At 35.4% G+C, this 57690-nt stretch overlaps 5 protein-coding genes and 1 non-coding gene across 9 annotated transcripts; 1 reads left to right on the top strand and 5 right to left on the bottom strand.

The window, feature by feature from the left end:
• Positions 1 to 19867: 19867 nt before the first annotated feature.
• LOC132278214 (uncharacterized) lies at positions 19868 to 21778 on the bottom strand. Its single transcript, XM_059780023.1, has one exon. The coding sequence runs from the start codon at positions 21776 to 21778 to the stop codon at positions 19868 to 19870; it is 1911 nt and encodes a 636-aa protein (XP_059636006.1).
• A 9433-nt stretch (positions 21779 to 31211) lies between these two features.
• Positions 31212 to 33026, bottom strand: LOC132278213 (uncharacterized). The gene has a single exon (XM_059780022.1). The coding sequence runs from the start codon at positions 33024 to 33026 to the stop codon at positions 31212 to 31214; it is 1815 nt and encodes a 604-aa protein (XP_059636005.1).
• A 4747-nt stretch (positions 33027 to 37773) lies between these two features.
• Positions 37774 to 42867, bottom strand: LOC132276235 (OVARIAN TUMOR DOMAIN-containing deubiquitinating enzyme 4-like). Of its 3 annotated transcripts, none has more exons than XM_059777575.1 (6): positions 42718 to 42867; positions 40769 to 40890; positions 40294 to 40334; positions 39834 to 39932; positions 39152 to 39310; positions 37774 to 38116 (listed from the first exon to the last, which is right to left on the bottom strand). In XM_059777575.1, the coding sequence occupies exons 1-6, from the start codon at positions 42761 to 42763 to the stop codon at positions 38101 to 38103; spliced, it is 483 nt and encodes a 160-aa protein (XP_059633558.1). In that variant the 5' UTR covers positions 42764 to 42867; the 3' UTR covers positions 37774 to 38100. The 3 variants fall into 3 exon arrangements, with proteins under 3 accessions (XP_059633558.1, XP_059633560.1, XP_059633559.1); XM_059777577.1 differs by lacking the exon at positions 42718 to 42867 and adding an exon at positions 42394 to 42700 and having other exon boundaries at positions 37775 to 38116; XM_059777576.1 differs by having other exon boundaries at positions 37780 to 38116; positions 42739 to 42867.
• Positions 42868 to 43664: 797 nt separating this feature from the next.
• Positions 43665 to 45900, top strand: LOC132276234 (uncharacterized). The gene is made up of 2 exons (XM_059777574.1): positions 43665 to 43750; positions 44570 to 45900. Exon 2 carries the CDS (start codon positions 44584 to 44586, stop codon positions 45448 to 45450), a length of 867 nt encoding a protein of 288 aa, XP_059633557.1. The 5' UTR covers positions 43665 to 43750; positions 44570 to 44583; the 3' UTR covers positions 45451 to 45900.
• A 1014-nt stretch (positions 45901 to 46914) lies between these two features.
• Positions 46915 to 46987, bottom strand: TRNAK-CUU (transfer RNA lysine (anticodon CUU)). Its single transcript has one exon. It is a non-coding gene; the product is annotated as a tRNA-Lys (tRNA).
• A 264-nt stretch (positions 46988 to 47251) lies between these two features.
• LOC132276232 (U-box domain-containing protein 45-like) lies at positions 47252 to 56652 on the bottom strand. 2 transcript variants are annotated; one of them, XM_059777570.1, is made up of 6 exons: positions 56457 to 56652; positions 55501 to 55594; positions 54772 to 54957; positions 54115 to 54222; positions 50198 to 51360; positions 47252 to 48307 (listed from the first exon to the last, which is right to left on the bottom strand). In XM_059777570.1, exons 2-6 carry the CDS (start codon positions 55549 to 55551, stop codon positions 47521 to 47523), a joined length of 2295 nt encoding a protein of 764 aa, XP_059633553.1. In that variant the 5' UTR covers positions 55552 to 55594; positions 56457 to 56652; the 3' UTR covers positions 47252 to 47520. The 2 variants fall into 2 exon arrangements, with proteins under 2 accessions (XP_059633553.1, XP_059633552.1); XM_059777569.1 differs by lacking the exon at positions 56457 to 56652 and adding an exon at positions 56220 to 56450.
• Between the last annotated feature and the right edge of the window lie 1038 nt (positions 56653 to 57690).

The raw sequence follows: 57690 nt of genomic DNA, 5'->3' as shown, positions 1-57690 counted from the left end.
CTATGATCAATAAAATGAAATAGTGTTTCACATGTTATCCTTTATAAATCTAATTTATGTATCTCATATTGCAAAATGGGTTTTACATAAGTGGTAGATTTGTAAATGTAATGGATCCATATCACGAGCCAAAATATAATCAGCATATTCTTTCTCCCAAGTTTCAACCTCCAAATAAAAGCCATTCTCAAAGATAAACATGTTTGATAAATTTTGTTTTGTTTATAGATTATCTAAACATTTGGTAAACAAATACTGTAGCCAAGCCTTCAAAGTATACGTTTTTTTTTTAAAAAAAAAATTCAGTCCCAAAATTCTTGTTTATAATGTCTCAAAATACATAGTATAACTTTTCTAAACTATCTTTTAAATTATTTATTAATTAAACAAGTAGTATACTAATTACAGGACAAATACACTAATTACCGGTACTTTTAGAAAAAAATAAATTTAAAAATTTAGTCTCACTGATATAATAATAAAAAAAACCACCATCACAAAAAAAAAAATTATTATGAACGGAACACTACACTGCACCCGTGAAACAAAATCACTTTCCGGTTATCTTTGTATTTTCCTTTAGGGCTTTGATTTGTTCTCTGAATCGAATTTCGGTTGAGAAAATCATTTCTCCCTCCAAGACCAATGCTGGAAACTTACTATCAGACAACACCACAAAGGTCATTCTCTTCCTATTGAAATAATTTATTTTTTGTCTAGGGGTATTGTTGAATTCTGTATAATTTCATGTGTATTGTCATGTTCGTTTGTACGAGAATACAAACACTGAATATCCTACATTAAGGAAAACACACATATATATATATCCTGTTGTAATGGGTCTGTGTGTGTGTGAAAACTGAATTATAATTAAGCACTATGGTTACAAGTTTATACAGCTTTTTTGTGTTTATTGTGTTGAATCTGCATGTGTAGAGGTACCTGTATTTCTATTCAATTTCGTGTTTCATCCTTGCTATCAGCAGAAGAATTATCATAGTTGGATGCTCAATCGGAAAGGGAAGAAATTTTTCTGAGAAAATAAATTGTATGAAAAGAAACAGAAGGAAAAAATTAAGAAAACCATTGTGAAGTTTAGAAGCAGTGTGCCTGAGACTTAACTTAGTTCTATGGATATATGTTCATTCGTGTGTCAAATGGGTAACCTGGAAGTTACAGTGACTCTCTGTTGTATATGCGGAGATTTTTGTTTTATTCCATTACTACACATTTTGTATGAGATTTGACTGGTATAATGGATGTAAAGTGAATATATGCCAATCAGAGAAAATTTTGTTTTTATTTCGTTAGCTCTCCATTTATTACACATTTTAAACTCAAAAGTTTGTTTAATTTCTTTTCATGGCAGACTTGGTAAAAGTAAAGGGTTGATCTCTGTTTTTTCAAAAGTTAGGTACATTTTGGTTATATATATATTTCAGTCCATAATTTTTAAATGAATAAAAGATCAATGTGGTTTCAAAATTTAATGGTCAATGATCTGTGTCCATCTTGGACCGAGTTATATACTGTTGATATGGGGGTTGTGTTAAAATAGTTTTTTAGGGTATGAAATGCTTGGTAATTTCAATTCGACTAACCACTTTCTTTTATTTATTTATTTATTTTTTTCTCAATCTTTCCTATACTAATAGTCTAATATATAACACTCAGTAGTGTTACCTTTTATTTTCTGTTCTTTGATTCTAATGTGTCAATTATTGTATTTAGTTTATGTGTTTCATTGGGTGTATTGGAGTTCTAATTATGCTTCCCCCCTATTTAAGGAGAAGAATTAACTCTACTCTTTCCTAAAACAGAGGATTGCTCATATATATTGATAGGGAGTAACTTCTTTTTTTTTTTTTTTCCCTAGTTAAGTAACTTAGTTATACATATTGATTATTTGTTGGTTATGTACATAATGATTATTGGTAAAGGCTCGGTAGGTGCAAAATTTCGCTTAACCAATAATGATTGAGAAAAATAAAACAACTCACTAAAAAAGCAATAAAAATAAATAAGAACAGTGTATATAGAAGAGTAGAATTGCTTGGATCCTTTTATTGGAGGTCTGGGCCTCTATTTATACACAAAAATTGGTAGAATTAAGGTGGGACTCGCGTTGCTTGTCCTCCAATCCTTCCCATACATGACTTTCTTTACAAATAAAGTTCTTTCTATTATATAATATTTCCTACGCAGAACTTGCCTTGTATAGAACTTCCTATCAAAGAATTTTCCTTTTATGACAAATCATTCTACCGATAGGACTTGTTCAATCTTGGAAAACTGGGCTGAATATACCTTGAATCAGTTGGGCTTGAATAACGGGCCGGATGTTTAATATTAACATGTTGGGCTAATAATCTCTTGATCCGGGCTTCAACAGGGCTGAAGGTCAAATAACAATAGTATTTGGCTTGTGAACAGTGAACTTGGAATAGTATCAAACTCAATTTGGGTTTGATCCGGATGGGCTTCTGAAAGCTACCAAATGTAGATTTATATAGTGATGACGTGTTCAATGCTCATTGGAGGGGATTTTTTCCCTCCACAGTTTGCCCCCAATTCCTTTTAGTTTGACGTGGCAGCCATAACTAGAGGGAATTGAAAAATTGAGAAGTATGCCTTGAAGGCAGTGACTTATATTTGTCTTCTTGGAAAATATGAAGACCCAAAATCAAGGCTTCGAGGAGGTTGTAGTTGAGGTGCCCCCATGCTCAAAGGTGACGTCTTATGTTGAGCCTTCTTCTGTTCAAGCTATTGGTGCTTTCATTTTTTCAGATTGACGGCGATCACTCTTGACGATTAGCTTGGGTGACTAACCTTAATGAATAATGATGGTGATCATTTTTAATGATCATCTTGGAGATCAATATAGTGTTTTTCTTGAGCAATTAGCTTCAACTTTCCTGATTAGCATTTTGAGGTAATTTATTTTTACCCTCAGCACTGCTTTGTGCTTCAGAGGATTTGATATGAAAATTTTAACCGTCGATTTCTTTGAGTTCGAGGTAATGTTCATGTCATTTTGTTCCGTGGCACTTTTGTGCCTTAAAGAAACTTTGACGTAGTTGGACTCTTGAGGTCTGAAGGCAAATGTTTATTCCTCTCCCATGAGCCTGAGAAGAACTGTATTGTACCGGACGCTTGAGGTCCGAGGCATGTTGTTCCTCGACCATAAGTCTAAGAGGAACTGTAATGTACCGGACTCTGGAGGTCTGAGGCACATAGTTCCTCGGCCATGAGACTGAGAGGAACTGTAATGTACTGGACTCTCGAGGTTCGAGGTAATAAGTTCCTCAGCCATGAGCCTGAGAGGAACTGTAATGTATCAGACTCTTGAGGTTCGAGGTAGTAAGTTCCTCGGCCATGAGCCTGAGAGAAACTATAATGTATCGGACTCCTGAGGTCCGAGGTAGTAAGTTCCTCGGCCATGAGCTTGAGAGGAACTATAAGGTATCGGACTCTTGAGTTCCGAGGTAGTAAGTTCCTCGGCCATGAGCCTGAGAGGAACTGTAATGTATCGGACTCCTGAGGTCCGAGGTAGTAAGTTCCTCGGCCATGAGCCTGAGAGGAACTGTAATGTATCGGACCCTTGAGGTCCGAGGTAGTAAGTTCATGAGCCATGAGCCTGAGAGGAACTGTAAGGTATCGGACTCTTGAGGTCCGAGGTAGTAAGTTCCTCGGCCATGAGCCTGAGAGGAACTGTAATGTATCGGACTCCTGAGGTTCGAGGTAGTAAGTTCCTCGGCCATGAGCCTGAGAGGAACTGTAATGTATCGGACTCTTAAGGTCCGAGGTAGCAAGTTCCTCGGCCATGAGCTTGAGGGGAACTGTAATGTATCGGACTCTTGAGGTCCGAGGTAGTAAGTTCCTCGGCCATGAGCCTAAGAGGAACCGTAAGGTATCGGACTCTTGAGGTCCGAGGTAGTAAGTTCCTCGGCCATGAGCTTGAGAGGAACTGTAATGTATCGGACTCTTGAGATCCGAGGTAGTAAGTTCCTTGGCTATGAGCCTGGGAGGAATTGTAATGTATTGGACTCTTGAGGTCCGAGGTAGTAAGTTCCTCGGCTATGAGCCTGAGAGGAACTGTAAGGTATCGTACTCTTGAGGTCCGAGGTAGTAAGTTCCTCAGCTATGAGCCTGAGAGGAACTATAAGGTATTGTACTCTTGAGGTCCGAGGTAGTAAGTTCCTCGGCCATGAGCCTGGGAGGAACTATAATGTATCGGACTCCTGAGGTCCGAGGTAGTAAGTTCCTCGGCCATGAGCCTGGGAGGAACTGTAAGGCATCGGACTCCTGAGGTCCGAGGTAGTAAGTTCCTCGGCCATGAGCCTGAGAGGAACTGTAAGGCATTGGACTCTTGAGGTTCGAGGTAGTAAGTTCCTCGGCTATGAGCTTGAGAGGAACTGTAATGTATCGGACTCTTAAGGTCCGAGGTAGTAAGTTCCTCGGCTATGGGCCTGAGAGGAACTGTAATATATCAGAGTCTGGAGATTCGAGGCATGTAGTTCCTCAGCGATGAGCCTGAGAGGAACTGTAATGTACCGAACTCTCGAAGTCCGAGGTATGTAGTTCCTTGGTTATGAGCCTAAGAGGAACTGTATTTAGGCCAGATAGTCTGGGCTTAAAAAAGAGAGAATATATTTTCTTTTCTTAACATCTTTTTAGGGCTGCTTATATTGCCCCTGTTATGGAAGGTATTGCCCCCATGAAGGAAAGAAAAATATGTCTCGTTTAATGGCGGCGATGTAGATAATTTTCATGTAATTATACGTATCGGCACTTTTTGTGCTTTGGAGGAGTTGACATGAAAATTTAACCTTCGACGTATTTGAGTTCGAGGTAATTTTCATGTAATTTTATTCATCGGCATTGTTTTGTTCCTTAGAGAATTTTTTCATGAAAATTTAACCTTTGATGTATTTGAGGTAATTTTCATGAAATTTTATTCCTGTTGTAGCTTATTATGCGTTAAAGGAATTTTGAAGTCCTCGGACTCTTGAGGTCCGAAGATAAATTTTCTTCCTCGGCAGCTCGTTGTGCCTCAGAGGAAATTTGAAATCCTCGGACTCTTGAGGTCCGAAGATGAATTTTCTTCCTCGGCAACTCGTTGTGCCTTAGAGGAAATTTGAAGTCCTCGGACTCTTGAGGTTCGAAAATGAATTTTCTTCCCTGGCAGCTCGTTGTGCCTCAGAGGAAATTTTATTTTTTGGTATCTGGTATCTACAGACTCTTAAGGTCCAAGACTTTTTGTGGTTAAGCTTGCCCCCACTTTTTGGGGCTTTGACGCCACATATAGTATAATTGTATAGTTGGACTATTTGCCACTTCACTTGGGGATCGATCTTTATTGCAATGCGCATAAATCAAACCTAAACATTAACCAACCTACGAACACAGAGCAAATACAAAGTTATTCGTAAGCAAAGTTATCAGAAGCATGTAAAAATGATTACACGTAACATATATCAACTGATTGATGGAAAGTAAGAATTTTAAGAACCTCTTATGTATCACAATTGAATTTGTGATTAAAAATTCTAATTAGCAACAAGTATTTACTCGTTCTTGTTTATCAAGTACATTGAAGTTACTCAATGTATGAAACACTTTAGGACTTCAAGTAATAGATCAAATAACACAGCTCGTGCATTCAATAATGCCTTTGGCCTCGGATCTTTATTTAATTATAAATTTCAGAAGTCAATGTAGAGGGTCAAAATCTTCTTTTAGTTGAGTATTGATGAAGTAGTACATCCCTCTAAAGAGTTTGAACCAACAATATCAAGTGTTGTGGTTCTAAGGTTCTGATCAATTATCAACCTTCAGTGAATAACTAATGGATATAATCTAAAAGTCTGATCAAAGTCAATCGTGAGCGAAACAGCTAGTGGATATGACTGAAATTGCAATGCTAAAAATCCTCGATGAGAGAAAGAGGGATGAACTCATAGATCTACTATAACATTGACAGTCACACACACACATATCACATATGTATATATATATGAGGAGAGATGCAAATTAAGTGTGAATAAAAGTGATTACTGATCATAACCGAAGAAGGAGAGACTAAAGAATCTGTTGAGTGTTGATAGAGACAGAAGCTTACGGTGGCCTCTTATTTATATTTTTACACAATAGAGTGTGCTGAATAAACAATTTGGTTCAAAATGAGTTATAAATCTTTATGTATAATGAGCGTCAACATGAATAACAAAATATGATTGCATCATGCGTAAATATACATATAATATTGATATATATATATATATATATATATATATATATATATATAATATGAATTTAATTTTCAATAATTTTTATCACAGAAAGCTGAATCCCAACTGTAAAAAATCAAAGTTGGGAAACTTATCTGATTAGAGAGATTCATGTCTGAAAAGGCCTGGGATGTTTGAAATGCTCGGCCGATGAGTCTGCTGAAGTTTGTGGTGTTGAGCAGCAACCCATCTTTAAAAATTTTCTGAAAGCCTTTATTTCGCCGTTAGCCTTGAAAAATGGAATACTGAGAAGAATTTTGCCGACCTAAGAGCCCGATTTCTTCAGTTCTTGGAAGACAAAGCTTTGAATGCTCCAAAATGAGTCCCCAATTCGAATCGGCAATTTAATTCTTTTTTTTTTTCTTTTTTTTTTTTTTTTTCCCCCGAACTGGGTTACCACAGAACCAGTTCTCAAATGAGGTTACCAAGCGGGTTTAGTTCTTGACTAATCCAAAACTAGAATAGATTTACATTTGCAGTCAAACAGTGACCATTAGGCTATATATATATATATATATATATATATAAATTGATACAAGTTAGTAATTAACAGAGGAGGCGAGCAAGGAGAAGCTGTGATGGACAGCGGGCTGTTCGGCCTGTGGACGACAGCTTGACGTGGATGAAGTTGGTCGGTAAGCTCGCGGCAGAGATGGACGGCTGGTGAGGTGAAAACCGCCGGCGAAACAGATTTGTGAGCTTGGTGAGGATACAGCCGGCACTGATAAAGATGGCCGGCAAGCTCGCGGCGGACGGATGGTTCGGCTGGGATGAACTCCGGTTCGGTCATGAGGAAGCGATTATGACCTATTGCCGGTGCACTGGCGGGTTTGGCCGGTAGTGACAGTCTAGGCCGCTGTGGCGATGGCGGCTTATGCAACTGTGGGTGACGATTGTTATGAAAAATCGACCGATCTCAAGCTTCGACATGTTCATGCAAGCCCAAAACTTCATGCAAATCGCTATGAAGCGACTCCAGAAGGAGTTCTATCAGATCTTATCCATGAACCGAGTTCATTTGGATCCCGAATCAGTCTCTGCCTGATCCTCCCTTGCCTCCACCCGTTCCAGCACGTCCGAGAACGACGACACACCTGACGATGAGATCCGGACCGCCAGCGACTCTATCTCGGAGGCCAAGCATGTTTCCAACTTTGTCATGGAGAATTTGTGGAACAAATATGTATCATATACTATAGTATAATTTATTTAAATATTATTTGTAAATATAATATTTATTATAATAATCTATATATATTTATATAGTTTAATATCAAGAAAATAAAACTATAAAATAAAAGAACCTGTTAAAGTCGAGGCTAGAATTTAATTCTGTAGCCTTAAGACAGATACGCCCCGCTACGGTGCTAACGGACTCTTCAGCGTCTATCTCCCAGGATACAACGACTTTTCTTCCTTTGATAGTAGCACTTCAAACCAATAGAATAGGCGAACCGGCTCGGTGAAGTACTCTCAGACTCGGATTCGGACTCGAAGTGAGCGACTAAGGTTTGAACCCAATTAGTTAGGGTTGAACCCAAACAGAATCCCTAAGGTTTGAACCCAATTGGTTAGGGTCGAACCCAAACAGATTATAAAAGAAAAAGAGGGAGAAGTAAATTCAGAAGAGAAAAGATTTTGTTCTGAATTTGGTATATTGAAATGAATCCAATGAGGGCTATTTATAGGCTTAATGGTGCCTATTCCAAATGGGTGCACCCATATTCCGAATGGATGCAACCATTGTGGACCAATGAGACATTAGAGAGCCAAAACTGATTTAGGTTCAAAAGGTGCAACCCTTGGTTCAAACAAAAACTGTTTTATGGTTTTTAATTTGAATTTAAACCCAAAACAGATTAATCCGATCCAGCTCAACAAGCAAACTTCGGCCATTAATTCAGCCCAGCCCAGCGTGCTCCACCCGCAAGCCCACTTAAATAAGTCCAGTAGACAAATAAAATAAATTTCAACCACACAGGCCCAGTCCAACTTTGTGTAAAAAGGCACGCGCGCGTGTGGTAGTTGGTTCGGATCCAGGCTAGCCTAGGTCCTCCCCCTCTTCAAAACTTGGGTGCCCTTGGGCCCAAACCCAAATCCCATACTAGACATATATATACTCAATGTTGCTTTGCTACTTTTTCGATGTGGGACAAGCATTTCCCACTTTATTCACACCCATTTAGGCTTTATAAATCACTTACTTTGGAGCCAATTTCTCATTCACCCGGAAACGGATTTGAGAAAATAAATATACTACGTTCATCTCCTCGCAGAGAGGAACGCGCTCGTCAATAGATTCGCAAAAAATTCTTAGCGGAATCTGTTAAAAATCCTTCCAAAGTTTGCGTTTTCTAATGCCATTTCCAACAATCCCCCGCATGAATGAAAATTTGCGCAGATTACAAAAGGAGAAGATACAGACACTATAGAGAGTACTATTAGAAAGTTACTGCATCGGGATAGGTAGCTTTTGGCCTTGAACCTTCCCTAGTGTATTACTATCGGATTTACTGGCTAACCAGTGAACATGATGTCTTGAACTGTTCAGCCGTTTATGTAAACCAAGACAATAGTAAACACACAGTTCCTTCCCGCACAGAGTCGGTTCTCATGGTTGTGTTCATATGGCCCTGAACAACGCCTGGTATTTCATGAGAGCTTTAGAAAACTTAGCCTTAGAAGTTTTCATAGAAGCGGCCCCACTTCACACTCATATAGGTGACTTCTTATTAAGAGTATCCTACCATACCCCACTTGAATTTTCAAGGTATAAGAGTCATTAAAAGCATATCATATCCTACTCATCGCTGTAGGTAACACTGTCTTATCATAAAAATGGGTAGAAGATTAAATCTTCCCAGTGCTTCTGGTGAGCCATTCAGAATTTCTGTTGTCCCTTTGAACCTAGATCTTGGGATCTCTAGTCAACTAGGTTGGGTTTCCATTAAGATGACTCGTTAGCTTTCGGCTTTAATCCCATTCCCCTCGATGAACTATACACTTGCTCTCTTGTCAAACCTTTTGTAAATGGATCCGCTAAATTATCTTTTGACCTGATATAATCTATTGAGATTATCCCACTTGAGAGCAATTGTCTAACGGTATTATGTCGTCGACGTATATGTCGAGACTTACCGTTGTACATATTACTTTGTGCCCTTCCAATTGCTGATTGACTATCACAATGTATACATATAGCGGGCACCGGTTTAGGCCAATTTGGAATATCTTCTAAGAAATTACGAAGCCACTCAGCTTCTTCACTAGCTTTATCCAAAGCAATAAATTCAGATTCTATAGTGCATCTGGCAATACAAGTTTGTTTTGAAGATTTCCAAGATATGGCACCCCCTCCAATAGTAAAGACATAGCCACTTGTGGATTTAGAATCCTTTGTATCTGATATCCAATTAGCATCACTGTATCCTTCAAGTACTGCTGGATATCTAGAATAATGTAATCCATAACTTATAGTATATTTTAAATACCTTAGAACCCTGATTATTGCAGTCCAATGGTTCTTTCCTGGATTACTAGTATATCTACTCAATTTATTAACTGAGTATGCTATGTCTGGTCGTGTGCAATTCGTCAAATACATTAAGCTTCCTATAATGCGAGAATACTCAAGTTGTGATATGCTAGGACCAGTATTTTTCGATAAATTAAGATTTACATCAACAGGAGTCTTTACAAGACTACTATCCTCTTTATTAAACTTTTCTAATATTTTCTCAATATAGTGAGATTGAGATAATACTAGACCATCTGATGTTCTAGAAATCTTAATTCCTAGTATGACATCAGCTATGCCTAAATCTTTCATATCAAAATTTTTGTTCAACATCTTTTTAGTAGTTTTGATTATAACATCATTACTACCCATTATTAGCATATCATCCACATATAGGCACACAATGACATATCTATTTTGAGTGTTTTTCACATACACACATTTATCACACTCATTAATTTTAAAACCATTTGACAACATCACTTTGTCAAATTTTTCATGCCATTGTTTAGGTGCTTGTTTTAATCTATATAAGGATTTACAAGTTTGCACACCTTCTTTTCTTTTCCTGGAACTATAAACCCTTCAGGTTGTTCCATATAGATTTCCTCCTCTAATTCACTATTTAAGAAGGCAGTCTTAACATCCATTTGATGTATTTCTAAGTTTTGCAGTGCTGCAATAGCTAGTAACAATCTAATGAATGTTATTCTTATGACTGGTGAATATGTATCAAAATAATCCAAGCCTTCTTTTTGCCTGTATCCCTTAGCAACAAGTCGGGCTTTATATTTTTCAATTGAACCATCAGGCTTCATCTTCCTCTTGAAAATCCACTTATACCCTAAAGGTTTAGTACCAGGAGGAAGATCCACCAGCTCCCAAGTATGATTTTGCATGATGGATTCAATTTCACTATTTATGGCTTCTTTCCATAAATTAGCTTCAGGAGAAGACATAGCTTCCTTGTAGCTTTATGGCTCATTCTCCAATATATATGTTAGAAAGTCAAGACTGAATGACTTAGACGTTCTAGCTCTTTTGCTACGTCTAGGTTCTTCCTCATTTTCATCATCTATAGACTCTTGGTCTATATTCTCTTGTATATTGCTATTAGCAGTATCATAATTTCTTTTAAGAGGATTTTTGCATGGAAATATATCCTCAAAGAAATAAGCATTCCTTGACTCAATAATTGTATTGACATGGATATCAGGAATGTCTGATTTATGCACAAGAAAACGATATGCACTACTATTCTGTGCATAGCCTATGAAAATACCATCAAAGGTTTTTGGTCTTATCTTAACTTTCTTAGGAGTAAGAACCGCAACCTTAGCTAAACACCCCCACACTTTTAAAAATTTATAGGAAGGTTTTTGACCTTTCCATAATTCATAAGGTGTCACATTTGATTTCTTTTGAGGTACCTTGTTGAGAACATAATTAGCAGAGAGCAAAGCTTCCGCCCACAAATTCTGGGTTAAACCAGAACTTATCAACATAGCATTCATCATTTCTTTTAAGGTACGGTTTTTGCGTTCAGCAACACCGTTCTGTTGAGGTGAATAAGGAGCGGTAGTTTGGCGAATAATACCATGTTCTGAGTATATGTCAGCGAATGGTACTTCGTATTCACCACCTCTATCACTTCTAAACATCTTTATCTTTTTTCCAAGTTGATTCTCAACCTCATTCTTGTAATGTTTAAACATTTCCAAGGCTTCATCTTTACTTCTTAACAAGTATACATAACAATATCTTGTGTAGTCATCAATAAAAGTAACAAAATACTTTTTCCCACCTCTAGTTGGCACAGATTTAAAGTCACAGATATCACTGTGAATTAATGCTAGAGGTTCAATACTTCGCTCTATGGAGTGAAATGAGGTTCTAGTCAATTTTGCTTCTACACATGTTTGGCATTTTTTATTTAAATCAATATTAAATTTAGGTATAGATTCCATGTTAATTAATCTACGAATAGTATCATAATTAACATGTCTTAACCTACCATGCCATACATCAGATGAGTCAATAATATAAGCAGAAGAAGCACTAGCTTTATTATTATCATTAATAGCTTTGGGTACAACAGTCATTACATTGAACTTAAATAGTCCATTACTTAGATACCCTTTGCCCACATACACCCCATTCTTAGTCAGCATAAACTTATCAGATACAAAGACCAGCTTGAACCCATTCTTGCTTAATAGTGACCCAGAGACCAAGTTCTTCCTGATGTCTGGTACATGCAGCACATTATTAAGAGTGAGCTCTTTCCCTGAGGTCATTAGTAGCTTGATCTTTGCTTGTCCTTCAACCTTTGCAGTAGAAGAATTCCCCATGTAGAGTTGTTCTTCATTATCTATAGTTTCATAGGTAGTGAACATCCTCTTTTCAGAGCAAACATGACGAGTAGCTCCTGTGTCCACCCACCATTCTCTGTAGTTACTTACCAGGTTGATTTCAGAAACCACAGCTGAAAGATTTAACTCTGATACATCAGCTGTCAACTTATCTTCTTCAGCTATGTGCACCTCAGTGGTCTTCTTCTTGGGGTTATGATGTGTTTTGCGGCTACGACAATCTTTAGCTCGGTGTCCTAGCTTGCTGCATATGAAACACTTCCCAGTGAACTTCTTGTAATTTCCTTGGCTAGGACCTTCTCCAGAGTGCTTCCTCTTCTTATTTTTCTGTTCAGCTTCCACTACATTTGCCTTTGACACCATTGAAGAATTTTCGGCTCTCTTTTCAGATGTACGATTATCTTCTTCAATTCTCAACCTGACAATTAAGTCTTCGAGCCCCATTTCCTTGCACTTATGTTTCAAGTAATTTTTGAAATCTTTCCAAGTAGGTGGCAGCTTTTCAATGATTGAAGCTACTTGAAAGGATTCACTCAATATCATCTTCTCAGCATGTATCTCATGTAGGATCAGCTGGAGCTCCTGCACTTGGCTCACGACTGTCTTGGAGTCTATCATTTTGAAGTCCAGAAATCGTCTAACCACGAATTTCTTCAAGCCAGCATCCTCTGTTTTATACTTTTTGTCTAACGACTCCCAAAACTCTTTAGCAGTATTTAGTGGACTGTACACATTGTATAAGGTGTTGTCCAATCCATTGAGGATGTAGTTCTTGCATAGGAAGTCTCCATGCTTCCATGTATCAACAGCTCCAAGCTTGGTAATGTCTGTATCACCCTCATCTAACACTGGAGCAGTCTCAGTCAGATACTTGCTTAGATTCAGAGTTGTAAGGTAGAACATCATTTTCTGTTGCCACCTTTTAAACTCCGTCCCGTTGAATTTTTCGGGCTTCTCCCCATGACTGACGGGAACATTAGGCACGGTAATACTCGTACTTGCCATTTGTCTGTTATATATTGATATACAGACCACGAGTCAAATTATAATAATTATAACAACAATAATAATTAAATAATTATTACTATAGTATAAAGTTATCTGTCTTAAGATTGTGGAACAAATATGTATCATATACTATAGTATAATTTATTTAAATATTATTTGTAAAAATAATATTTATTATAATAATCTATATATATTTATATAGTTTAATATCAAGAAAATAAAACTATAAAATAAAAGAACCTGTTAAAGTCGAGGCTAGAATTTAATTCTATAGCCTTAAGACAGATACGCCCCGCTACGGTGCTAACGGACTCTTCGGCGTCTATCTCCCAGGATACAACGATTTTTCTTCCTTTGGTAGTAGCACTTCAAACCAATGGAATAGGCGAACCGGCTCGGTGAAGTACTCTCAGACTCGGATTCGGACTCGAAGTGAGTGACCAAGGTTCGAACCCAATTAGTTAGGGTTGAACCCAAACAGAATCCCTAAGGTTTGAACCCAATTGGTTAGGGTCGAACCCAAACAGATTATAAAAGAAAAAGGGGGAGAATTAAATTCAGAAGAGAGAAGATTTTGTTCTGAATTTGGTATATTGAAATGAATCCAAGGAGGGCTATTTATAGGCTTAATGGTGCCTATTCCAAATGGATGCACCCATATTCTGAATGGATGCAACCATTGTGGACCAATGAGACATTAGAAAGCCAAAACTGATTTAGGTTCAAAAGGTGCAACCCTTGGTTCAAACAAAAACTGTTTTATGGTTTTTAATTTGAATTTAAACCCAAAACAGATTAATCCGATACAGCCCAGCAAGCAAACTTCGGCCATTAATTCAGCCCAGCCCAGCGTGCTCCACCCGCAAGCCCACTTAAATAAGTCCAGTAGACAAATAAAATAAATTTCAACCACACAGGCCCAGTCCAACTTTGTGTAAAAATGTTACACCCATTTTACAATTAAGCCCCGCCCCGCCCCGCCCAAGCCCGGACCTGGTGGCGCGCGCGCATGTGGTAGTTGGTTCGGATCCAGGCTAGCCTAGGTCCTCCCCCTCTTAAAAACTTGGGTGCCCTTGGGCCCAAACCCAAATCCCATACTAGACATATATATACTCAAGGTTGCTTTGCTACTTTTTCGATGTGGGACAAGCATTTCCCACTTTATTCACACCCATTTAGGCTTTATAAATCACTTACTTTGGAGCCAATTTCTCATTCACCCGAAAATGAATTTGAGAAAATAAATATACCACGTTCATCTCCTCGCAGAGAGGAACGCGCTCGTCAATAGATTCGCAAAAAATTCTTAGCGGAATCTTTTAAAAATCCTTCCAAAGTTTGCGTTTTCTAATGCCGTTTCCAACAGAATTTGGGGTCCATTACCGAATGTATGATCTCCTCAGATTGCCAACTAATCGGCTCTTCAGTCCACCCACATCATTTCTGGTCTTGGTGATGCTTGAGAGAAACACATCAATTCTCTTACAATTTTAAATTTATCTATCATATTTTCAAGCGAAAGCGAACAGGCAAGTAGAAGCTTATAAAGAGCAGTTCACCACTCAAAGTCTTACTAAGACCTATTCTAATAGTTCGAAGTTAATCCAATGTCATGTCCATGCAGTCTGGTACTGTCAGATAATAAAAAACTAGACCCAGATCATCGGTTTTAACAGTGACTGCAGCACCCTTTAAAATTTTGAGTATTTGCAAATTTAGGAAACTTTTAATGAAGCAAAGAGGGCATGAAATCTGATCCACATCATTAAATCCCAAATTATGTAACTGAATATGCTTCAGCTGGTTAAACATAGTTGGAAACCTCCTCAGTACCATACCTGCTGCCAAAAACTTTACAAAAAATGCATCGAAAGTAAGCTTCTGAATTTTAGACAAATTGCCAAAAATATTGGTCATATCAATGCTTCCCAACCTTAATCGATTTTCTAATTCTTTACACAGTTCTATACGGATCACTATCAGGTTTGGGATTCCAAGAAATTATGGCCAAAAGCAGCAAGAAATCACCGGAAAAAGTGTTCCGGCTAATTCAAGTTTCTTCAAAAACATGAACTTATATATATATATATATATATATATATATATATATATATATATATATATATTTTGTAAAATTATTTTTCTATTAACCTGATGGCTGAGTTACAGACTTGAGTTCTGAAGATCAACTCAACTTAATAAGCTTAAGTTCAGATTAGTATGAACCAACAAATATATTTTGCAGTAAGAGAACACGTTTATGAGAGCATACTAGTTGTTAGCAAAATTTCCATGGGAGATCGCGGATTGGGCAGCCTGCCCAGTAATTAAGATCTTAACATACTGATCCACCTAAAGCCCTCTGTTCATGTGATGTAATACTCAAATAATAGTAGCCAGCAGCAAAGTATGACTAATTAATCACTTCTAGCTCGCGCTTATATAATAATTATGCATGTTTGGATTTGTTGATCAAGATTATATAGATATAAAATTAACAGGAAATCAAGATCAGAACACTTATCTGATTAATTTATGGCTTTTTGGGCTCGGATGGAGATCTGATTACCAGGGCAAACACACTGGATGCCTTTTGGGTTTTCCATTCATCAGTCTTGCTACGTATTATTGTTCGAAAGCGTATTAAGCGGCGTTATTGATGGAAAGAACCTTGTGGGCCGGCTTGCGTTTTTGGACGTCGGCACTTGTTACATAGAGATCTTTGGCCATGAGAGTCGTTGTTGGAAAGGTCTTGGGTTCAAATCCTGGACTTGAAGATTTTAATTTGCAGTGTTGTAACTTTGGTGGGGATATATTTCTATATGATTCCCACATACGGCGCCAAAGTGTAGGTGCAAAATTTCGCTCAACCAATAATGATTGAGAAAAATAAAACAACTCACTCAAAAAGCAATAAAAATAAATAAGAAATAAGAACAGTGTATAGAGAAGCGTAGAATTGCTTGGATCCTTTTATTGGATGTCTGGGCCTCTATTTATACACAAAAATTGGTAGAATTAAGGTAGGACTCGCGTTGCTTGTCCTCCAATTCTTCCCATACATGACTTTCTTTACAAATAGAGTTCTTTCTATTATATAATATTTTCTACGCAGAACTTGCCTTGTATAGAACTTCCTATCAAAGAATTCTCCTTTTATGACAAATCCTTCTACCGATAAGACTTGTTCAATCTTGGAAAACTTGGCTGAATATACTTTGAACCAGTTGGGCTTGAATAACGGGCCGGATGTTTAATATTAACATGTTGAGCTGATAATCTCTTGATTCGGGCTTCAATAGGGCTGAAGGTCAAATAACAATAGTATTGGGCTTGTGAACATTGAACTTGGACTAGTATCAAACTCAATTTGGGTTTGATCCGGATGGGCTTCTGAAATCTACCAAATGTAGATTTATATAGTGATGACGTGTTCAATTCTCATTGGAGGGAATTTTTTCCCTCCACAGCCTCAAATTAGTAATAACAGTGATGGGTGTGCAGACCATTTTTAATTTGTATCCCTTTTTAGTTTCTGCTTAGTTGTTTTTACATCCTGCTGTTCAATTCTTAAAGGATTTTGTACTATTTTAGTTTTTCCCTCAACTGTTCTTGCATTTTTTGTTCAAACTCGTAGGAGTGACCACAATTGCTTCCTACGTGGGTCCTTCCCTGATCTCAAATTTTGTGAATTCCTTATCCGGAAAGCATCAAATTTCAAGCTATAACCATGGAATGATTCTTGCAATCATCTTCTTCCTCTGTAACACGGTCGAATCACTGTCTCAAAGACAATGGTCCTTTGGTGCTGAACGTGTAGGCTTCCAAATCCTAGCAGCTCTTTTGGTATTAATTTACAAGTTGTCTCTCTCAGTTACACCTGCTGCAACAAGAACACGAAGCATAGTTAATTTCATAAATGCAGACACTCAGAAGATAGGAGACTTCTTTCTTCAATTTCATCATATTTGGTTGCTGCCTGTACAGGTGTCTCTGTCATTGGTAATCCTTTGTTTTAATCTTGGCCTGATCCGGTCGCTGCTCTCTTCACCGCGGTTCTGGTGATGGTGAGCAATACACCTTTATCGAAGATGCAGAAAGAGCTCCACTCCAAAATAATGGAGACTAAGGAGTAAGGACTCTAGAATTAAAGCCACTTCAGAGACTCTAAATAGCATGAGAGTCCTAAAACTACATGCTTGAGAATCAGGGTGGTGTCGGGCAACGTTAAAATTTTATAGGTATATAGTTGAAAATGAGAAAAATCAGTGGTATTTAATACTAAAAAAAAAAAAAAAAAATCAGTGGACAACTGACCCCCTCCTCCCTCCTCTTGAAATCCGTGCCTAGGTTTAAATGCAATTAAGTTTAAATAATTTTAGAGTTCAACAAATATAAACACAAAAGAAGAAAGTGAAAACTACACAAAGGAATAAACGCATGGACATACAAGAACAAAGAAGAGATGAAAGTGAAAATTACACAAAGGAAAAAACGCATGGACATAGAAGAAAAAAAGAAAAGAAAGGGTAATCTCTTATATACCTGTTACATAAGAAATTTTCATATTTCACAGAACTCGTTGATCTAGCGAGTGGAGATCATCTCAGCGAGTGTTCGCATGTATAAGAGGTGACATTCGTTGGGCATGATACTTCATAAGATTTGTTGGATGTGATACCTCAGAGAATCCCGGCTCTTGATTTAACATTGAGTTAAAAATGTGAAATTTGGCCACGCTGTTGAATGAAGGCATTAAAGAAATGGAAACAACATTTAGAATCCCAACAGTAAACATAATTTTAAGTATAATGCAGAATATCATGGCAGGGATTACAAAGATATTTAACTTTCTTTTGACAATTAATTATGTAACATATATTTGACAAATTATACATCTAAGAGCATCTCCAAGACTCCAACAGATGCTTCAAATCCTAAGTGGCACATGCAATGACTAATTTTGGTATAAAGAACTCTTTCAACTACCTTAAATGCATACCTGACTACGGATGTCAATTCTTACCGCCCCAACCTGTTCCGTTAATAACGGATATGAGAACACTTTCTATACCGTTGGAGTGGGCATGGATACAAATTTTGTACTCGTCGCGGGTCACGGGGCGGGTAAGGTATCAGTATACATATCCTAGGGGTCCCGTCCCGCTCCGATCCGCTAAGCATATAACTATATTTAATATATATATATATATATATATATATATATATATATATATATATTAATAACTTATTTTAGTGGCTTACCCAGTTACCCATTTCTTATAATCCTAATTTGGGATGTAAACGTGGTATTAAATTTGTTTTTGTTTTTGTTATGGTGGAAGTTGAAGCTTCGAATTTTTTGTGATTTGGTTATATTAAACTTTTATTTTTGTTTATTATATTCTCTAAATTATGTTATTTGCATGTTATTATTATTATTATTATTATTTTTGTTGAGATACATAATTTCATTTATGTGGTGTCATTTCTAGGCTTTCCACATTTAAATAGCAGGAGCTTAAGTTTCAAAAAGTAGGAAAAAAAAATTTGTTAGCGGGACGGGCACGGGTGCATAGTATTTTCCAATGGGGCGGGGCTGGGCATGAAAATCCAACCCGTCGCGGGTCTCGAGGCGAGCATGGACTTGACAAAAATTAAAAGGGGCGGGGCTGGATTTAAGGAAACCCGCTCCAAACCCGCCCCGTTGCCATCCCTATACCTGACATTTGACATATGAGGCAATATGTCAAATTTGGTATATCAAAAAGTTTATGCCAAATTAATTTTTTATTATTATTATTTTAATATATGGATCCCGCATATAATTCAAATTTAGGTTATTGGTAGATCTGTTCAAAACTTAAAATATTAATAAATTTGACACATGGGGTGGAACGTGTCAATTTCAATTTGCATATAAGGTGGAATATGTTAATTTCAATTTGCTACGTCATACCTCAAATTTGAGGTATGAAATTTGAAGATTCAGGGACGGAAACGCTCTAAGACTTCAGTAACATCGTGTTTTATATAATTAGTTTAGTGGTGCCTTCCAAAGTAGAAGATCGAGTACAGTACTTCTTTACCTTTCTAGAAGAAGCGAGTGTATGTGAGTCATATATAGATTATTAGCGTGCCCCAGCATGAGGATGACAGTAAAGTGGCTTCATTTGCAAAGAGAGTGCCAATTACTTTTTGGTGTTTTTTAAACTAAAATTTTCACACAATGGTAAAGCATCTTGAATTGCTTCACGATTTCATCAAAACCAAGTCTGGTAAACAAAGTTTCACCACCTCTATCTATACATCTTATCTTGTCTTCTTCTTGTTATTTTTATTTTATTACAGTATTTTTTTTTTTTTGGGAATAACGCGATGCTCAAATGCATTGGTATTAGAAATTCTCATCCGCTCAGATATTGCTGTGTCTTAACATAATATGTGGTTTACATAAGGAGCACAAGCTAGAAAACGCATTGCATATTCTTCAGCAGGTTTTCCAACAAAATACCAAATACAGTTAAGTCCCACAGTAAATACCTGTGGCCTAGTGGTTGTGATCTTTGCAAGGACAGACCATAATGAATTGGCATTTTAGCTTATTATAGTGCATATAAATCCACTGTGCTAAGAAAATGAATCCATAGAAGTGATCTAGGTACAGAAATTAACATCCATCAATCAATGACGACAAGCTTGTTATACTCATCCCTAGCAATGGCAGATTCCATGGTGTGCTCAGGGTTCAAAATCCCATCTTCCTTCAAGAACACTTTGAGTAGATTCTTTGAGAAACCGCTCACAAGTGCCACCGCTTTCTGATGGCTCGGCACTGGAGTGGCTCTGGAGTCTCTCAGATTCCAAAACACTATCTCTGGCACACACGACCCGTACCCACTCTCCTTAAACTTCCGGCATATTGCTTCGTAGTCAGTCTCCCATGGATTCCAGGACGCCAAGTCGAATTCCATGTCACTGAACACAAATAGCCTTTTTATCATCTGTTCCTCACTAAGTTTTCCTTCTTTTGCCACTTCCAAGATTTTATCAAAAACCCTCTGAAAATCCGTATTCAAATCCCAATGCATCCGTTCTATCGAACTGACCTTTGATTCAAGACTTTCTCCCTTAATCATCTGAAGCTGAGGATTGCGACTGAAAGTAATGAGCTTTCCTTTCCAGGGTTCTTCACTCAAATCAGAAACTAATAGTCCAAGTGCCACACTTACATCCAATGGTGTAGGGATACCAATTGTTAGTCTATATGTCATGCTCCCTGATACATCACATATAGCAAGGCAGTTTTTTAGCGTCCCTTTTTCTGAGAGATCTTCCACAATTCTCTGCCATTGCAGTTCTGCAACTTTGGCGCCATCTCCTCCTTTGCGCACTGATTCTATGATCTGGTGAGGAAGCAATGCCCCGGCAGCAATCTTCCTGTCCCCGCGCTTCACACTCCCCAGATACTCCTCAAACCGCTCTTTATCACGTTTCATGAACGTCTCCTTGTAGTTTTTCATGGCAATAGAAGGGACTCTGTTGTAAGGAAGCACTCCCCACTCTTGTGCACTCATGTAAACCTCAAGTACCTTTAGAGCTTTCCGTAATGGCACAAGCACTTCTTTGCGTAGACGATCTCGGACTCTATAAGCATAATGAGCATCTTCTATGCCTTGGTATTCTGGATAATGGTCTCGTGGGAATAGTCTCCTTGCTATGCTTTCGCATAGAAGGGTGTATCGATCATAAAAGGAATAAAGAGAGGGGCACCACTTTGCAGCAAAGCTGATATTTCTCAGATTGCCCTTATGCAGATTAAGTAAATCAGATTTCAGTCTCTCTGTGAAGGTGTTTGATATCTGATCGTGTAAGAATCGGTAAACTGGATCGTTGTTGTACTTGTCCACAATTCTCTTGCCCACAGCAATCCTTTTCTCCTCATTTGATAATTCTTCTTTAAATTTGTAAAAGAAGTTCTTCATGACCCTTCCATTCTTCTTTTTATGAGCGTCCAAGCCTTCAAGCAGACGGTATAGAATTTCGGGCAAGTCCTTGAAGTACCCGAATTCAGCTATGGAAGAGGTGTTGTGTGCTAGTGTCATGGGGTGACTTCCATGAAGCCACAAGGCCGCAGCGTAGAATCCTTCTTTGTCTGCTTTTCCGGTGCCTCGAACACCTCTCAAGTTGCATACAAGTTTGAGAGCAGTCAGAGGGTCTTGGTCCCAAGCTAACTGCAACCGGCTGGTTACCGATTCCGAGGGTGTATCAGGAACCACATGGAAGAAGAAATCTAGACATGGATTTCCACTGGATAGGAAGGTTGGGGTGAGGTTTTCTGTCAAACCCATACAAGGTGGTGGTGTCCCCTTATTGTACTTGGAGACCATCAAATCCATGAATGGGTCACTGACGGCTGGGACCGGAACCGGAACCGGAACTGGGGCCGGGGTGTAAATTTCTGGTGGACCAAGCAGCGGAAATGGAAGGTCAGATTTCGAACTTTGAATGCTAAGATTCAACAGGTTTTCTGTCAAACCCATACATGGTGGTGGTGGCCCCTTATTGTACTTGCAGACCATCAAATCCATAAAGGGGTCTGTGATATCTCCAGATTTCCGAATGCGGGTTGGCCAGGCCCACGCCCGAATACCCGAGGATATCAAAAACAAATCGGTAATAAACGAACACAGAGTACAAAGAATAAAGAAGAATAAATAAAATGCTGACAATAAACTAAAATGATAATCTAATAATAAACCTCATAATATATTTCCATTAATTAATAAACTCTTCTGATACAATTGATCCTCTAAAATACAACTCGGGAATCCATATTGTGTGGACCCCTAGAAAATCCAAACTAAACAAATGACAGCACTAACTGTCTAAATCAGGAAACTGAATCATAAATGAACTCTTATGTAACATCGGAAGAATGAAGTAGATTGATCCCCGCTCAGCACGAACAACCTCTACTCCTGACGAACACCTGAAAAATAATGGTGGGTCAGGCCCACAAACAAGTTCTACTCTACTACAGTCCAAGCAGAGATCCGATACACGTATACATACTAGTCAATCCAACAGTAACTAGTAGTCTGTATATATATATACACACACACTAAAGGAACCTCACTAGATTATAGGGTTGTCTCAACCTGAATAATAGGTAACATGCAAAACGCACATATAGTGGGCATGAGTACCTAGACCTACCAGGGTACACAACTACATTATATCTAGCTACACATCCCTGACGATATACGCACCCTAACCACTGATCCTGAGACTCAAGCTCATATCATGGCACCATACTTATATATATAAAATCTAGTAACCATCCTATTCAGTATAAATTAATCCTCCATAAGTCATTCAACTTGTTCAGCTGACCTGACTTGAATATAAGTAGGACTTAACATTTTAGTTAATCCATTCCCTTATATAATAAATTAATCCTTCATAAGTCATTCAACTTGTTCAGCTGACCTGACTTGAATATAAGTAGAACTTAACATTTTAGTTAATCCATTCCCTTATATAAAATAGGTAGGACTTAACTGATAAGTTAATCCGTCCCTAGAATGCCACCGTCCCATACCGGTGCATTAAACCACACAATCCAACAATTAATGTAACGATTAAGGAAATACATCAAACAATCCAGAAATAACTATAATAATATGATATCAAGTTATCGCAAAATAGGAATGACTTATTATTTATTTAAGCTTCCTATATCATATGTCCTACATAAACTGATTCTTATACATACGATGATATTTTATTATACCGTCAAATAAGCATTCTCCATATCCAATTCCTCCTACACATTTAATCTCAATTGCTAAAACATATTAAAAAATTAAATTCATTCGTTTGTTTAAAACATTCAATTAGCAAGCATCATTATGATTGAGTCTATTTAAATTTATTTAAACCCAAACCTAATTCATATTTAATGTTCAGGAATCCTAGGCATGTTTCTACGTTCCATCATTCCACAGATATGAAAAATACATAATTTAAACATGTAAAAATTCACACCGAAAATCAAATCAAAATCATGCATTTATCAATTCATAACACAAAAACAGATATGAACAAAATTCATAAAACCTATGTTCTAATCCAATTAAACATGCATAATTATTTAATTTTATGTGTTTAATAAATCCTGAAATTTCCTAGGCATGTACAGAAACACGAATCAAAGGGAAAGAGATAGAAGAAGAACTTGCCATAAACTTTCGGATCGAAAGTTACAGTTCTTCTTCCTTGATCTTCTCTCTACAAGGTTTTTCTCCTCATTTCTTCCTTTTTCCTCCTTTTCCTCCTTCCCTCTCTAACTCTCTCTCTCTCTAGATTATATCACTTGAATATTTCTAACCCCCTTTTACAACCTATAGCTATATATTTATAGGCTAAATAAAATAACCCTAACCCTTTTCTCAATCCAAGTTAACTTAAAAAAAAAAAAATACTAAAATATTAAAAAGGTAAGTAAAATATGTTACGTATATAATTTATGTATATCTTTATTAAATAAATAAATTATACACATCCCATTATTTATTAATGGATTATCCAATAATACTTAAGTTACCATAATATTATAAAGTAATTTTAAAACATAACACGTATCAAATCTACGTATTTTTATTATTTAAATATAAAACATATACATCAGATTGAATATTACTACCTAAGTTACCATAAAAGTAATTAATAATTACTTTTCCCTTTTATATATATTAAAAAGGTAAGTAAAATATGTTACGTATATAATTTATGTATATGTTTATTAAATAAATAAATTATACACATTCCATTATTTATTAATGGATTATCCAATAATACTTAAGTTACCATAATATTATAAAGTAACTCAAAACATAACATTTATCAAATCTATATATTTTTTTATTATTTAAATATAAAACATATACATCAGATTAAATATTACTACCCAAATTACCATAAAAGTAATTAATAAATTACTTTCCTTTTTATATATGTATATAATATATATCTATAAATATACATACACAACTATTCATGGATAATAATTCATACACATCGAACCTCCTATCCAAGTAGTCCATGGGACCCAATTGGTTGACCCATTACTACTAACCATAACCATAAAAGAAAAATAAAATAAAATAATAAAATAAAAGAAAACATTTAATTTACAATTAATCAAAACACCATTTAAGTATATAATCTAATTAAATAATTAACACATAAACAAATACAAATAATACATAGACACATAATCAAATAATCAAATAATATCTAATTCAATTAAACACATAAACAATTCATTAAATAATCAAAATTATTATTAATAATTAAAAATACAATTAAAACAAATAAATAAATACCGAGTCTATCCTTTTAAAATTAGGGGTATTACAGGGTCACTGATGGCCGAGGCTGAGGCCGGAATGTAAATTTCTGGTGGACCAAGCAGTGGAAACGGAAGGCCAGATTTTGAACTTCGAATGCTATGATTACACATGTACCGCTTTATCAATAGTGGACGAAATTTTGTATAGTGGATGTCTCTGAAACCAACACATCTGAGATTTGCTTGTAGCAACATTTTGATGTAGAATTAGAAATATATAAGAATCTGACATTAAAAAGTTTCATGTTAGAACATACAGTAAAGGAAGAAAACGGTTATGAAACAGGAAAATACGTACAAACCAGTTGTATGTTTGAAAAATCGCGCAAATAGAAGTGTTCTATTGTAGAATTATTTGTCTATTGTGTGCAGAACATTTATCATCAGCAAGAATACCTAATTTACACATGATCAGAATAACAGTATGTCAAGAAGTAGAAGTGCAGCATCATCGAATACATATAGAATTGTTGTATTATTGTATATCAACATATATAATCAGGAATTTTGTTAGAGGATCACTTGAATATTCCTTGCCTCTCGACACAATCATACCTATTAGCTCCATATCTATAGTTGACACTCACCATACCCCAATGATAACTTTATTCTTAATTGAAAGATTTTACTCAATTCAAATACATTGATAACTTTCTTCTTAATTGAAATACATTGTATCAAATGATTCAAATACATTGACACACAATCATACCTAATTGACTCCAAATCTATAGTTGACACTCACAATGGCCAATGATAACTTTCTTCTTAAGTGAGAGATTATATTTCAATTCAAATATTACAATTTGAACTTTTACTATTTCACCAAAGAATTCCCTCTCATAAATGAATTATATATATACATTTAGATTTAGGAAAAGTTAAACACCATGAAGTGGTAAATATTCTAAAGCTTTTAAGCTATGTTAGGGGATCATTGAATCGCGCAACATTAAATTTTTTATACTTCCAATTATATAAGAACCCTATTCACTTTTCATACTTCAATTGAATGACTGAGTATGATCAATCATGCTTCTGGTAACATCCAACCTAATCATATACATTTAACTTTCCACAAAATAAGACTGCCAAAAGAAACTTACGCCGTGTTTAGCGGTATAAAATTGAAGTCCTTGAATTAGAATTGGTGGAATTTGAGAAAAGCAACCCCGAAAAATGAACCAAAATTTTCACAAATTCCACCAATTCCAATTCTAAGACTCCGATTCCATGGCCTCAAGATAATCCTAATTATCCAAGATCAACAAATTCGATAGATTGATGAGTCTCAAAATTTCACTAAACGCCTCTTGACTAACTAAAACTTTCTCTGTTTCTTTCTCTTTCTTTTTCCCCTAAATTTAGTGTCTATGGAAATCATATATCTATTAAAAAATAATAATTAATCACACTAATCGGCCAAACTGTGAGTCGGCTAAAGCGTAAAATTAGGGTTTTAAAAGTATATTGTCCTTAGTACTCATCAACTAGAAACAGGACAACGAAAGAGCATATGAAATCAACTTCAATTAACAAGAACACAAGAATGTTAAAATGAAAATGTCCAAGAGAAGTAATTTTGATATCAATTTCATGCACACACACACACATATATATATAGATAAGCGTTGAATAATCTGTTAATTTATTGTGTGAATCAACTGACCTTTTACTTAGATTGATCAAATAGTGAATAGAAGCAAACTGATGTGTGATTCTCAAGGAGGACGATTGATTCTGCGTAGAGATTTTGTAATAGGTTTTAGAAGGAAGAGTACAAGTGACTGTTAAGTTTCTGTACAGGGAGAGAGAGGGGGGAGGAATATTCTGGAGGTTTTACGAGGGTTTGATAAGATTAAACGAACAGTATTTCTTTAATGTAAGGATATTTTTTTACTTGATTGACAAGAAACCCTGCAAATGACCTTTTGCTGCGTTACTTAATCCTAAGGCTTGTTTGGTACATAGATTTATTTTTAAACGGTTAAAAAAACATATTTGGTAAAAATTAATTATTTTTTTTTTACACAATATCAAAACGTGTCATGAATAATATTTAAAAATCAAAACATTAATTTGATATAACTACATTTTTAAACTAACTATTATATTTTAGGGTAAAGTGCAAAAAAAAATCCTTTCAACTATTGGCCATGTGCAATTAACCTCCCTGAACTACAATTTGCCCCCTTGAACTATTGAATTTGGTGCAATTAATCCCCTTTGTGACTTCTCTGGCCAATTAGTTATAACAGAAATAGTAAAAGACAATTTTACCCTTATATAAAACCATGTTGTTTCAGAAAATTTTAGCAACCACCAATTTGTTGATGTTATTTTTATCCACAAAAAAAGTAGAACTAAAAAAATAAATTCTGAAATAAAAATTGAAAATTGATGTTTTGCCACCCCCACCCCAAATAGAGATTGGGGAACATGGAGAAAAAATTGAAAATTGAAGCCTAAACAGCTGATGCATTCGGAAGTTGCACGTCGGACCCAAAACGGATTGGAGAAAGGAAAAGGAAAGGATGGGCTCACGGCGGTGATGTGATTCCGGTGGAATCAACCATGGTGATGCAAAAAAGACCATCAGCTGAGAAAGATGTCGAATAAGTCGTGGATCCACGGCGCATCTCCATCTCTGTCGCCTTGTGAATCCACGGCGCTCTGCGACTGGATTGAACTTCAAGATGTCGAATAAGCCGAGGATCTGGTTGCCGCCAGAAGAGAAGAAAAAAGGCGACGGTGACGCAGTGACAAAACTTAATTCTACGGCAATCGACGGTAGTGGCGGGCGCCAGAGATTTACGGCGGAGGACGATGAGGAGGTTCTTGGATCTGTTAACAGGGTTGGTGTGTTGGGTATCGTGCGGTGATGGTGTCTGTTAGGGATGGCAATGTGGCAGTTTGGGGCGGGTTTCTTAATCCCTATCCCCATTCCCATTTAAATTTAAAACCCCCAAAACCGCCCCAAAATCGATTATTTTTTTACCCCCAACCCCCATAACTGCCCCCGCCCCGCCGCAGCTTGCCCTGCCCCCACCCCCGCCCCGTCACCGCCTCATAACCGATTAAATTTTAAAATTCTAATTTTTTTTATTCTCCAAAACTACATAAATTTGAACTTTTTTTTTTATAAGACAAAACCACATAAATCTAAACTTTCAAGCGAACATCAACCAAACAAACATAAAATAACATCATCAATCGGCATCATCACTCATCAACCAAATATATATATATATAAAACTCAAAGCAATTCGTTGAGATGTGCGGACTCCTCTGATTCTTTAATCAAATATTAACAAAATTGTAATCTCACCTCTAATAACTTCAAATCAAAACCAGAAAAACAATTGGTGGATCCTATTGTTTGAACAAATCAATGGGCTTCCAAGTATCCAGGATTGAGTACACAATATATCATCCAATAAAAAAAGAAAAATATATGTGAAAACAGGTGAATGTCGACTGAAGCGGTGGATGAAGATGGTGAAGGAGGTAGGAAGGAGTGTAGGACGATAGGAGTTCCGAGTACCTGCTAGTTGCTTCGTCCTCCTTGCTATTTTTTTTTTCTTTCGTCAGATCTATTAGTGCCGCTTGCTACCCCTGCCTCACTGTCATTAGGAGGAATATGGGAAGTGAATTGAATCTAGGGTTTACAACATGTATATATATAGTATAGGTTAATTTGGTAAATATAATAGTATAGTAGGTGTAAATTAATAATTTTATATACTAATCAGGGGCGGTTGCGAGACGGGTTTGGGGCGGGGATTGGACTCCCCCGTCCCCGCCCCGAAACCGGCCTGTTTTTTTTAAAAAAAATCCCATCCCCACCCCATTTAATTAAACGGTACTCTAAACCCGTTGTAAACTGGGCGAGGGCGGGGCGGTTCCCCACCAGGTTGGGGATTTTTGCCATCCCTAGTGTCTGTGTTCCGAGCACTGCCGCAAGTCAACACCGACCTTCACCTTATCCGCTGACCTCCCCGTTCCGAGCTCGCCGCTGCCTTCATCACAGCCACATCAGTTCTTTAGCAGTGAGTGGTTGTCCGCATGGATGTAAAAAGTGATTAAAGTACCAAGAAACATTTAATATGTTTAAGGTGATCAGCTTCCGCATCCCACTCAAAATAATAGTCAAATGGGCAAAATAATAGTCCCCTCTCTCTACTGGTTTTACTTCGATAAGCCGGATCGATGATTTCTTGCTCTGCCGACGAGCTGTTCTTAAATGATCCGACTGAGGCGACAAAATCATAGGCAAATTCCTGGATCGGACGGTAGTGATGGTATCATCTGTTTTATCGACGATGAACAGTTTGTATTTAGCATAAGGGCGTGTTTGGGTGGTTTAAGTGGTTTTGGGTGTAAAGGTAAAGGGTTGTATGGTCATTTAAAAAAATTTGGGTTCTCATGTGACTCATCATGTGCGTCTTCACGGTCAAATTCAACCGGTTTATCACCGGACGGGGTTAATTACACCAAATTGGTTAGTTCAGGGAGGTTATATGTCAAATTAGTAAATCAGGGGGGTTTTATGCTAAATGGCCAATAGTTGAAGGGAGTTTTTGTACTTTACCCTATATTTTATAAAATTGATTTTTTTATAAAATATCTTTTAATGTTTTTACTTTTAAAAATTTTGTAACAAATGAAAATTATCAAACGTACTTTCTGAATATTATTTAAAACACTTTACAATAAAATTACTTTTTTGGTGTTTTTTTAAAAAAGAAAATACTAAAAAATTTCACACTGGTAAAGGATCTTGAATTGCTTCAAGAATTCATTGGATGTTGCTTTGTTTTCAGATAATTTGTAAGGAGTACAAGTTAGAAAAGACACACTTATTCTTCGATTAGATATTGGATGCATCCACGACAATGCGTTATTTTAAAAAACGTTACTCACGCGTTTGACCCACCCAATATCTATTCTTATTTTTTGACAGGTTTCTACAAAACTCTAATTCCAACAAAATATCATAGTTAAGTCACACAATTAATGCCAGTGGGCAAGTGGTTGTGATCTTTAACCAACAGGCCTAGCGGTACCAAGCCCCTGCCCCTATTTCTTAAAAAGAAGTCAAAAGTTTGAACCTCAGTGGAGGCATGTGTGTAGGAGTACCAACAGAAAAAAAAAAAAAGCACCTTTTTGATATTTTTTTAAAAAAGAAAATACTAAAAAATTTCACACTGGTAAAGGATCTTGAATTGCTTCAAGAATTCATTGGATGTTGCTCTGTTTTCAGATAATTTGTAAGGAGTACAAGTTAGAAAAGACATACTTATTCTTCAATTAGATATTAGATGCATCCACGACAATGCGTTATTTTAAAAAACGTTACTCACGCGTTTGACGCACCCAATATCTATTCTTATTTTTTGACAGGTTTCTACAAAACTCTAATCCAACAAAATATCATAGTTAAGTCCCACAATTAATGCCAGTGGGCAAGTGGTTGTGATCTTTAAGCAACAGGCCTAGCGGTACCAAACCCCTACTTCTTAAAAAGAGGTTAAGAGTTTGAACTTCAGTGGAGGCATGTGTGTGGGAGTACCAACTTAAAAAAAAAAAAAAAAAAAAAAAAAAAAAAAAAAAAAAACTTTTTTGGTGTTTTTTTAAAAAAGGAAATACTAAAAAATTTCACACTGGTAAAGGATCTTGAATTGCTTCAAGAATTCATTGGATGTTGCTCTGTTTTCGGATAATTTGTAAGGAGTACAAGTTAGAAAAGACATACTTATTCTTCGATTAGATATTAGATGCATCCACAACAATGCGTTATTTTAAAAAACGTTACTCATGCGTCTGACGCACCCAATATCTACTCTTATTTTCTGACAGATTTCTACAAAACTCTAATTCCAACAAAATATCATAGTTAAATCCCACAATTAATGCCAGTGGTCAAGTGGTTATGATCTTTAACCAATAGGCCTAGCGGTACCAAGCCCCTACTTCTTAAAAAGAAGTTAAGAGTTTGAACCTCAATGGAGGTATGTGTGCGAGTACCAACTTAAAAAAAAAAAAAAATTACTTTTTTGGTGTTTTTTTCAAAAAGAAAATACTAAAAAAATTCACACTAGTAAAAGATCTTGAATTATTTCAAGAATTCATTGGATGTTGCTTTGTTTTCAGATAATTTGTAAGGAGTACAAGTTAGAAAAGACATACTTATTCTTTGATTAAATATTAGATGCATCCACGACAATGCGTTATTTTAAAAAAACGTTACTCACGCGTTTGACACACCCAATATCTACTCTTATTTTTGACAGGTTTCTACAAAACTCTAATTCCAACAAAATATCATAGTTAAGTCCCGCAATTAATATCAGTGGCCAAGTGGTAGTGATCAACCAACAGGCCTAGCAGTACCAAGTCCCTACTTCTTAAAAAGAAGTCAAGAGTTTGAACCTCAGTGGAGGTATGTGTGTGTGAGTACCAACTTAAAAAATAAATAAATAAATAAAATGTGGTTGTTATCTTTACAAGGTCAAACCATAATGAATTGGCATTTCAGCTTATTATAGTGTGTACTGTGCTAAGAATGAATGAATCCACAGCAGTGATCTAGGTAAGAAAAACATGCATCAATCAACGACGACAAGCTTGTTGTACTCATCCCCAGCAATGGCAGATTCCATGGTGCTCTCAGGGTTCAAAATCCCACCTTCCTTCAAGAATTCTTTGAGTAGATTCTGTGAGAAACCGCTCACAAGTGCCACCGCTTTCTGATGGCTCGGCACTGGAGTGGCTCTGGAGTCTCTCAGATTCCAAAACACTATCTCTGGCACACACGACCCGTACCCACTCTCCTTAAACTTCCGGCATATTGCTTCATAGTCAGTCTCCCACGGATTCAAAGACGCCTCGTCGAACTCCATAGCACTGAACACAAATAACCTTTTTATCATCTGTTCCTCGCTAAGTTTTCCTTCTTTTGCCACTTCCAAGATTTTATCAAAAACCCTCTGAAAATCCGTTTTCCATTCCGAATGCATCCGTTCTATCGAACTGACCTTTGATTCAAGACTTTCTCCCTTAATCATCTGAAGCTGAGGATTGCGACTGAAAGTAATGAGCTTTCCTTTCCAGGGTTCTTCACTCAAATCAGAAACTAATAGTCCAAGTGCCACACTTTCATCCAATAGTGTAGGGGGTGTTCGGCTATATATCCTGGTCGCTGATAAATCACATATAGCAAGGCAGTTTTTTAGCGTCCCTTTTTCTGAGAGATCTTCCACAATTCTCTGCCATTGCAGTTCTGCAACTTTGGCGCCATCTCCTCCTTTGCGCACTGATTCTATGATCTGGTGAGGAAGCAATGCCCCGGCAGCAATCTTCCTGTCCCCGCGCTTCACACTCCCCAGATACTCCTCAAACCGCTCTTTATCACGTTTCATGAACGTGTACTTGTAGTTTTTCATGGCAATAAAAGGGACTCTGTTGTAAGGAAGCACTCCCCACTCTTGTGCACTCATGTAAACCTCAGGTACCTTTAGAGCTTTCCGTAATGGCACAAGCACTTCTTTGCGTAGACGATCTCGGACTCTATAAGCATAATGAGCATCTTCTATTCCTTGGTATTCTGGATAATGGTCTCGTGGGAATAGTCTCCTTGCTATGCTTTCGCATAGAAGGGTGTATCGATCATAAAAGGAATAAAGAGAGGGGCACCACTTTGCAGCAAAGCTGATATTTCTCAGATTGCCCTTATGCAGATTAAGTAAATCAGATTTCAGTCTCCCTGTGAAGGTGTTTGATATCTGATCGTGTAAGAATCGGTAAACTGGATCGTTGTTGTACTTGTCCACAATTCTCTTGCCCACAGCAATCCTTTTCTCCTCATTTGATAATTCTTCTTTAACTTTGTAAAAGATCTTCATGACCCTTCCTTTCTTCTTTTTATGAGCGTGCAAGCCTTCAAGCAGACGGTATAGAATTTCGGGCAAGTCCTTGAAGTACCCGAATTCAGCTATGGAAGTGGTGTTGTGTGCTAGTGTTCTGGGGTGACTTTCATGGAGCCACAAGGCCGCGGCATAGAATCCTTCTTTGTCCCCTTTTCCAGTGCCTCGAATACCTCTCAAGTTGCATACAAGTTTGAGAGCAGTCAGAGGGTCTTGGTCCCAAGCTAACTGCAACCGGCTGGTTACCGATTTCGAGCGTCTATTAGGAACCACATGGAAGAAGAAATCTAGACATGAATTTCCACTGGATAGGAAAGTTGGGGAGCGGTTTTCTGTGAAACCCATACAAGGTTTTGGCGGTGGCCCCTTATTGTACTTGGAGACCATCGAACCCATGAAGGGGTCGCTGATGGCCGGGACCGGGGTGTAAATTTCTGGTGGACCGAGCAGCGGAAATGGAAGGTCAGATTTCTTATTTTGATTGCTTATATTACACATTAAGCGCTTTATCAATAGCGGACAAAATTTTGTATAGCAGATGTCTCTGAAGCCAACACATCTGTGATTTGCTTGAACCAACATTTTGATGTAGAATTTGAAATATATAAAAATCTGTCATAAAAAAGGTTCGTGTTAGAAAGTAATGGTTGTGGATTAGAAAAATATGCACAAACTAGTAGTAGTAGTATGTTTGGCAGAAAGAGAAACAAAACTGAAGAAGCATAATCAATGCAAATAGAAGTGATCTCTTTTGAAACTTTGACTTAGAGCTTGAGAATTAAGATTCAAAGTCACCGAGACGAGAGAAAAACTATTGCCTCAATGATAACTTTCTTGTGAATTGAAATACAACGCGGCTAGTTGACACACAATCACACCTAATTGGCTCCAAATCTATATTTGACATTCACCATGCCCCCCAATTATAACTTCGTTCTTTAGTGACATTATATTTCAATTCCAATACATTTTAATCTTGAAAGTTAGAAATTTTACTGTTTCACCAAAGAATGCTCTCTTGGATATGAATTGTATACAAATTTAGATTTAGGAAAAGTTAAAACACAGGTAGAGTATAAGAGTATAAAAGCGCTTAAGCTATATGTTTGGGAGCACCTAATCGCAATATTAGTTTTTTTATACTTCTAATTATATGAGAATCCGGTTTACTTTTTCATAATAATGCTTCTGGTAACATCCCGCCTAATCATATACTTCTAAATGAGTTCTAATTGAATCAAATAAGAGTGTCAAAAGAAACTCAAGGTAATCCTAGTTATACAAGATGGGCAAATTCAATACATTGATGAGTCCCAAAATTTAAAATAAAATAAAGAGAAAAAAACAAATGGATTTTCTCTGTTCCTTTCTCTTTCTTTTTCCGTTAAATCTAATGTCTATGGAAATCATAGATCTAAAAACAAAATACAAATCGGCCAAACTGTGAGTGGGCGACAATGTAGTAAAATTAGGGTTTTAAAAGTACATATTCCTCGGTACTCCTCAACAAGAAACAGGACAACAAAACAGCATATGAAATCAACTTTGATTAACAAGAACACAATAATTTTATAAAGAAATTGTCGGACAGAAGTAATGTTGATATTAATTTCATGCACATATATAAGTGTTGAATAAACTATTAATTTATTGTGTGAATCAACTGACCTCTACTTAGATTGATCAAATATTGAATAGAAGTAAACTGCTGTGTGATCCTCAAGGAGTGCGATTGATTCTGCGCAGAGATTTAAGCCCGTAACTGTTCAGTTTCTGAGAGAATATTCTGGAGGTTTTAAGAGGGTTTATTACGAACGAGTATTCTTTACTTGATCAATAAGGAAATTCCGTAAATGAAGAGGACGCCCTTTTATCTCATAACTTGATTGGATTAAAAAATTCAAAGGTAAATTACAGTAAGGAGTTTGACCAAAAAATAGATACTTCCTACTACACTACTTTCTAATCAACAATACTTCCTGCTAAGATGTATTCTATCTTATTTCTAATAAAATAATAATTAATGAAAAATAATTATTAGATGATGACATTTGATTGGTTAATTCAATGAAAATTAATATTTTCTTTTTCTTTTTCGTAATAAAATTAGTATACTCTTGCAAGGCGGTTTTGTAGTACAAGAATCTGCATTTAATTAATCTGCCAAATGTAAATGGTTGAGTATATAGTTCTATACTGAACAATTTTAATTATCAAATTAAAAGAGAACATGTTCATAAGTTATTGATCCATATAAATTAGTGTTCAATTATGGAGTATATATACATAAAGAGAAATAGGTGGATATATATAGAAATTGATATTTTTGGAATGAGGTAAATCAATAAATTACGTATATAGAATATAATGAAACAATTTAAGAAAAAAATTTAAGGAAGCATATAAAGTATATAAGGTATAGAGAAATTTGAAGGGGGCATTTTTACACATTTTTAAAAAATATACACATATTATAAGAAAATATATATATAAAATAAGGGAAGGAAAAAAATTGTTTTTGAATTCCTTTTTCTTGTGTATCCATTGTTTTTGAATTCTTATATTATTTAGGCTTGACGCATTTAATTCTTGACCGATATATTTTTGACAGAATTTTATGTATTATTAAAAAAATTGTATTTATCCTTTGTCATTAGTTTATCAAAGGACATCTATCCAGTATTCAAGTCTCGTATGATCAAAAAAAAAAAAAAAAAAAATGTATAAGTGTATTTTTTGTGCATGTAAAAAAAATATATATTAAAAAATAAATAATGTAAAAAATAAAAAATAAATCTCTTGTCATTAACTGTAAATTAACACAAGAGTAATGATATCCTATTTCAACGAGTTCGAATGTCGTTGAAATGAAAAGTCAAAAACAGACACTTAATTGCACGCCCTCCATTACCTTCAAACACTTCAGATTTTAGAATCATTATATTAAAAAATAAAGAGGAACGACAAGGACAGTAACTCATTTGATTGGTACTTTAAATTTCATTAATTATTCTTTCTCCCTATTTTTTATTCTAAAGGAACGTAAAGTATTTAACTTACTTTAAAACAAAACTTACTTTTAAAAAACAAAATTACCCTTTAAATCTTTTTTCATTATCTTTATTGTATCTCCTCCCTCAATCCATATACATGTAGTATATATATATATTTTGTACTGCCTTTATTTCTTTCATGTTTATTTCAATTGTTGCCACTAGTTAATTATTTCCTTCTTTTTTTCTTTATTTCCCTTTTTTTTTCTAAATTGTTGCCATTAGCCTTTTTCCCGCCCTCCCTTTCATTTTTTATTTTTTTTTTTAAAACCAGAACAAATAAGAACAAAGGAATGTTCACCAAATTTAGAAAAAAATTTAAGAACAAGGCGACAATTGAAATAAATTTTTTATAATGAATATATTCTTTTTTATAAGTCCATCATATTTTTTAGTATACCCTCAATTCATTTTTTTTTTCTTATTTTTTTTTAAATTGTTTCGGTTTAATAACAAATTTGATGAACATTCCCCTGTTCTTAAATTTTTTTCTAAGGGTTCGTTTGGTTAGGTAGAACTAACAAAAAAAGAAAAGAATCGGAAAATATTTAAATATTTTGTGCGTTTGTTTGGGATGAAACGTAAAATTTTCAGGAAATTAGATTCTCGCAAGTAGCTAATTTTCTTTAAAACGATTCCTGTATAAAACACACGAAAATTTTTATTTCTCGGGGAAGTTGTTAAGTTATATTTTAAATTCTTATTATACCCATAATTATCAGTTGGATAACTTGGGTTTCCTTTATCTTTTCGTCCCTTTTTTATAGACATTTTTTTTCCAAATGTAAATGAAATCGTGAAATTGGAGAGATCTTATGTTTAGCAAATTTTTTTTAATCTATTTTATTGCTTTATTCTTTTCTTCTTTTTTTTTTCCCCTTCCAAATACGTATATACATATAACATATTATGGTGGATATTTTTTAAGTGCATTATATTAATTTTCAATATGTGTATATACAAATCAACTAGGTTTTATAATTTTGATACTAGAGTTATTATAAATTTTACGAAATATATATGTTCCTTAAAAAGAATAATACAAAATATTTTATAGTTATATAATTCTAGTTGAATTCAAAAAATAAAACCCTCATAAACTTGGTTGTTATATGTAAAATTCTATTGGTTTTGGTTATTCTAATATAAACAAACATATAGTGGAACAATCCTAATTTCATTCAACTTCATCAAAATCCTTACAATTACTATATAAATTGTAAGGTCCAAATCATATATATATATATATATATATATATATATATATATATATATTTTGAGTAAAGAAATTCCGGTGACTTGGTGTCTCACACAAGCTCAGAATATTATTATCAACAACAAAATTTGATTTATGAATTAATTTTACTCAAATTTATTTATATTTTTATTATTTAAAATTATAAAGACAATTTTGACAAGTACAATCATGTTCTTTTCTCTTTCATTCTATCCAAACTAACAATATAATATTTTCTCATAACTTTCTTGAAAAATTTCCATGCTAACTAAATGCACCATGAAAACTTAATTTTATTTTCCTTCACTTCACTTTCTTTCACTTTCACTTTCCACCATCTATTTCCATCTAACCAAACAGACCCTAAATTTGGTGAACATTCCCCTGTTCTTATTTGTTCTTAAAATTTAATAACAATTTGGTTTAATAAATTTTTTTCTAAATTTGGTGAACATTTCCCTGCTCTTATTTGTTCTGCTTTAAAAAAAATAAATAAAATAATAATAACTAGTGGCAACAATTGAAATAAAAAGAAAAGAAATAAAGGAGTAAAAAATATATATATACTACACGTATATGGATTGAGGGATGAGATACAAGAAAGGTAATGAAAAATGATTTAAATGGTAGTTTTATTTTTTAAAGGTAAATTTTGTTTTTAAATAGGTTAAATATTTTACGTTCCTTGAGAAAAGAATAGAGAGAAAGAGTAATTAATAAAATTTAAAATAACCAATGAGATGAGTGACGGTGAAAGCGACTATCCTTAGCATTCCTCAAAAATAAATAAATAAAAGTCAAAGCATCGAAGAATTCATTGTACAAGTTTTTTTTTTTTTTTTTTTTTGGCGAATTCTTTGTACTAACTTATTGAGTAATACATAATGCAGAGTATCAAGGCAAGCTCTTCCGGGGATTAAATATATATTCTAAATTTCTTTAAGAAACTAATTATGTAACACACTTTCTCTATCTCATATATTAGTGGTGTGATTTGTGCTCCTTGAACCTTTCAAGTTTGAATAGACGTGTATATAATTAGGTTAAAAATCGAGGGATTTATGAAAAGACAGCAAACATAAAAAAATAAAAATGGGGATGACTACATTTTTGAGTAATGACATCTAAGACTTCCATAATCTCATGCTTTGTATTAATTCACAATCATGTCCCTTAAGAGCTTTTGAAAATATTATTGTAATGTGATTGCAAATCTAAGCATAATATTCTGTAATAATTTCATACATGGCCATACATGATGAAAAACCAGCAAACATCCCTTCTATCTTTTCTTGTACCTGCATAAAAATATCAGTACAACTATTAAAATTTCAAATTCCAATAAAGCGTCCCTAACAAATTGTTAAGATGGTCGAAAGCATATAGAAACAATATAAATATACACACACACACACACACATATATATGTATACATATAGAAATAAAATATAATACCACAAAACCCAAAGAATATCCCACTGAAGATGGTTCAATTTAAATATTTGAGATGAATCCAAGCTAAAAGATTGTATGTATCATATAGGAATCATATTGCAATATTATACTGTAGTTTTTTTTTCTAGTACCAGCAGTGCTTTTTTCCACCTATAGAGGCCAGTTTGAATCTACACCACCACCACACTACATACATTACAGGTGAAGATGAAGATGGGCTCAATTCATATATTCCAGAATCCGGACAAGCCCAAGGTTAAGTTTGTATGTGTTCTACACGGATCATCTAAGAAGCACGGACCGTGTCAGACAACAATGACACTCTTGGACACGTCTCCAACACTTGGTCAACACATTTCAGACACTAGATAACATATCTCACACAAACATCTCAAAAACTTGATTTAACATATCCACACTGTGCTTTATAAAAAACAAACATAAGACAGTGTTAAAAAAACATAAAAACAACATTATGAACATATATCGAAGTGTCCAACCTCTTTTTATTTAAAAAATTGACAATAAACACATGCATGGTATATTAGTATGTAATATGAACAAAAACATAATACAATAGCGATATCATATATAATATAATACATATTTTTTCATATTCAAATAGCTTCACCTTCTACCTTAGAAATTATAAAGTTTTTAAAGTTCTAGAATTGTCTAATTCAATAGATATATAAATGAAAAATTAAATTTATATTAGCAGTGTCCATGCCAAGTGACCATAGACACCGCCACACTACACAAATATTATGCATTTTCCATTGGATGCCATGCAAGCATGTGAAAAAAAAAAATTTGCATGCAAGCATGAGAATAAAACGAAATAAAAATAAATAAATAAAAAAAACTGGAGATCTTACAACTTTGATCCAGAAGCAGGGCTCTGCAATGCATCATAATGTCCATAACCATGATAAAGAACACGAATTGGGTTCTCCCTACCATACTCTTGACCATATTCTGCTATAATTTTGAGGCAATTAGTCCTCTTATCCCACATGTAAACCGTGATAGGCACCCTGTAAACAGAGAAAAAAGTACATTAAAAATGTGGAAAAGCTTCAAATGCATCCTTGGACAGTCCGTCCAGACAGCCAAAGTAACTTTCAGTGAGAACACTTATTCCTTGGGAAAGATTTTAGATGCTTATCCGATGTTTCAAAATTTAATGTTTCAATGAACCTTGGTTCGGGCTACCAGGGTCAGACTGAGGGAGTGGCTATTGATCACTATAATAAGAAAATATAGAAAGCGTGCGATGGACTTGATCCTATTTGTCGTTTTTGTAAAAGGACAGCCTGACCGCCCAAATATAGGTCTAACATAAAGAACAGAATCCAGTCCCATTAAAGCTTGTTGCTTTAAACATATATTGAAGTTACCAGAAAGTAGATTGTTGCTTTAAACATATATTGAAGTTACCAGAAAGTAGACTTTGACTTAGAGTAATGGTACATTGACACTATTACACTAAAGAAAACCAATGAAATGGTACTACAATTAGTTGATAAAGAAAATGGAAAGGGACAATAAGAGACCTACTTTAGGACATGAGAGGACATGAGCAGCTCAGGTTCTCCTCCCCATATGTGGGGCTGCCGCATCTCTACAACATACGCGTCAAAATCACCTTCAAGGAACCTGCAGAAGAATAGATATCAAAGAACTCTCGAGAGAGTGAATATCATTGTTTTACTTGGGAAAGTTATTAAAAAGATATGAAAGGTTAGTGGATTACGCAATGTGATTGTATACCTCTTGCTTTAATACACATAACTACTACTTACGCGTTAGTCTTACCCACAGATAAGTTGTGAGAATATGATCTGAAGGAAAAGGCTCCTCATTATTAAGATTAAAATATAAAGCTTGATGGAGAACTAATTCAATGGAAAATCTACAGTATCAAGCTTTATGAAGAGAACTAAAATTCACCTGTCCGCTAAACAATTTCAAAAATGATGTGACAGATCTAAACCCAGCATCCTCAAAGATATCTTACCATTCAGTGTCTGCCCGCCTCTTGATAAATTCATCTGCTACCTGTCAAAAATAATTGATGATCTTCCTTTAAGTAGAAAAAGAAACGAATTGTTTGAGGCAACCGACAAAAATCAAAATGATAAGTGGGCTAACCAATTCAATTTGAACATATAACAGCTAAAGAAAGTAAGTAGACAGGTAATACAATAATAATACCAATAAGAGTGAATAAAAGAAGATCTAGCACGATTTTTCATTTTCTCTGAAACTTGAGAAAAGCTGATTCGCAAGCCATCTCTCTTTCTAGCCCATGGAAGTAGTATTGGTAAAGGTGCATAAAACAATGCTTGTTGATTTGTCCAAGTTAAAATTGTTCACACTAAGTTTAGGATCAACTACATAACTAACTAGACAGCATGCAGCAACAAGTTATATCATCTCAATGGAGCATCAGAAACAAAGAAAATGAAAATGAAAATGAGATTCTTTCATACTTTAGCTCTGAGCTCATCAGCAAGTTCTTTCTCATAGCTCTCACTTGGAGATGGTTTCCCTGCTCTCAGACAAGCACCATGAACCACAGACCTGAACAAGCATCTTCCATCTCCAGGTATGCCTGTAGCAAATGAATCTACAGCATCAATCCACTCCGATTGCTAGATAACATTTGATATATTAGGTATGAAACAATTGTTCGTGCCAACAACATAGGCTTCTTCTATAATTAAGGAAAATAATATTTCTACTAGCGCTTGAAATGGAGAGGATCTGGAGCAACTTCATGACAAGTCCAGATCCATATTTTTTATCTGGACACATATTCGGATCCACATCAAATCCTATGAAAATGATACATATCCTAGTCATATAATTTAAACATGATCCTAATAAAGAAAAATATACTTGATTTAGGCTGGTTCTAAGATAAAACAAAATCCATTCTCCGGATCCATGATTGATCTTTCTAATTATATCCATATCTCCCATTTTTTATTCAGATTCAAAATAAAAATCCAAACTTGTTAAAATGGGCGTTGGATCGGATCTTGGGTCAACCCACTCCACTCCAAGCCCTAATTCCTACTACATAGTTCAACACGAAAGATATTCATGCATCAATGAAACCAATTCATAATTATGCAAAACAAAGGGAAACAGCTTCTTCAATACTGTGTCACTGATTTTCCAGATGTAGGCTGGTTGCATACATGCATTCCTCTATGTTATGGAAGTCATCCAATTGTAGATAAAAATAAACATTTTTTCAATCACAATGACACATACCCTCATCCAATAAAAAGGAAGAAGTTCTACTCCATTATCACAATAAAAAAAATGGAGTCACACCCATCTGACACAAGAATGTGATACATTTATAGACAAAACCGCAGCAGTACAATTTTAATCATACATGCAAACCACCAGACGTGGCATAAACATATATAATAGTAACAAACAAAACAAAACCAAACTTAATTAACAAGAAAGGAGATCCCTAGGCTGGATGGTATTTAAGTTTGAAATGGCCCAAATCCAAATTTCATGTTTGCGAAGACTTTCATAAATCATAGATCAACTCCCCCAATTGGAGGACTTGCGCTAGCAGGCGACTTTCTGGACCTTCATACAACATAGGATTTACAAATTTATATCTATGTCATATCTGGAGAAACAACAAATTGAATTTACATAATAACTTAGATTAGCTACGTTCTATCATGTAAATTATTACTTGGACAAAAAAACATAACCAACTCAAAGATGAGATGTGCAAACATACAATCTACCTACCTCCTCAAGCACATCATTGTAGAAAAATTGCCAATATCCAATTAAACCAGAAACTCCTCCTCTTGAATAAAAGTACTTAAAGTGTAACAGTAAAAATAATGCAAAATAATCCCATCATGTTGCGGCGTTAAAAAGATATACAGAAACACAACATTTAACCAGTTTAAAAAAACAAAAAAAACGAACAAACAAACAAATATATATATATATATATATATATATATATATATATATATATATATATATATATCAGCTTTAGATAAAATAAAAAAGTCCAGGCATGAGGAACCTAATGAACAAAAGGAAAGATTGATACATAAATACAAACCTAGGCCCAAATCCATTTCTAATTACCAGAGCTTTCCTTTCCCACAGAAAGAAAGATAATCTTCAAACTATTAAAGCCACATGATGATCAAATTGCACAGAAGAGAGCAAAAATTGTAAGAAAAGAATCAACATCAAACCAAACCCAAGAAGAAAAGCATCAATTTATGCACAACTCAAGAAAGGCAGACAAATTAAAACATTAAAAATCCAATTCCCTTTCTTTTCTCTCATTCTTTCCCAGAAAATCAGTCAAAAAAAGAAAACAAAAACAAAAAACTAACAAATTGCACAACAAAGCAACAAGAAAGAACACAAGACATACGAATGGCACGGAGATAGTTACCGAGCGAAAATGGTGGTTTTGGCATGATTGAAAATCAGAATAAGCAAAACAACATATTGAATGAATTCTAAGTGCCTCGAAGCGTCAATGTTTACTAATTTGCAAAGAAACTGGAAAAGGAAGAGAAGATAGATTACCTGTGATGGAGACTGTACAGAGTTTTTTAAGAGTGACAAGATAACATCATCACATTTAACTTTTTGGGGATTGATTTGTAAATGTTACGATCAGGGAATCGAACTCGATGCTTCGTGATATTGATGGCCAATTTGGTTAGGTCATGCACTCCATATATTGATTGATGCGAGATGGCAAAAAGGATGAGTCACGACTCAGAGTCGACTCACTGAGTCTCCTGACTGCACGTCTAGATTTCTGTTTCTTCAGGTGATCACGGCGGTGGCGGCGGCTCTTCATCACGTAAAATCGGGGTGTTGGGACGCGGTGCAGTATGGAATGAAGCTACTTGAATATAAAAAAATATTATATTATATTATTATATATATAATATTATTATCATATCTTAACATTATAATATGTCACATTGAGGATGCAACGTGTTGATCAAACGTATGTTTGAGATGCTCTCTGAAAAATTGCACTCGCTTTAAGTACATGGCAAGCCTTCGCTTCTAGTTGGAAGGAACAAAAAACAACAGCGACCAGGGAATCAAATCCACCAAAACCTAGTGCTGAGCTGAAACGGTCACAACCAAAATTCAAATCGAATCGAATGCAACGGCCAGATTTAATAACAGCCCTTTGTTTTCCTTCTTTTGCGTCACACAGAACATACCCCTTTTGGTATATCTCTTTTTATATGATTTTTTGGGGGATATTTTGTTACTTTATTATTATTATATTATTTAGGAATTTACACGTGTATGGTGCGGCAAATTTTGTTATTATTATTATTTACATTTATGAATGGCTTTAGGAGATATAGTTGGTTTGAGCAACAAGGAGGGCTTTCGTTTAGTCTTTTGGATTTGGGGTATCTTTTCTGTCTAAGGTATGACTTTTTACCTGAATTTAGATTCCAGATTTTATTGATACCATTGGGTTCTTACTTAATCAGATTACTTCTCATTTTCTTTTTCATGATCTTTATACATAAATAATTGTACTTCATATATATATATATATATATATATATATATATATATATATACAGAGACAGATTGCAGAAGGTGAGTATTAATTTACTTTAATTTCAATCTTGGCACTAATATTGAATCTAAATTAGTTAAGATGTTCATGGAAGAATGGTGTTTTTTTTTTTTTTTTCTTGTTGTTTTTAAAAATAAAAATAAAATAAAATAAAAACATGGGATCATTTTATAAATAAACATTGAGCTTGAACTGTTTTATTTCATAATTTTGGTACTAATATTGAATCTAAATTGGTTGAGATGTTTGTGAAAGAATGATACTTTTCAAAACTATGGGATCATGTTATAAACATTGAGCTTGAACTTATCAAAAAAAAAAACATTGAGCTTGAACATTTTTATTTCATAATTTTGGAACCCAATAATTTATGATTTGTTGAATAGTTTCATATATGTTCTGATATCTGTGGATGATCAATTGACAAGCTATACTAAATTAATATATTGACTGGAACAATGTTACAGACAGAGTACAATAAGACATAGAATTTAAGCTTGTCTAAATTGTTTATTAGTCCACATGGGGCATATCAAAACAATCAGTCTCTATTAGTGTAACTCTCTGTTTGTGTGTTCTATGTCTTAATTGTTTAGATAATCAAGTGATTTCCTCAAAAATGCTTTGACATTTTCACTTAAATTTTCTCTGGATTCAACAGCATACACCAGAACGATGTCCAGACGTCTTCCATTACACACCTGTGGAGTTTCAATTCTAGAAACTGCTCATAGAGCCTACAAAAAAGCTCAAGATATCAATGGACCGATAGGTTCAATGACGAAAACCATAGCCACATTAGTCACAGGACTCACAGCAGCCTTCCCATTTGTCTACACCATACAATGCCAGTGTCTAGCAGTCCTCTCCTTTGCGGACGGTTACATTCTAGCTGTTGAGAACATAATCGAAACCCTTTTCCCGCCATCAACTCGTTTATTCAACAAGATTGATGATCTAGTCCTCACTGCAGAAGCTCTTCCAGTAAAATTTGACAATGCTGTGAATAAATTCCCTACAATTATTCACCAAGTCCCATTTCTAGATTGGGCACTGGTCTATTCAATCTCGTGGTTGAATTTTGTGATATCTAGATTGACTCATTGGGGATTCAACAATACTAGGGAGAAAGACATTGTTGTTGATATCAACTGCAACAATGTGAGCAATGAATCGGATAAAGCATACTGTCATGAAGAGTCACCAACCCAAACTGGCGAAACACACTGCCCTGTAGCATCTCCGACCCCAATTCAATGCGAGAATGAGGAGAAGCCATCTCCTAAATTCGATTCTTCGCAAGATGAGACCGGGATAGTTGACAGGCCAGCCAAGTTCGATGTTATAAAGTGCAGTTACAAGGAAATGCTGGAGAAGGGGAAAAATGAAAACTCAGAAAGCACTGAAGGCTTTGATAGCTATAGAAAGACGGTGGAGGGTGATGACACAAATAAAAGCAAGGAATGTGGCATGGGGGCGGATCCGATTTTAGAACTGTTTGAGACAAGCTGGCACATGAATACACCAAAAGCAGGTAAATGAAGTTAGTACCATGTTCTGTTCTTTCATTAGGATCCTCTCCTACGAAAAATGGGGTCCAAGCATTTATCGAACAGCACACATGGTGCCACGCCGTCCCCTAGAACTCACTGTGCGCGCCATTTGTACCTCGAAGAGGAAAAACTGCAAGCTTGTAATAGGGAAATAGTAGAAATGGATGAGGCAGCTTTGAGTTTTTTTTTTTGGCCTAAAACTATACTTGGTGGTTTGGGGTAGCTGCGATGGTTTTGTAACTAGAAGCCGCTTATATTAATGGCTGCTTCTATTGTAGTACAATTTTGGTGAGTTTATATTCCACAGTATTGAGTTTTTAGGACTCAATGCTAAGACAATAATATGTACTTATATAAGTGCTTGGCAAATTATGTACATACATAAACTATGGAAATGTTTGAAAATTTTTCTCATAAGGTAAGATTAATTTTCCCTGCATGTTGTTCTTGCTTTCTTCCTGTGCATTTCTCAGTCAATTTCCTTTTTCCCCATTTTGATTTTTAAAAAAATTATCCAGGCTTTATTAATTTAAGCAATTTGTTGATATTTATTTCCATCAAAAAATGATCAATTATACAGGATTGTGTTTGGGACAGCTTTTTGAAGAAGTTGTAAGCTATCTTTTGTTGTAGGCAAAACATCCTCTTCTCTTTCTTATTTTTTTTTTCCTGAAAAAAAAAATAAAAATAAAAATAAAAATTCCTCTTAATCAACATAAAAAGCTTTATGCTTACAATCATTCATGCTTTTGGACATGGTACCTAATACCTAGCCTTTATACCATCCTTGGTGGCAAAAGGCTTTACAAGGTTCTTGCTCGTTTTTGTGAGTTATGTTACGTGAACTCGGATACATGTATTAGGAACTAGTATTTCTCTCAGTATCAGATTCAATAAATTTGATCGTGTATTATATAGTTCATGAATCTTCATAACGTGGTTTTCCAAGCAATCCCGAATCCATTTATAGTGAGATAGCTGGCATGATAAATGACATTCTCATTTAAGATGAATAGCAATTTACCTGGCCTAGCTAATTGAAAGAATAGCACACATTTTTGTAATTTAGATTCTCATGGATTGTATATATAGAGTTGACTACATGTTATGCTACTCTATTCAACTCTATTATTACCGGTGCTTTTAGACTGACTTTGCAGAAAACTCACAATGAACAACAACGGTATATTCAGTCTTTCAGGAACTACAGCAAACATTAATTAAACTCAGAACCGGACAAGCATATGATATGCTGCATATAGGATATGTTTGCTGCATATGGGATATGTTTCATACTGTTCCTTTCTTGCTCATTTGAAGGATATTACCTCAAACCTAATATGAACTGGCACAATGGAGCAACCTAACTATTATGCGAAAGGTCGCCCTCAAGCTCTAAGCCAAAAGATTTTATAAAAAATCAACATCTTACTTCAGTGAAAAAAAAAAGGAACGCCCACCGTGGGGCTCGAACCCACGACCACAAGGTTAAGAGCCTTGCGCTCTACCAACTGAGCTAGACGGGCTCTTTGGAATGAATGGGTAATAATTTATTATGTAATAATACAAAGAGTGAAGAATCTCGCCCACAAACACTCCTCCTGGAGCTTGTAAATGAAAGTAATAATGTTCACCATTTTTAACCTCATGCCTTAAGCCACCCCAATATTTTTTTTTCCTTTAAAAAAATCAAAGTGCAATGTCTATTTGTCTTCATTGTAGCCATTGGCACCTTCTCATGCAGTGCTTTCAACCGGCATGTGTAATCTAAATACTTCGTAAGTATGATGTAAGCAGCGAACCAGACCATTTGAATTAACATTCACATCTCAGCACAGTGAGGTTTGCTTCAAAAATAGATTTAACTGTATATACAAAACCTATTCACAAGGCAACAGAAAGAAACAAAATCCAAATATCACATAGGAGACTGTACATCTCTTCTTCTCTGTGGAAAACTAAAACTAGGTATTTGCTTGTGGGAACTGGACAAAACAAATCCAAAAGGAGATGCATCAGAAATTTACAATACCAACCAGAGAACAAAGATAAGAGACTCTTAACACTGATATACCGAAAAGCTTTTGGTCTTCGACAAAAAACTCCAAGCCCTACCCATCTTTCTTCTCGAGATCGACTTACATACTGGTTTTGATTCCGGAGCCGGCATGGCCATGTCACTACTTTTGGACTGCTGACAATTCTGAACCAGTGATGGGTCGCGTTGCCGCTGCTCCCGAAAGAGCATCAGTAGTTTCTGAGCCTTCTGTTTTCCTCTCATAGTTCCATTTACCGAAATTGACACCAAAGAAGGTATCACCCCTTCTTGCAGGACCATTTGACTGCATTTCTCATTTCCATTACATAAAAGCAGAAGACATGCAGCAGCATGCTCCTGCTCAACAGGCTCACCGACATCCAATAATGCCGCAAGTTTGGTAACAAAACCTGGGGCTGATATGATTTCATCTCTTGCTGATTTGCTTGAAGCCAAGTTCATAAAAATAGCTATGCATTTCTCAGTCCATGCACGGGTACTGGAGTCCATCAGAAGAGATTGAAGGCCACTGATGATGCCAGCCTGTAGGAGGCTGCAAATATTGGAACGGTGTGTGGAGAGATTATAGACTGCATGGAGGGCATCCAGCTTACATTGGGGATCAGTTTCAGCTCTAAGAACCTGCATCAAAAAAGGGACGGCCTTACTTGTGCCGAGAATAGGCTTGGCTTCTTCAAGGCATGAAAGGTTAAGGTACAGAGCCGTTGCTGATCCATGACAGTCGAAATTGGCAATCATTTCCCCCAGCAATGGAAGTACTCCTGCAGCTAGGATCATTTCCTTGTTTCTGAAAAGCAAGATAAATTAAGTAGTTCATTGGAATCACAAGTACATATTCACTGTTTATAATTTATTATTTAACAAAAAAAAAAAAAAAAAAAAAAAACTAATGGAACCAAATGACCATTGTCAGTTGTCAGAATAACTAAACCACATACAGGTATGAAAGTTTCAGACAATATGTAATGCAAATTTAGCTTCCAGCAATTCAATGATCTCATTCACGTTTCACATGTATGCATAGAAAGAAAAAGGGGCAGGAATGATTAATTTATGCTTAAATGATATTATGAACATAATAGTTGTGACTATTAAAGGAAAATTTTGAGGCATGCATTCAAGATGGACAACAACTCAGAGCCTTACAAGTTACATCTAGTCCATAATCCAGACTCTGATGAATAATTATTGGCAACTGTTGCGACAAACACAGCAAACCAAGCAACAATTAAGAATCATGACAAAAAAATAAAAACACCACACATATTTATACGTGGTTCGGCAAAGCCTACGTCCACGGTGGAGATCTGGCGAAAGTCTTCACTATGTGTAAAATCGGATATTACAAGTTTCAACCCCTCACACTATCTCTATATAATTTTAAGTGTCTCTTGATGATCACACTCCAAACCCTAAACGCCCTTATATATCAGGCTACAAGAGAGTACTAATTATAGTCTACGACCCATGAGCAAAAACGGGTCAAAAAATTTCCTCGGGGCAAGCCCCCGAACCACCAGAGCTTTGAGTGGGCTTTGGCCCACACAAAATAAGATAAATAATTAAAATTGTCATAACAGAAGATTTTAGTGGGGGGTCTCCTCAATGGGTTCCTATGTGAATCCATTCCTTGTATCTACATGCTTGTAAATTTGTTATTACTAATCTGAAGAGTAAAGATTGGCAGCAACATGATCAAGGTAACCATAAAACTTTTGGTAGTATTCTCTATATCAATAAAAAAATTGTGATACAATCAAACCTAGTGCCTTCATATAATGGTAATCATTAAGTGTTATTCTATCATTTTACTCGCTATAATTCTGTTCTTTACCACAGCCTTGTAGCCCAGTGGTACCTAGAAACAGTTAACGACAGGTGGTGGTAGAGTTCAACCCCTACCAAGTTGCTTCTAAGGAAAAAGGAATACCATAATGTTCTTAAAGGACCAAGAAATTAAGAACATTTTCTTTCTCAATTTGGTGCCTATACTTGATTTCCAGGGACCATTGCACCTTTTTCCTATGACAGACAAGACTTAATATTAGAAGGAAGTGGTGAAGAAAAAGAGCATCTAACCTGTACAACAAAGACTTTCTGTTTTTTTCCTGAAAGACTTTCTTATGAACTATCAAAAGAATAGCATGGAGGATATACACAGCTCTAAGGATCACAAAAAGATATCATTGGAGAACATAACCCCTCCAAATAAGCACCCTAGTCAAGCCAATTTTACAAGTTCAAAGAAAGCTTGATTGGCTTCCCTTGCAACATCTCAAGACAATGATCAAGAATTCACTGGAGTCACTGGACAATGTGTTATGTTACTTATGTATCCATATCGAAATTTTAGGTATTAAATTTTTTACTCCCTTTTGAACACAACTATTGTGCTATTACAAACAAATCACTGTGATCTTTTAGTCCAATGATAAATACCACATAATATTATGGACAAGAGCCACCTTTGACAAACAGTTGGCCCAAGAAAGCTCCATGTGTTAATTTCATATATATACTAAATAAATAAACACATAAAATTGAGGACAAGAGCCATCTTTGATCTTTTAGAACCATAGTAACAACTACAGATCGAGCTATTTGGCCATCTATTATCATGGCTAAAGGCCACATTTGCCTCTTAAAAACACTTAGATTATTGAACAAGGGTGCAAACCTGTTATTGTTAACAGCAAGGTTGAAGAGAGCCATTGCTCCAATTTCCTGAGCCATCCCATTCCTTTCATCCACAGCAGACACTAAAAACTGCATCAGCGCTTCAATGAAGCCATTGGCCCCCATATAAATCCTAGCTTCCTCATCATCCTTTAGCAAGTGCCTTATCTGTTCAACTACTTCGCACTTTTTTCTCAGCTCTTCCTCTTTGCTCAGGATGGTCAAAAGGCCCTCATATCGTTCAAACACGCTGAACTCAAAATCTTCCTCCTGTACAGACACATATTTCCCTTTAATTCCTTCCGCCTCCTCAATAATACCACTCTCCTCCGAAGGAACCACCTTTATGCCTTTCAACTTGTAGCAGTCAACGCCATCTATTAATTTTGAATTCGCAGATTCACTCTCCGATAGTGCCAGCCTCCAGTAGTTTAGATCAAGAGATTCTGGGGGACCATCAGGAACAGGAACTCCATTTTGTTCACACCAACTAGCAACAAGACCTTTAACACAATAATTAGGAGTCAAACAAAGATGAGAGAGCTGCTGCTGAGTTTTTGGGCAGGTGTTGTGCCCGTCATTGAACCATTTCTCAATGCAAATCCTTTCATATGTTTGCCCAGAAGCAATGATAACAGGGTCATACATGAGCTGCAATGATATTGGACACCTCAACTCCTCGGGAGGAATGAGCATCTGCCCTGACCTCCAGAAATTCGGCTTGGAATTGAAAGAATTGAGTTTTGGGAGTTGTCGCTCAAAGGCATGACCATTGCCCTCAAACGAGCCCTGAACAGTAGGAGAACAAGGTGCTGAACCCTGCGAATCATTTTCATCCGAAAATTCACTTCTAAATAATTTAGAGTATTTTCTCATAAGATGTAAAAGATAAGCCACAATTGATTCCTTGCGCTTATCGTCATCAATCCGAGCTCTTTCTATGAGTTTCTTCAGAACCCTTCTCTCTGTAAGAGCCGCTCTCGAAGAGGTTATACCAAGACTAGAAGCAACCTGATGAAAAGATTCAAGCTCATTATTGTCATTAGAATTGCTGTTGAATTTTCTCCCTTGCTGGAGCAATACAATTATTTTGTCACCAACTTGCTTCTCCAATGGATCAAGTGAGAACTCAATCCCTTCAAGCTCACTTCGAATTTCTGAGATCTGAAATATTTGTAGATACAATAGGAATCAAGATCACGTCTTTAATAAAATGGCAAAAGCTATAACGAACTAAAAAACAACTCCAGTGAAGACCAAAAATATTCTTCTGATAGACTGATACTATTTTTTATTTTTTTCCTAGACTGATACTATTCAATTTCAAGTAAATATAAAAAATTGAGATGCAAGAAATACTTCGGCTCAAAATAGAGAATCTGATTCAAAAGGAAGCACAAGTCACCGTGGAGCATACCAGAAACCTATAGAGGGCCGTTTGGACCATTTTGCAGGAGAATAACTATGTCAAACAAGCTTACAAGGAACCAAATTTTGAACATTCAGCTCTTAATTTCTAATCTAAGTTTCCCATTACTTAATGTTTCAATCATCCATTAAGGCCGTTAGAATATGATCAGCCTTACTTGCAGCCATTTGATAGAAAGGTCTAATATCGACAATAATATTATCAGCAATCGTCATATGCAATCATTTCAGCCCTAGAAGAGATCATTTTGACCTCTCTCGCCAAATACAAGCTAGTTCCTGGCTGGAGCTTCAACTGGATCACAAAATAGGTGAAGCTGCCCTCAAACTATTCTAGAGATACAGACAAAGATCGTTGTATCTTCAGTAACCATCATATGTGATATATTTATATCATTAACTGACGGGGGTGCAATTCGGGCTTGTTGAACAGTCAACAAGGCTCAACTTGATGCGTAAAACCTTCATCCCAAGCTCAACCCAACCTGACATTCAATCGAAACTCCCCAACCCATACCCAATCTATATTCAAATTTTTGAACTCGGGTTGGGTCCCTACTACGCCTATAGAAAATATAACCAAGCTCTCAAAAAATTGAATATTCAAAGGACTAATATACAAAAAATAAAATAAAGAAAAAATTGCAAAAAAGATGGATCACCACTTAATATATAATTATAAATAAGATTAATTGCAAAAAAACTTCACTGAACTATTAGGTAGTTGCAGATAGGTCCCTAATGTTGCAAATAATCCCTCAAAACTATGAAAAAATTGCAATGATTGAAATAGCGTTAATGTGCCATTAACAACAAAGAAACTTCACTTGATTATTTTGCCCTTTGGAAAAAGAAATAAAGGAAAAGGAAAAAATTCAAAAATATGACATAGGCAGAAAAGGGCAGAAAAGGACATAAAAGAACGGCACCATTTTGTGAGGTTGGAAATTGTTGCTATCCTGCTTCTAACTTTATTATTAACCCTTTCTAAGCTTCATCTTATTCGTACTTCTTTCTCATTGTTTCTCTACTTCTCTCAATTTTCTAACTCTTAAGATGCCACCTAATGAAACTTGCCACTCTTTGCCACTATACAGCCTCACCCAACTGAAACACCACCTCTTTCGTCTTCCTCTTTTCTTCTCTTCTCTCTCTAGATTCTCAAAAATAAATCTATTTAACACCTCTCTTTCTCTCTCTAGATTCTCTTCTATTGTGAAAATTGATACAAACATAAAAGGTACAGGAAATCTGTGAAGAAAACTAAGGTTTGCTTTGCCAGGGTGACCTATCTTCTTTTCTCTCTCTAGATTCTCAAACCTGTTAAAGCTGCTAATGAGTTCAAATGAATACAATACTTCAATTATTCACACAAATTTCTCTGTCCCCTGGTAATGCAAGAAAAATTTGCATTATGACAACTATAGTGATAATGTATTATATATATTAAAGGTGAGAAAATTAAGACAGCCCGATGCCCCCATTTTCTATGAAAAATCAGTGAAGGACAAAAAAAACAGATAATTGGGTTGTTAAGACTAAATTTTCAAATAGGCAGTTGTTGCCACATGATGCAAGAAGGTAGTGTACTCTCGCACGACATGCTTTAGCTATCAGCAAGATCATGAGCTGATTCATTAGAAACATGTATGGGAGTTCCAAGATGGTCACTTAGAGCTTCCTTGGAATGATTTCATAGATTTCACAAGTCACTCCGTTACTTGGGTTCCATGTCTGGAACACATTGCCAACATCTCTGCAATGATGCATTTCTATCTCATGATTCTAATTTTCAGGGGCATTTTCATATTCGCAAACGGCAATTTTTCCATAATGCTAATTATTAAAGTCATGTGACTCATGTAAAGAAATAACAGTAATTTTTTAGATGGCATCTTGACAGAATGGTGTTATCTGCAAAAAAAAAAAAATGATAGTACAGGGGTATTCTGCAAAAGAGTAGATCGGGGGGTTTCAGGTGGGTTTTCTGCAATTAACCATAATAAATATATGTATTCGGGTTGGGTTCGAATTGACCGACTCTCAACCTGAGTCCAATCCAAATCGAGTTTGGATTGGTATTTTTCAACCCAAGCACAACCCTAATTGTAATAAATGGTTTTCATGTAAAAAAGAAAGTCGGGTTCTGGTTGTCCCGTCGATATACTTGGAATCAGCAACACCCATCCAATGAAATATTGGCCATAACTTAAGAAATCAATGTTTTGTATGATCAATAATGGTCAGCATGAAGCAAATCAAGATCAACTAAATCAATTTGGTTATGTTATGTTCTGATTTCTTCATGAAATTCACAGATACCATTACCATCTAGAGGCACATCCGTGCCATCATAAAAGTGTGAGAATGTATTTACTACTACTTTTTATAAAGCATACAAACCAAAAGTTTTATCAAACCTTAGAACATGAAACAGAATCAACTAGGGATGCAATGAAGAGATAGCCAAAGGAACTTAGATTAAATTACCTGACAACCAATAGATTGTGGAACGATATCCCCAACCCGCCTAAGACCATCTTCAAGAGCACATCTTGCCTTCTCAAATTTTAAAACAATTGCGTCCCCAGTTATAGCCTGCATGATACAAATGATTCGATTAGAAAAACATTCCTTGGGTGGTGAAAAAGGAGGGGGTGGGGGGTTCAGACTCGTCAAATAAAGTATGAAAATTATATTCATAAGCCAAATCTTTAAAAGTTCCACTTCCCACCATATGCTTACAAATCAGTTAAGTATATAGATTCTTGATCACCAAGAAATGCCAATGAATTCATCAATACATGTTCCATCATGTGCTCTTATCCAATAATCCACCGTCATACACAATATTAATATATAAATATATGTGCATTGCCAGCCACATGGGCATGCTGAAGCACTATACTCTCATCCCAAACCATGCATCAAAACACTATCTTTAAATGAATAAATCGCCAGAGATCATCAATAAGTAATATAAAAAGAAATAGAGCCACCCAAACATTGTTTTGCTCACATGGACCCGTCAGCCAGAAGATTAAGAAACATCAACTGATGGATATCCCTCAGTGGATGGCACATTCTCAATACCGGAAAGCATAAACACCGAGTAAAAGTATAAGTATAATTGGGAAGAAATCATACCAAATAAAGTTTACTACATTCAGAACAATGTTGAAGAATAATCTTGGTCTTCTCGACCGCTATGTGCAAAGAACATAATGCCTGAATACCCGATGTGCTCCTAGGACGTGCTGCTTCCAACACGGGAAAAATTCCCAACACTTTGGAATAAACTACAGAGAGTGACTTGCACATCCCTCCATGTAACTGCATTAACAACCACATTCTTGTCAATCACTCAACCCAATTAGCATAAACACTTAGAAGTGTATAAACTTAGCAAACTTTGGCTATGCCATGCAAGAAAAATTAAAACTGAAATTACACAGTAATGAGCTACTCTCGATTCCGAAACGATAACACCAAATTTCTTTCTAAATTACATTTAAAATGAATATTTGAGCAATTATTGCCATGCAGCATAATGCAATTCCCTATTAGGAAGTTCAAGTTTGGACGGTCAAATTGAGCATGCAACAAAGCAGCTTAAAACACGCGAGCGCGCACACACGCATATGCATGTATAAATTTATGTATTTCTTTCTAAGCATGTGGAGAAACTGAAATACACACAAAGAGCTTTAACAGATACCTCAGCTTTTTAAAAAAAAAAAAAAAAAAAAAAAAAAAAAAAAAAAAGAGTAAAGCCAAAACAAAGAGTATTTTGAAATCCTAGAATAAGTAAACAAAGCAAACATGCAAGTATCCATAAATACCAATTTGAATTTTTGTAGTTCCCTGGTTATATACCTTTGCATCGCCAACCACAAGTAAATTTTCTTTAACCTCAGCAACTTCCATACTTTATATTCACTGTGGAAAACTATAATTAACCTTAAATTACCTGAAATACAAAAGCAGAATGTAACAAAATCAGTGTTAGCAAAAGGATCATTCCCTTCCGAACCACGCGAAACTAATGCACTATGAAATCATGATAGCCACAGCTAAGAATGTTATTAGTCACTTAACCAAGTCAGTGTAGGAAATAAATAAAGTTCAAATTAAACTTCATCAAATTTTACCATATGTCATAACTTAAAAAAAGAAAATCACACTGCATAGATAGAAGATGAATAATGTAGAGAAGAAAGCGCCTTAAAAAAGAGAGAATTTAATTGTTAGCATTCAATAAAATACATTTTAATTGTTAGCATTCAATCTTATAATAGAAATTCTTTGAAAATACAATCCAAATTTACATTTGGTCAAACATAGCTTTATAAAACAAAATACAAATTAGTATAAGCACTCGATGAAACACAAGGAAATTCAAAAATCAAAAACAAAATTGAATTAACAAAAACCAATTCATACCCACAAAAAAGAACCAAACCTAACGCGTAAAAGATTCTGGAAAATAAATAAATAAATAAATAAAAATAATAATAATAATAATAATAAAACGATAAATTACTCCTAGATATTTATATTGGACGGAGAAATAGAATTTCTAACTGAAAACGTACCCAAAAGAAGTTAATCATTCAAGGTAGCTTCATTAAAACGAACATGTAAAGAAATCACAGTAACAATTAACTATTCTAGGGCTTCAATCCTATTCCGCCCATCTTTATCACTCTGTGGAGATGCGATTGAATTGGTTGTTCTACATAGAGAATTTCACATGGCAAATACAGAGAGAGAATAGAGAGAGAGTTTTGGAGAAACAAGTGAGAGCAGAGAGAGAGGGAGTAGAGATTTACAGTTAGTATTGTGCACATAAAAGAGTAGTGTAATATTTTTTAAAGTGGTGAAAATAAAATAGTACTAAGTGAGAGAGAGAGTCCAGGGGAGTTTAATTTTCATCTTTTGAAAATCTTTTGGAGCGCTGATTGGTGTTTTCGCCGCGTTAGTCGCCGGTTCACGGCCGACATTTGGCCCCCTTCCAAATTGTCGGCTAACAGATGCATGTCATAAATGTCCGTGAAATACCGATGGACCCCTCAATGAAGTGCAACCTGGAGCAAGTCAATTTAAATCCAATTAAGTAAAATTAAGTAAAATTATCAAAGTCTATCGAAAAAAAAGGAGAAAAACTTAGTTACTTTATGAGCGTCGAGCGTGGAGAAAGATTCGGTGATTTCATTTCATCCGTGTTATTAATTAATTAATTAATTATATTATTTTACATAAAAATATATATATGTATTTATTTAGTGAGTCATATAATTACGATATTTAATTCGTTTGGAAGACTATTTTATTATAAAAGTTGAAGTATTAAAGAATTTTTCCACTCAATATACTGATGACATGATGTTACTCTTTCATTATACACTAACACACAGTAATGAGATCCACCAAAATAGAGTTTTCTTACTTATACATCAGTTTATAATTAATGTTTGATATTATGTAATTACTATACGAAAAGTAATTAAGTTTTTCTCTAAACCTAAAAAAATTCAAAAAATATGTTTGTTTAAAAGTTAAAAGACAAAAAAATGTATTTGTTTCACCGAATGAATCATGATTTATTAAACTTATGATTTTGCTCATTGGTGAGGGATTAATAACTTGAAATTATAAAAGAATTGGATTTGATCTAGTAAATATAAAGTGCACATGATGGATGCATTTCCTGATTTTTCTCTATCTGTTATCCAAACAAACTAATGTGAACTAAAAAATAAATAAAACAAAATATTTTTGTCAAATGTTGTCGATGGGATTAGAATAATTTATTCAAGGTTGAAGATGAAAAAAAAAAAAAAAGGGAAAGCAGCCCATGTGAATACCAAGAAAGTTACCATTGAATTTATTACCATCATATGGGTAGCCAAGAGGGTGGATGAAAAAAACAAAAAAAAAAAAAAAAAAAAGCCAAAGCATCACAGACGCCTATCATCACAAGTTCACAACTACCCATTTTAAGTAAATCATGATTACTCTGGGTCCTACCTAAGTCTTCATTTGACCAGAGAGCTACCGACTCAC

This window comes from Cornus florida, unplaced genomic scaffold (genome assembly GCF_030987335.1).
Source record: "Cornus florida cultivar Cherokee Brave unplaced genomic scaffold, ASM3098733v1 CherokeeBrave_3.0.0_Hap2_Chr10, whole genome shotgun sequence".
NCBI classification, from domain to species: Eukaryota; Viridiplantae; Streptophyta; class Magnoliopsida; order Cornales; family Cornaceae; genus Cornus; species Cornus florida.
The sequence above is the reverse complement of the archived record's forward strand: the minus strand, read 5'-3'. Positions and strand labels throughout refer to the sequence as shown.

Excerpts from the sequence above, each read along its gene's own strand:
- LOC132278214 (XM_059780023.1), bottom strand. The coding sequence starts at position 21,778 with ATGGATTTGATGGTCTGCAAGTACAATAAGGGGCCACCACCACCATGT.
- LOC132278213 (XM_059780022.1), bottom strand. The coding sequence starts at position 33,026 with ATGTGTAATATAAGCAATCAAAATAAGAAATCTGACCTTCCATTTCCG.
- LOC132276235 (XM_059777575.1), bottom strand. The coding sequence starts at position 42,763 with ATGCCAAAACCACCATTTTCGCTCGGTAACTATCTCCGTGCCATTC. Across the intron at positions 40,891-42,717 it reads TAACTATCTCCGTGCCATTC|GCATACCTGGAGATGGAAGA; the intron begins GTATGTCTTGTG and ends CATTTGCTACAG. Across the intron at positions 39,933-40,293 it reads AGGCGGGCAGACACTGAATG|GTTCCTTGAAGGTGATTTTG; the intron begins GTAAGATATCTT and ends ATTCTTCTGCAG.
- LOC132276234 (XM_059777574.1), top strand. The coding sequence starts at position 44,584 with ATGTCCAGACGTCTTCCATTACACACCTGTGGAGTTTCAATTCTAGAA.
- LOC132276232 (XM_059777570.1), bottom strand. The coding sequence starts at position 55,551 with ATGGAAGTTGCTGAGGTTAAAGAAAATTTACTTGTGGTTGGCGATGCA. Across the intron at positions 54,958-55,500 it reads TTGTGGTTGGCGATGCAAAG|TTACATGGAGGGATGTGCAA; the intron begins GTATATAACCAG and ends TTGTTAATGCAG. Across the intron at positions 51,361-54,114 it reads CACAATCTATTGGTTGTCAG|ATCTCAGAAATTCGAAGTGA; the intron begins GTAATTTAATCT and ends CAAATATTTCAG.